Genomic DNA, 72,089 nt, shown 5'->3' with positions numbered 1-72,089 from the left:
TATATAGTAAATGAATCACATTTTGACCTTAATCTTATTTGAGAAATACAAGAACTTATTGTTAACCAGAAACACATTCTGTGTACACAGTGTACACGACCAATAATGACTTTCTCAAGAAAAACTCAATGGCATCGAGCTATTTTTAGGTTGTGATTGCACTCATATTTCTTTTTATTTTCCACTTAGGATAGCATTTGAGTTTGTGGTTTCTATTTCAAAGAACATGAAATTCTAAATAAATAACTTCCTCTAGCACTGCATTTTCCTCTGTATCAAGGAAAGAATTATTCATATACTCTAGGCAGGCTAAAATGTAAGTCCAACTGATGATTACCTTTTCTTACTTATTTTTCTTTGCTTCTATCTTTTTTTTATTAAACTTTTATTTAATGAATATAAATTTCCAAAGTACAGCTTATGGATTACAATGGCTTCCCCCCTCCCATAACTTCCCTCCCACCCGCAACCCTCCCCTTTCCCACTCCCTCTCCCCTTCCATTCACATCAAGATTCATTTTCAATTCTCTTTATATACAGAAGATCAGCTTAGTATATATTAAGTAAAGATTTCAACAGTTTGCCCCCATATAGCAACACAATGTGAAAAATACTGTTGGAGTACTAGTTATAGCATTAAATAACAATGTACAGCACATTAAAGACAGAGATCCTACATGATATTTTTTAAAAATTAATTAATTTTCTATGCCATTTCCAATTTAACACCAGGTTTTTTTTTTTCCATTTCCAATTATCTTTATATACAGAAAATCGTTTCTGTATATAATTAGTAAAGATTTCATCAGTTAGCACCCACACAGAAACACAAAGTATAAATATACTGTTTCAGTACTAGTTATAGCATCACTGCACATTAGACAACACATTAAGGACAGATCCCACATGAGATGTAAGTACACAGTGACTCCTGTTGCTGACTTAACAATTTGACACTCTTGTTTATGGCATCAGTAATCTCCCTAGGCTCTAGTCATGAGTTGCCAAGGCTATGGAAGCCTTTAGAGTTCGTTGACTTTGATCTTATTCTGATAGGGTAATAGTCAAAGTGGAAGTTTTCTCCTCCCTTCGGAGAAAGGTACCTCCTTCTTTGATGGCCCTGTTCTTTCCACTGGGATCTCACTCACAGAGATCTTTCATTTAGGTCTTCTTCTTTTTTTTCTTTTCCATGGTATCTTGGCTTTCCATGCCTACAATACTCTCATGGGCTCTTCAGCCAGATCCAAATGCCTTAAGGGCTGATTCTGAGGACAGAGTGTTGTTTAGGACGTCTGCCATTCTATGAGTCTGTTGTGTATCCCGCTTCCCATGTTGGATCGTTCTCTCCCTTTTTGATTCTATCAGTTAGTATTAGCAGACACTAGTCTTGTTTGTGTGATCCCTTTGACTCTCAGAACTATCAGAGTCATCAATTGTGAACTGAAATTGATCACTTGGACTAGTGAGATGGCATTGGTACATGCCACCTTGATGGGATTGTATTGGAATCCCCTGGCACATTTCTAACTCCACCATTTGGGGCAAGTCTGATTGAGCATGTCCCAAATTGTACATCTCCTCCCTCTCTTTTTCCCACTCTTATATTTAACAGGGATCACTTTTCAGTTACAATTTAAATGCCTAAGAATAATTGTGTGTTAATTAAAGAGTTCAACCACTAGTACTAGAACAACAACAACAACAACAAAAATACAAAAAAGGATAAAGTATTACATTGTACATCAAGAGTCAGGACAAGAGCTGATCAGGTCACTGTTTCTTATGGTGTCCATTTCACTTCAACCGGTTTCCCCTTTGGTGCTCAGTTAGTTGTCGCCGATCAGGGAAAACAAATGATATTTGTCTCTCTGGGACTGGCTTAATTCACTCAGCATGATGTTTTCCAGATTCCTCCATCTTGTTGCAAATGACCGGGTTTCGTTGTTTCTTACTGCTGTATAGTATTCTATGGAGTACATGTCCCATAATTTCTTTATCCAGTCTACTGTTGATGGGCATTTGGGTTGGTTCCAGGTCTTAGCTATTGTGAATTGAGCTGCAATAAACATTAAGGTGCAGATGGCTTTTTTATTTGCCAAATTAATTTCCTTTGGGTAAATTCCAAGGAGTGGGATGGCTGGGTTGTATGGTAGGGTTATGTTTAGGTTTCTAAGGAATCTCCAGACAGACTTCCATAGTGGCTTAACCAGTTTGCATTCCCACCAACAGTGGGTTAGTGTCCCTTTTTCCCCACATCCACTCCAGCATCTATTGTTGGTAGATTTCTGAATGTGAGCCATTCTCACCAGGGTGAGGTGAAACCTCATTGTGGTTTTGATTTGCATTTCTCTGATTGCTAATGATCTTGAACATTTTTTCATGTGTCTGTTGGCCATTTGGATTTCCTCTTTTGAAAATTGTCTATTGAGATCCTTGGACCATCTCTTAAGTGGGTTGTTTGTTTTGTTGTTGTGGAGTTTCTTGATTTTTGCTTCTATCTTTTTAAAAAATTTTATTAAAATACAACATCCATATCAAGAAATGCACTAAAGTGTACAGATTCATGAGTTTTTAGTTATCTTATCTCCCTCATAATCAACACCCAAATTAAGAACAAAGCCTTATTGGTACCCCAAGAGTCTTCACTATTCCTACCTTCTCTATTTTTTTTCACATTTGAAATAGGAGTATATTGTCATTTACATTGTATGATTCAGTGAGGCAACCTTTAAATCTATATACCAAATGATCTAACATCCACACAATTTTTATCCTCTAAATGTTAAGCACCACAGAGAAGACAGGTGCTATATTTTTCAGTTCTTGCTTATTTCACTTTGCATAATGATCTCCAGTAGCATCCTTTTTGTTGAAAATGTCAGGATTCTATTCTTTTTATGACTGAATAGTATTCTATAGTGTAAATATACCACATTTTCTTTTTCCAATCATCAGTTAATGAACATCTAAGTTGATAACATATCTTAGCTATTGTGAATTGAGCTGCCGTAAACATGGGAGTACAGATAATAGTTTCATATGCTGCTTTCCTTTCCATTGGATATATTCCCAGGAGTAGCATAGTGGGTTCATATAGATTTATAGTTTTCTGTGGGATATCTATATTGTCTTCCATAATGGTTACACCAGTTTACATTCCCACCAACTGTGTATTAGTGTACCTTTTTCTCCACATTCTCATCAGCATTTGTCATTTTTTGATTTTTAGAAGACAGCCATTCTGAGGTGAGGTGATACCTCATTGTGATTATTTGCGTTTCTCTGATGGCTAGTAATCTTGAACATTTTTTTTCATATGTCTGTAGGTCATTTCTGATTGATTCCTTTTTAAAAAATGCCTGTCCATATTGTTTGCCCATTTCTTAACTGGGTCATATATTTTGTTGTTGTTGGGTTTCTTGAGCTCCTTATATATTATGGATTCTAATCTGTTATTAGATGCATAGTTTGCAAATATTTTCTACATTCTGTTCAGTGCTTCTTAGTTTTGTTGAGTATTTCTTTTGCTGGGCAGAAGCCTCTTAGCTTGATGTAATCTCATTTGCCTATTTTTGCATTTATTGCCTGTGCTTTTGGGGTCTTAGTCCAGAAGTCTTTGTCTTAGGCAAATATCTTGCAGCATTTCCCTTGTGTTTTCCTCTATTAATTTGATGGTTTCAGGTCTTGGGTTTAGATTCTTGATCCATTATGAGTTTATTTTTGTATATAGTGCAAGGTAGGGGTCTTGTTTCAAGCATCTGCATATATAAACCCAATCTCCCCAACACAATATGTTGAAGAGAATATCCTTCCTCCAGGGAGTGATGTTAATTCATTTGTTAAGCATTAATTGGTTGTAGATATGTGTATTAATTTCTGGGGTTTCTATTCTGTCCCATTGGTCTACACATCTATTTTTGTGTCAAAATCAGGCTGTTTTGATAATAAAATCTCTGTTATTACGTCTTGAAATCTAGTGTTGTCATGCCTCCTACCTTGTTATTATTGCTCATTTTCACTTTGGCTATTCAGGGTTTTTGTATTTTTGTATGCATTTTAGGATTATTTCTTCTAGATCTTTGAAGAATATCCTTGGGATTTGATTGAGATCATATTTAATCTGTAAACTGCTTTTGGTAGTGTGGAAATTTTGATTATATTAATTATTTTCATGAACATGGAAGATGTTTGTGTGTGTGTGTGAGTGTGTGTCTTATGCTTCTTTCATTAATGTTTCTTCATTTTCATTGTGGAGATTTTTTACTTTCTCATTTTAATTTATCCCAATGTATTGGAGGATTTTTGAAGTCATTGTGAATTGGACTGTTCTTACAAGTTCTTTCTCGGAATACTGTTGGTATATAAAAAGGCTACTGGGGGCTGGCACTGTGGTGTAGTGGGAAAAGCCACTGCCTGCAGTGCCGGCATCCCATATGGGCGCTGGTTCAAAGTCTTGGCTTCTCCACTTCTGATCCAGCTCTCTGCTATGGCCTGGGACAACAGTAGAAGATGGCCCAGGTCCTTGGGCCCCTGAACCCACGTGGGAGATCTGGAAGAATCTCCTGACTCCTAGTTTCAGATCAGCATAACTCTGGCCATTGCGGCCAACTAGGGATTGAACCAGCGGATGGAAGACCTTTCTCCCTCTCTTTCTTTCTCTGTGTAACTCTGACTTTCAAATAAATAAACCAACCTTATAAAAAAAAGAAGGCTATTGATGTTTGTGTGGTGATTTTGTATTCTGTAACTTTGTCAAATTCTCTCAGTAGAATATTATGGTTCCCCTATATAAAGCATTATGTCCTCTACACACAAGAATAATTTGACTTCCTCCTTACTAATTTGTATCTCTGATTTTTTTTCTTGCCTAATGGTTCTGGCTAAACTTCCAGATATATAATGACTAAAAAAATAATGGTGAGATGGGTTATCCTTGTTTGGTTCTGGAGCTTAGTGGCAATTCTTCCTGTTTTTCCCCATTCAATATGATGTTGGTTGTGTGTTTGTCATGTGTTGTCTTGATTGCATTGATGTTACTTCGATGATCAATTTTAAAAAGCTTGTTTTTTAAGCAGCTGTATTTTGTTAAATGAGTTTTCTGTACCTATTGAGATAATCATGATTTTTAACATTCATTTTGTTGATGTGATGTATCATGTTCACTGATTTGTGTATGTTGAACCATCCCTTCATCACTGGGGTAAATCCCATGGGTGGGTAGATAATCTTCTTGATGTGCTATTGGATTCCATTTGCTAGTATTTTGTTGAGGATTTTTGCATATATCTTTATAAGATATATTGGTCTACAGTTCACATTTTTTGTTGTATCTTTCTCTGATTTTGGAGTTAAGGCATTGCTGGCTTCATACAATGGTTTGGAAGGGTTCTCATCTTTTCAATTACGTTGAATAATTTAAGAATTGGGATTAGTTCTTCCTTAAAAGCTTGGTAAATATTGTGTTAAAGCCATCCAGTCCTGAATTCTTCTTTGTTTGGAAGGCTGCTTATTATAGATTCAGTCTTGGGCTTTGTATTTCTTTCTGACTTGGTTTATCAATTTGGTCTTTTTTTTTTTTTTTCTAAAAAAACAGTTCTCTCACTGATCTTTGGTATAGTTTTTTTTTTACTTCAATTTTATTTCTTCTTAATTTTCAAAATTTCTTTCCTTCTATTAATTTTGGATTTGGTTTGTTCTTGTTTTTCTAGTTCCTTGAGATTTATTGGTAGATTAATTACTTGATATCTTGCCTTTTTTTGATGTAGGCGCTTATTGCTGTAAGCTTTCTTTTAAAAATGCTTTTGCTGTACACCATAAGTTCTGGTATGTTGTGTTTTCACTCTCATTCAAGGAGCTTTTTATTTCCTTTTTTATTTCTTTTGTTACCCACTGTTCATTCAGGAGAATGTTTTTCCATCTCCATGTGTTTATATTTTCTAGAGTTTCTTTGTTGTTAATTCCTAGCCTTATTCCACTGTGGTCTGAAAAGATGCATGACATGATTTCAATTTTTAAAAATTTGTTAATACATGTTTTATGGCCTAGTATTTGGTCTATCCTAGAGCATGTTTCATGCACTGATGAAAGGAATGTACATTCAGCAGCTTTGGGATGAAATGTTCTGTAGAGATCTATTAGGTCCTTTTATGTATGGTATAGATTAGTTCTGTTGTTTATTGATATTTGTTTTATTGATATATTGATGAAAGTGGGTGTTGATGTCCCCTGTTATTATTGTATTGGAGTTTATGTCTCCCTTGAGATCCAGTAATGCTTGTTTTATAAACTGGGTACCCTCACACTGAATTTATATATATATATATATATATATATATATATATATATATATAAAATCACACATCTTCTTGTTAAATTGATTCCTTGATCATTACATAATGACTTTCTTTGCCTCTTTTAACACTTTTGTTTTGCAGTGTATTTTGTATAATATGAAAATAGCTACCCCTGCTCATTTTTTATGTCCATTTGCATGGAATATCTTTTTCCATCATTTCACTTCTAGTCTGTGTGCATTTTTATTAGTGAGGTGTGTTTCTTATAGGCAGCATACAGATGTGTCTTTTTAAAAATCCATCTACCTAATCTGTATCTTTTATATTGGAGAAATTAGTCCACTTACATTCAAGGTTATTATTTATAAGTATTGACTTGGTCCTGTCATTTTTGTATGAATATTACACATTGTTTATTTTGAATCACCTTTGTTCTGTTGCTCGGTTTTCTGCGTTCACATCCTTCCATGATGTTGAATGCCTTTTTCTGTTTCTGTGTGTAGTACATCCTTAAGTATCATTTGTAAGGCTAGCTGGGTGGGGACAACTTCTTTCAATTACTGTTTGTCTTGGAAGGTCTTTATTTCACTTCCATTTATGAATAACAGCATCACTGGGAAAAATATTCTGGCAGTTTTTTTTTTATAAACTGGCAGTTTTTTTTCTTTTAGGACTTGCACTATGTCCCTACATTCTCTCCCAGCCTGTAGTGTTTCTGTTGAGAAATCGGTGTTAATCTGATGGGAGACTCCTTAAAGGTGATCATACATTTCTCCCTGTCATATTTTCAGATATTTTATGCTTTACTTTTGAAATTTTGATGTGGTGAGGATCTTTTCTGACCATGACTATTTTTGTTCCTATGTGCTTCATTAATTTGGATGTCCATATCCTTCTTCAAATTGAAGAAATCTTCTGCTACTATTTCATTAAATAAATTTCCTAAGCCATAAGCCATTCTGTTTTTTCCAAACCTTCAGGATGTTCCAAGACTCATATATTTGGTTGTTTGATGGTATTCCACCTATCCTGAATACTGTTTTTTGTCTTTTAATTTTTTTTTTTGCCTAAGATATTTCAAAAGACCTGTGTTCTAGATCACATATTCTTTCTTCTGCCTTGCTGTGTCTGTTGTTAAAACTTTTCACTTCATTTAATTCAACATGGTGAATATCTCATTTCTAATACTTCTATGTGATTTTTCTTCAATATTCTATCTCTTTGCAGAATTCTACGTTCATGACATGTACAGATTTCTTTATTGCATATAACTCTTTCTCTCTGTTCTTTTCTTTTCTTTTAAAGATTTATTTATTTATTTGAGAGGCAGAGTTACTGTCAGAGAAAGGAAAAGACAGAGAGAGGTCTTCCACCTGCTAGTTCATTCCCCAGATGGCCACAATGGCTGGGGCTGGGCTGATCTGAAGCCAAGAGCTAAGAGTTTCATCTGGGTCTCCCATGTGGGTACAGGAGTCCAACTACTTGGTCCATCTTTCATTGCTTTCCCAGGCCATTAGCAGGGAACTGGTTCTGCAGTGGAGCAGCCTGTTCTCAAAACTGTGCCCATATGGGATGCGGGTGTGGCAGGCAGAAGCTTAACCTACTATGCCACACTGCCAGCTCAACTCTGTGCTCTTGAGTAACCTTAAAATCATTCTTTGATTTCTCTTCAGGCATTTTGTCAGTGTCCCCTTCTTCATGGTCCAATATTAATGTATTATTGTGTACATTTTGGGGAGTCATATTGTCTTCTTTGTTCATGTTTGTTGTGTTTCTATGTTGGTTTTAATTGATCTGTGGCTATGTTGGTTTTAAAACATCTAGAGATCACTTGTTATCTCCTGTGGGGAATTTTTTTTTTTGATTGATGGATTTATTCTTGGAAATGTGCCTCTCTATACTGGTAGAGTGTCTGAAACTTGCAATGAAGTTCCAGCTGTAGGTACTGGCTAGAGGTCCAGCACCATTTGTGGGTGGAGCAAGAGTCCAGAGTGAGGTTCAGTATGGTATAGCACTTCTGGCTACCATAAATAGGGAAAGGAGATGTTGGAGCTAGCGAGTGTGTTCACAATCCCAGCACTTTCTCTGTCAAGGTGACCCAGTTGATTCATAGCCTAGAATGAGCTCACTGTGCCTGTTCATCCCACTCACCTAGGCATGTGCATCATAGAGAAAACTGACCTACGTTTTGGTGTGTACCTCAAGCCTTCTGAGAGATCTGTCCCCAACTCTGAGTTTCTGCAGTCAGACTGCTCAGGTGCACAGGAACTCAGCTGTAGCCCACGCCCTACTTAGCTCCACGGACTATGCCCAGAACTCACAGACACAGGATACAAGGGGTCCTCTCTTCACCCTGTAAGCTGCCCTTCCCCAGCACGAGCTGCCCGCCATTCCCTGAGTCAGGAACGAGATCAGCTGCAGCCTCATCTCACCAAATTGAAACTGGAACTCTGGTAGAGAACAGGACAGAAGCAGCATGGTCCCCTTCATGTAGCAGAGTGATCACTTGGTCCCCAGCCATTGTCTGAGTCTGAACTCCGAGTCAGTGAGGGCTGTGAAATTCTCGCTCAGTCAAATCCACTTGATTTGACAAGGCTGAGGCAGCCTCCTCTCACCTTGCCTGGGAAGCTGGTGCTTCCTAGCTGAGTGCCGGAGGTGTTTACATAGGAGTTGTTGGTAGTATATGGCTGGGGGCTGCGAATCTGTACTTTCACCTCACTGCTCCACAGATCTCTGTTCTAATCTGTCCAATCTCCATTGAAAATGTCTCTTGTTCATTCCCCTGAGAATGTTGTCCTCCTTCGTGTCCTGTACCTGTTTGTATTTGAAGTCATCTCAATTTCTCCCTATTCAGCCATATTGGATATCCAACAATAACATTTTCGATGAAAACTTCCTTATTCTAATTTATTATTAGCAAGGCAAGCATGTAATCTACCTTAGAATCAACTTGTGACTTTCATTGAAATCTCATGATCCATCTTGCACATGGATTGCATGCTCTCATGAATCACTTTCACATAAGGAACAGAATAACAAGAAATAATCGTATAGCTGTAGTGTATGTTCCTCTTCACTGTGTTTATTAAAAGTAGGAAATTCATAATTTTAACATCTATAACCATGTCTATTCATTGTTGACCATGGGTAAGCTTGGATGTTCTTTACAAAGTTGTGTATTTAAATATTAGTGACATGCAAAGATCAGAATCAGATCAGAGCTATTGTTTGAAGAAGAAAGTAAGAACTTTCCCTGGGGCCAGTGTTATGGCACAGCAAGTTAAGCATACGCAGCTGCTTGTGACACCAGCATCCCATATCAGAGCTCCAGTTAAAGTGCTGGGCACTCTACTTGTGATCTAGCTCCCTAGTAATGCAGCTGCAAAAGCAGCAGAAGATGGTACATGTGCCTGGGCTTGGGCCCCTGCCACCCTTGTAGGAGACCTAGACAGAGTTCTGGACTCCTTGCTTCAGCCTGGCCCAACTCATGTCACTGGGGTCATTTGGGAAGTTCATGCAAAAAAAAAATAGTGAAATGTCACAATTGCTAGTGCTTTTTTTTCCTGGTTTTGCCATTCATTCTCCCAAGCAAACTTATTCTCAATAAAGGATCAGATATGGCTGAAAAGCCTATGAGAGCATTTTAGGCATGGAAAGCCAAGACACCATGGAAAAAATATCCTACATGAAGGATCTCTGTGAGTGAGACCCCAGTGGAATGAAGGGGCCATCAAAGAAGGATGTACTTTTCTCTGAAGGGAGGAGAGAACTTCCACTTCGCTTTATGCCCTTGTCTAAATGCTGAAGGAGTTTGTGGTCACAAAAGGCTTCCATAGCCTTGACAGCTGATGGCAAGAGCCTCAGGTGATCACTGATATCATAAATAAGACTGCTAATTGTTAAATTAACAACAGAAGTCACTGTGCACTTGCTTCCCATGTAGGACTTCTGTCCTTAATGAGTTGTACTATGAGAATCAACTGCAAATCTTGTTCTCAAACAGTACTTTATATGTTGTGTGTGTGTGTGTATGGGTGCAAACTATTGAAATTTTACTTAGTATAAAGGGGATCTTTGGTATATTAAGTTAATTAAAAATGAATCTCAAAGAAGAATGGGATGGGAAAGGGAGTAGGAGGTGGAAAAGGAGTGGGGGTGGGATGGTGGGTATAGAGGGAAGAACCACTATATTCCTAAAGTTGTACCTATGAAATTTGCATTCATTAAATAAAAGCTTAAAAAAATAAAGGATCAGAAAAACTCATTAATAGTGGATATAGTCTTCAACTAAAAACCAAAAATTTTGGATCTACTCCCATTTCTCTCATCAGCTGAATGAGACGCAAATTATTTTAACTTCTCTGAGCAAGGGTCAGAAGTCTCTGTTTATAATTAGTATAATACATAATTCAGATTTAGGGAACTCTAAGATTCTTAAATGACAACATTCAGATAGTGAAAAAAATGCCTTATTGGAAGGACCTCTGGGCCTTACTGGCAGGACAGGATGCAGAAGGGTAACGTCAGCACACCCTGGTCATGAGCTATTCACCAGCCCTAGGGGATCCATCAATTCCCCCCGATGTTATCTGGTGTCTTGTTTTACACCTGAACTTAGAAAAAAATCAAAGACCCCTTCTCTGTAGCTGTTCGTCAGCATTTAAGGGAATGATTTCAATCTCCATTTGAAGCCAACCCCCACCCCCCCACACACACACCCTACACACACACACACAGTTTGTGAGGTTTTCCATCACACTCTGTTTCTGGGACTCCAGCATTTTTTTCTCTTCTTCTCCCTCTTGTCATTTTCCTCTTACCTGCATAATATCTCAGACCTAATGTGAGTTCAACCTCTATGGATTCCTGTAGTTGTAAGAGGATTATAATTAGGCTGGCGCCGCGGCTCACTAGGCTAATCATCCACCTTGCGGCGCAGGCACACCGGGTTCTAGTCCCGGTTGGGGCACCGATCCTGTCCCGGTTGCCCCTCTTCCAGGCAAGCTCTCTGCTGTGGCCAGGGAGTGCAGTGGAGGATGGCCCAAGTCCTTGGGCCCTGCACCCCATGGGAGACCAGGAGAAGCACCTGGCTCCTGCCATCAGATCAGTGCGGTGCGCCGGACTCAGCGCGCTACCGCGGCGGCCATTGGAGGGTGAACCAACGGCAAAAGGAAGACCTTTCTCTCTGTCTCTCTCTCTCTCACTGTCCACTCTGCCTGTCAAAAATTAAAAAAAAAAAGAAAGAGGATTATAATTAAACAGGCAACTGTGGTGCAAGTGCAGAGCACTGACACTGGCAGCCCCTGCGGTAGGATATGGTGCAGATTGTTCTACTGTGATAAGATGTGTTGACTTGACATAGGCATTAGTATCCTCAATCAGTGTACATAGGTTCTCTCACAGTTTACACATACAGATTTCAGCAGCTGTGTCCCATATGAGGAGCACTGGTACTCCTCACCAGAGTTGAAAAGAAGGAAAAATCAGGCTGATGAGGGGTGGCACGAGAGGATGAGTTGGAGGTGGCAGGTGTGAGACTGCTTCTTCCCTCCTCCTAGGTGATATGCCAAACTACTTGAGAGGAACAAGAGAAAGGTCAAAGTTCACAAATGGCAGAAGGGATATTGTAAGCTTATGTTCACCATCCATCTATGATGGAAAAGGAGACACATTTTACATGTACAGGTATTTTAACCACGTACTTATTGAACTACAAATGCCTGTAAAACACTTACACCTAATGCAAACCATTTATTATTAGCTTGTAAATTTGCAATGATCTACAGAATCTGATACCTATACAATACTACATGTTATCATTTTTGCAATTGGAATTACATGACAACTATGCTAAAACTCTAAAGTGTATAAAATAGACTATTATTCATTGATCCACATATAGTTAAGACACACATTTTTATTGAACATCTATCACATATTACTTAGATATAATTATAGTAATGGTGTAGTGATGATTTAGTAGAAATGTGTATCAAACTTGAGGTTAATTAAGATAAAACTTGAGAGACATATGCTGATTCCAGTCAGCATTAATTAAAAACAACACTGTATCCATAACTACTAGTTAGCAAATGCTTTCTGTACACCAAGCATTTTAATAATCTATCTAGGGGCTGGTACCGTGGCTCACTTGGTTAATCCTCCACCTGAGGCACTGGCATCTCATATGGGCGCCGGGTTCTAGTTCTGGTTGCTCCTCTTCCAGTCCAGCTTTCTGCTGTGGCCTGGGAAGGCAGTGGAAGATGGCCAAAGTGCTTGGCCCCTGTACCCACATGGGAGACCAGGAAGAAGCACCTGGCTCTTGGTTTTGGATTGGCGTAGCTCCAGCCATAGCAGCCATTTGGGGCGTGAACCAACAGAAGGAAGACCTTTCTGTCTCTCTCTCTTACTGTCTAACTCCATCTGTATAAAAATAAATAAATAAATAAATAAATAAACTATACATATTACTTCATTCAAGTGCTGAAATCAGTACAGAGCATATAATATTATACCTGTTATAGAGCTGAGGAGATGAATTTTAAGTCAATGATCACAAATTTGTGGCTATTTTTAATTTCTTGCTAAGGTAGTTGTTTTAATATAAATTAGTGAGTAGCATTTAAAAATAGGAACAATTACAGAAGAATATATATTTTAGCTTTTGTTGACATCTAGAAGATTGAACAATTTGAGGGCTCACATTCTGAGCATGTTTAGTAGGCTAAAGCTGAGTAATGGATGCTCTTCTAAACAAAGCACCCACCTAGCAACTAATATATTTTTTCATTAAAAATTTTATTGATATGTTCACAAACAATGCAAAAAAAATGTTCAATTTGGTTAATTTTACAAAGTTGCCACAAAATTAAAAGGACTCAAATCAATAAACAGAACTTATCAAGATTCCCAAAGCTCTCGCCTTGCTACTTCCAGTCAATATCTCCAACCCCAAGATTATTGCTACCCTGCTTCCTACATCAGAAATTATATTTGCTTGTTAGAGTGCACGAAGGTCCTCACTAGATGCTGAGCAGATACCTGCACCAGACTCTTGGGTTCCCCAGCTTCCAGAACTGTGAGACACACAAACTTCTCTTCTTTATAAATTACCCAGTCTCAGGCCGGCGCCGCGGCTCACTAGGCTAATCCTCCTCCTTACGGCGCCGGCACACGGGGTTCTAGTCCCGGTCGGGGCACCGATCCTGTCCCGGTTGCCCCTCTTCCAGGCAAGCTCTCTGCTGTGGTCAGGGAGTGCAGTGGAGGATGGCCCAAGTCCTCGGGCCCTGCACCCCATTGGAGACCAGGATAAGTACCTGGCTCCTGCCATTGGATCAGCGCGATGCGCCGGCCGCAGCGGCCATTGGAGGGTGAACCAACGGCAAAAGGAAGACCTTTCTCTCTGTCTCTCTCTCACTGTCCACTCTGCCTGTCAAAAAAAAAAAAAATTACCCAGTCTCAGGTATTTGTTTAGTAAGAAAAAAATGAAGTAAGACTGTAGATCTCTGATTGGAGTGTTTCACTACTACAAATAATGCTAGTGAATATTGGAGTTCATATCATTTGGTGAACATGTAAAGGTATTTATTTCAAAAAGTTCATGAAAATGTCTATTATGAAAATGATTGTGCATGGATTTCCAATTTTAAAATATCGATTTATGTGTGAGAGACTGTGTGTGAGTGTGTGTGTGCCTCCATCTGCTGGTTAAATCCCTAAATCCTGGGGCTGAAGCCAAAGCTCAATCCAGGAACTCAATTACTTGAGCCATCACCACTGCCACCCAGGATCCCATTAGCAGGAAGCTGGAGTCTGCAGCCAGAACTGTGAAAACTCGATAGAAATGCTAGATCCTTTATGACCAAAGGCTCTTTCTCAAGGACCTGGGAATCATCTCTTTGAAATATAAATACGGCATCCCTATCTTCCAGTTTCTGTGAAAGGGTAGGAGGCTGCCTTCAGTGGGCACCTTGCTCCAAGGTGAAAAATTACCTATCATCCCAGTCTGAGCAGCTTATTTCTCCTCTGGATAAAGTCAATCATCTAACACAGACGGTGACCCCAGTTCCTAAGAAAGAGTTAGGGTGCACTATATAATTCTGTCACATCCTCTTACTTGAAGACTAGTCATTGTTTATCTTGAAAATCCGTTTGGGGCCGGCACCGTGGCTCACATGCTTAATCCTCCGCCTGTGGTGCCGGCATCCCATATGGGCACCGAGTTCTAGTCCCGGCTGCTCCTCTTCCAGGCCAGCTCTCTGCTGTGGCCCGGGAAGGCAGTGGAGGATGGCCCAAGTGCTTGGGCCCCTGCACCCGCATGGGAGACCAAGAGGAAGTACCCGGCTCCTGGCTCCAGATCGGCTTAGTTCCAGCTGTGGCAGCCATTTGGGGGGTGAACCAACGGAAGGAAGACCTTTCTCTCTGTCTCTCTCTCTCACTGTCTAACTCTATCTGTCAAATAAATATATAAAAAAAGAAAATACGTTTGCAATGGGTTGTTTCTGCTTGGGTATTCCTCCCCCTCTCCTTCCTCCCCCTCCCCTTCCCCTCCCCTCTTCCCTTCCTTCTTCCCCTCCCCACCCCCTCTCCCCTCTCTGCCATCTTTGAGGAGATTGCCTGTGATGTGCTCACAGTCTGGTTTAATTCTACTCTAATCATAAAAATGTTGTTTTTCTCTATTACCTTGGTGGAGAGGGTTTCTGGATTGGGAGATGATTTTGTGGTTAATTTTGTTTCCCCAACACATATCAGGGTTGAATTCAGAACTGAACCATTGTCTGAGATGTGAAAGCATATTCCAATACAACGAAACTTCCTGTCAGCCTCTTTTGATGCCTGTTCCTAATCTGCTCATTTGATGGGACACAGACTGTGCAGGGAGGGAAAAGGAGGAGGACAGGGAACCCTGCAGCCTGGTGCCAAGAAGCCTACCATGAGGACACTTTCTATCACAGTCCTTGTCTTTGTTTATTGCCAAGAATCTCTGTGGGGCTAGGTAAGACTCTGCACGTGAGCATTCTCTCACATTGAAGGAATCAATGCAGACCCCAGATTCTGCGGCTTATGAGCCCAGAACAGGGCTGGCGCCATGGCTCACTAGGCTAATCCTTCACCTGCGATGCCGGCACAAAGGGTTCTAGTCCCGGTCGGGTGCCGGATTCTGTCCCGGTTGCCCCTCTTCCAGGACAGCTCTCTGCTGCGGCCCGGGAGGGCAGTGGAGGATGGTCCAAGTGCTTGGGCCCTGCACCCCCTGGGAGACCAGGATCAGCGAGATGCGCTGGCCGCAGCACGCTGGCCGCGGCGGCCATTGGAGGGGGGTTAACCAACAGCAAAAAGGAAGACCTTTCTCTCCATTTCTCTGTCTCACTGTCCACTCTGCCTGTCAAAAAAAAAAAAAAAAAAGAGTCCAGAACGGAGGCAGAGAAGTTCCCTGCAAGCCACTGAACCATTTCAGGGCTTTGGCTTCTACGGCCCCTTTCAAGGTCCTAGGAAAATGATTACTTGATCTTGTTTTTATAAAATTTGCAAAAGTTAGATCTTTTTGCATTCCTTTTGATGAAGAGGGCTTGCCAAATTATAAAAAGCTTTAGGCTCCTACTGTGAAAGGGAAAGAGCAAGGGAGCAAGAAAAGGTGGCATAACACTGAATTCAGATATGTTCTACAGGCAGAGCTTCATAAGAAAGTAGCTGCTTTCCAAAAATAGTTACTACAATTTCTTAGGGAAAATATGTTTTTTAAAATTCTTGCCAAGTAATGGGAAATTCAGTTTACTCAAGTGACCTGAATTCTTGACATCCAACTAAAAAAACCTGTCAGAAAATAGTTCACCAATACATCTGCCTTCTTTCCACATAAGTTATTCTATATAATTAAACAATGTTGGGTAAAAAGAAAATAACATGATCATTACAATATTGTGGAAAATCTTTTGAAAACCCAATGTTTTAAAAATGGGAAATTTTAGGAATTCACAAATTTAAATTATGAGTATAGTATTAATACTGTTTTGGTATTCTATACTAAAAATACTTCAGCAATGTGCAAATTGCTACTTCCATGAAATTTGTTTATATTCTAAATATATCAGGCTATGAGACAAGGAAAAGACTACCCTCTCCCTAACCGGTTATTTCTAAAAGACTCAGAATTTATATAAAAACATTCTCTAAGCACAGCTCTAAATGTGTCCCTGTTTGGAGACACACAGAAAGAGCAACCGACAAATGCCAACTGCAATCTTTTATGATGAGTGCTAGCTTCCCATATAAAATCGAACCTAAAGGAAATCTTCAAAAAGCTGAATTGCTAAAAGATCGTGGGTATGAACTATCTTCCTTTTAGAGGCATCCAGCTTTAGTGAGAATGTGACCTTCAGTGAAATGTAGGAGAGTGAGTGGAATGTAGACTTTGAGCCTGACAAGAGAGAGATTTGGGGGTGCACAGACGTGCAGGTGAGGGCATATGACTTGGGCTGACTTCCTATGCTCCTCACCCACTTTTCCTCTGGAGGCTTTAAACTTTTAAAAGACTTACTCCACAGGGTCTGTAGGGTTGCTGAATTTGACGAGACCTTTAGACCTCGCCTTTCCTTCCTCAGCTTTCCCTTCAAGAGTCTCCTTGCCTGCTGCAAAATAGAGGTGCCATGGAAGCTGGAAGAACAGGAGGACCAGAAGGGAGATTTCTGCTACTCTATGATTTCTCAGACTCCGGTTGAAAAGGAGCTTTAGCCTACAAATGGTCAACCACTTGCAATTCCACTTGGACACACACGGTGGTTGCATTCCCTTGAGCAAGAGCAGAGTTGAATGTGAGTTGTGCAAGAGGAACAGGAGGGCTAATTCAGGTTACCAAACCATTCTGCTCAGGCACTTGTGTGCTGAGAGAGGAACAAAGGCTATGGGACAGAGAGAAAGGACCTTGAATATGTTACACACGTATTCTCATTTTGCATGCTCTTCCGTAGATTATTAATGATCAGATAACTTTTAGTATTTGTTGCAATAGGAGTTCTTTCCAATCTGACGAGGCTCCCATTTCTTCTCCTTTTTGGTTTTTGCTTGACTTTTGGGTTTTGGTTCCCTCCGACTTACAATCCATACATGCTTATGTACATACAGTGATTCTCAAGAAATAGCTTTGTGTTTGGCAATTCCTTATTAAGTAATCAGATAAAACAGCAGACATAAGATTCTGGTTCAAAAGTAGAAAAAAGGCAAATGCTCTCTCAATATTTACACTTACTTATTTGGTTACTTTGGAAGCTCAAGTTTAATTGCCAAGGACAGATGAATTATTCACTTATATTTTATAAGTAAAGAAATCAATGTGATTTTCATTTTTTAGAAATGAGCACAAATGTCTGCATGGTACCTGTAAAATATTTTCTTGATCTCTGAAGAATATGACAGAAGTCTTAAAATTTTAAAAAGTAACTGTTCTTTAAAAAATTTAATCACCATGAGGCTTTAATGTTGAGATTCCCTACAAGACATCAACTGTGCTTTGATATATTATGAGAGCAAGTATAGAAATAGCACCGCAAAATTTAAAAACCCTCTTCCAAATAGCCAACATTTTTTTAAAAAGATTTATTTATTTACTGTTAAAGAAGAGTTTGAGAGAGAGAAAGAGAGAGAATCTTCCATTCACTGGTTCACTCTCTGAATAGCCGCAACTGGTTGGGTCAGGCCAAAGCCAGGAGTTAGGAATTCCATACAGGTTCCCACTTCAGTGTAAGGGGCCCAAGACGTTGGCCCATGTTCCCCTGCTTTCCAAGGTGCATTAACATGGAGATGGTTTGAAAGTGCAGCAGCTGGGACACAAACAGGTGCCCAAATGGGATGCGAGCACTGCAGGTGGCAGCTTTGCCACCACACTGGGCCCAAATACTCAACTTTTTGAAAAAATAATGATTTGTTTTCTGATGAATGTTCTTAATGAATTAAATTGACAGATCCATGCAACCCTTTTATTTCAGATAGGCAGTAACTGGAGCCCGATGCTTACTTCCCCAGAGGCAGGTGGCTGGTGGCTAATAATCGCTGGGTCCAGAAGTTGAAGCATATTCCTAGGGTATCGTATCTAAGTCAGACCTAAAACAATTTAGAATTATTTTTTCATTTACTCTGACTAAATTGGAGTGGCAACCTCTCTGAAGAGAATAAGATCACTTAGTGTAGAGACAGTTATCATCTTGATTCAGGGGTACACAGAGGCCTGGAGTGATCACAGCTCACAGCCTACTCTTGCATTTAATTATAAAGCAATGCAACAGAAAGGGCTTTAAAAACATTCTGTGGCCAAAAACACTATTAAAATAGCTCTTAAATTTTCAAAGCAAGTGCTGTGATATAATTTATACAACATGGCATGCATTTGATAGACTTGAGGACTCCAAATATCCTATTAAGTAACATGCTTCCACCTGTAGAAGTCAGGAAGTTGCTCACTGCATCTTTCAGTGGTACAAAGACTTTATTTATATACAGTAACAGAAGCTGTTATTTGACAGTTTGTTAAATTTGGCCAAAAAAAAAGTGACGTTTATTTTTGCACTTGCAAACATAACAGAAAATTAAAATACTTCAAGGTAAGAAAATGTCAAAACATGATGCATCACACAAAACATCTACGTTGAGCATAGTGTCCAGTGACCAATGCTGACCACGTGAAAAATAGCAAGAGCAGGGGACTTAACATAATTCTCAATGAACATAGCCATGTGCTAGGTTCTATATTTTAGAGTCAAGGCCCTCAGTTCAGCACAGGAAAATGGGGCAGAAAACTTGAATCAAAATGATTTAAAAGACAATTTCTGAAATAACTTTTAATTTAAGCCTTTGTTTTTTTTCAGCTTGGTCTTGGAATATGAAAACATAGGTAGATAATTTAAAAGGAAAACAACTAAAAAAACAACAACAACAAACTAATGTGATGTTCACATACTGTTTTTTCGGTTAGCATTTAATTTCACAGGGTTCAGAATGAGTGTCCTGAAATTATAATTGGTTAAGTATATTTAAAGCATCTGAGAAATTTAAAGTTAACATAATAACTGTGAAGTAAAGGGATTTCAAGGTGACATTACTGACATAGTCCACACTGCCATCTTTGGTTTATGCAAAATAACTCATTCTTCCATGAGCTCCTGTGTTTATTTTGCTTGTGCATTTAGCTTGACATTCTAGGGCTTTGTTTATCATTCAAACTTTATTCTAATTAAATCAATTTTCTGTTGTGGACTGAGATGTTTTCTTGAAGTGTGGTTGAATATGTATGTGTGCTTAGAAATCATTCTCAACTAACTTCCCATTCTAGATCTATAACATAATTACATCAAAAGTCAAAGAAAATTTGAGGCAAAATCTTTTGATGTTCAGGATTATTATTGCATGTCTGTAAGAAGATGGAATATTTACTTGACATATTAATAGCGCAACAAGTCCAAACACTGGGTACCACTGTACACTGCTGACATTGTATTAAGCCACGGTTTCTTAGTCTCCACACTGTCGACATTTTGGTCAGATGCATCTTTGTTGTGAGGCGTGCCCTGGGTATAACAACGAATCTAGCACATCCCCGACATCTACTCGCTGGATGACATTGCTATCACTTTCCTGGTTTCAACAGCTATTACCAGTATCCTCCAGGGGGTAAAACTGTCCCCCATGGAAACCCTTACACTGGATAACAGGAATTTTGAAAATTAGAAAATAAACAATAGAAAAGAGCAATATCTTTTGCCTAACATTGGTTTAACAGTAATTTCAACATTTGTTGCTCTTGTCATTGACAACCGTGAAACACAGCGATATGGGAGATGCATATGGACACTCAGGCTCAGGCCAGGGGAGGATTCAGGCTGCAAACCATGTCCATGGCGAGGAGCAAAGAGGCACAGGAATGGTCACTGGGTTATTCTGTGGTCCATGGAAAATCGCTCACACATGTGAATGCAGAGACTGGTAGCTTTTCAAGTGAAAAAAAAAAAAAAAAAGTGCGGGCTTTGTATAATCCAAAGTGATTTTCAATGAAGCTGTTTTCCTGGGGTGTGCCACGGCAGAATCCTCACCCAGGGTGAACCGCCCACCGATGCCTCATCGCCGGCCCGCCTGTTGTCATTTTTGATGTGGCCTTGTGGAGTGCTGCTCAGAGCTGACTTAGCTCTGGGCCGCTCCTTACAGAAAATGTTAACAAGCAGAGGCATTGAGGAAACGGCTCTCCTGCAGGGATTCTGACCCGAGGCCACAGATTCAGCAGTGAGTTTATAGCTTCATAGCATGTTTTTAATTTAGTCACCTCAAAGATTTGTATTTCTCAGACTCGCAAACTGGCCGCCCCCTCCCATCCCTTGAGGGTCCCCTACCTCCATGGGCAACCCGAGAGGAAGTGGCTCTTGTAAAGAGCAGAGAGTCCAGTTAGGGAGCTAATGAGCTGCACGCACTGTGCCTCCGAGACACATTTCCCCTCTTCAGAATGCTGCTGGTGTGCTTGTGCACCCCCGGAGGCCCCGCACATCACTCCCTACCCTGCCTCCATCACCCAGTTGTCTTCTGTTCATGAGACACGACTGCTCTGCGTAGCTTTTCATCTGGATGCTGACAATCGAGAGTGTAGAAGCTCCTGACAAGGAAAAGAACTGTTCATAGAATTAACCATTTGCAAAGACATTTCTCCTTCTGATGGCTGACAATGGTCGGTTTCATCTACTCGGATACAGTTTTTCTCCTCCTGGTCTTGCTGGATAGGTATACTTGGGTGTGAAGTCTGTCCAGGGCGTCATAGGCCATAGCATAGTGTTCGCTCGCCAGAGGCAGGAGCAGTTCCCACTTCCCCCAGGGTGGCAACCGCGGCTCCAGACAGGACCGCCGACTCAGAAGCCTCAATCTCATATAGCACAGAGGTGGTATTTGTCATTAGATTTTATGGTGGAACTTGAGGAATGCTACCCGCTTACTGCTGGAAGCAGTTACAGCTACAAAATCAGATGGCTTTGCTTTTTGCTAAAAGGAAAACTTGTAGGGAATTTGATTTTTTTTTTTAATTTGTCAAGTACCATGATAGATCTGAGATGGACAGAAATCCATTTTGTGGAAAGCTGTGGATTTTCCTTTTTCGTGAATGGTGTGAAGGAGAGAGACAGTTTTTCAGAGGCCTGAGAAATATGAGGGTCGTCTCTGGCAGTCACATACTGGCTCCACCCAGCCCTGCCTTCCCGTTTCTCTCTGGTCAGGTCCTAGGCCTGTGTGTCTTGTCAGGAGAAAGCTGGGCCATCAGGTGAGCTGAACCTGCTGTTAACCATTCCCTTGTGGCTGACTTAACACTTTTCAGTAAGGAAGTATTACCAAGGCAGACTGGCAAAAGATGCTAAACAGAATTCTTCAAAACTCAATCAGTCACTGTGGACTTTATATCATTAGTTCTTAAACGCATTAGGTTTTTAAAAATATATCTTAACTAAATGCATTTAATTTTTATAAAATTTTTATAAAATGATACAGGAATCAATGCAACTGAGTGGTTTATTTTTTTAAAAATGTTTCACTTCAGAATAGTTGCAAATTGATAAAAGAAAGATTACCAGGTAGTCACACAGAGTTCCAATATTCCCTCAACTCATTACCCTTATTAATATCTCATATTAGTGTCTTTCCCACAATTAATAAGCCATAGCCAGTTTCCCCCAGTTTTTTTTTATCCAAACTCTTTTATCCTTCCTATCACCCCTCTCCTAGCTTCTAGAATGAACATTCTGTGTTCAGATTGAGTTTGTTTTTTTTTTTTTAAGTTTAGCTCCTACATATATGGGAGAAATGTGTTATTTTTCCTTCTGTACCTGGCTTATTTTACTCAATACCATGTCTCCTAGTTCTACACATTTAGCTGCAAATGACAGGATTTCATTCTTTTTTATAGCTGAATAGCATTCCATTGTGTATGTATCAAAGCACATTTTTTATCCATACATCTGATGATAGACACCTTGCTTGATGCCAACACCACTAAGCAATCTCTGATTTAACGCAAGTAATTAAAATAGAGCTTTTCTATTGCACTTTACTAGTAGAATCATTGATAGATAAGCTTTAAAAGGGTTATTTGCTATAATCCCATAATTAAAACTCTGGTAGAGAGTAGAAAAGTGTTACACAACGAGTGGAATGATTAAAAAAGTGGAAAAATAAAGAAGCAAATACAATGACATCTTATACATCATAGCTTTGCATTTTAGAGGATGCGTTCGTCATTGTACAAGGGATAGTAAAAGTTGAATAGGAAGACACCAGTGAACAAAAATCTCACACCTTTTAGCCCTTGATGGTGTTGCTAGGAGAAGGGACAGGATGTGCAGTCCAAATCTGGTCATGCAGTGGGGAAAATAAAGTAGGATAATGGGCTTCTTGGTCATTTTGAAGAGATCCTTCTAGGTAACATCAGAAATGTATATTGATTTCTGCAGACTGTCTCCTGCTGTGCAAATTTTCAAAAGGAAAGCAAGATTGCTTGCAGGCATTCCACAACTGGCAAGTGCAATTGGAGGGGTGCCGTTGCCTGGATGTGTGAGGTGCCAAACACGGACAGAAATAGCAGAGGTCTGTCAGTGGAGCTCCAGTTTAATTAAGACCCTGTGCTTCAAATGACTGGCCTTGGAGGAAGTGTGCAGACAAGGGATTATCTCCAATTAGTGCATCAGTTCTGAGGACTATTACCATCCACATGGATTAGTTTGGCTTAACATGGAGTATAGGTTAGAGTAAGACACAAAAAGTCAGGGTCAGGGGAAGCATCACAGGAAACCAAGAACAAGAAAATACCATTAATTTATTCAGAATAAAATCCCCATTAATAATCTAGTGAGAATAAATGGAAACTACTAGAGAAAACATTGTCATGAACATTTTATTTTGCTGCGAGATGGTAGATAGGTCATTATGTTTAGGCTTTGTATGCCAGGTGTACTATTTCATACAGGCATTTCTTATTAGCTTTATGTAATCACTTGTTAAAAGAATAGCCTTCAAGTATAATCTTAAAGTGGTAAAGCTGTTAATCCTACTAATATTTTAGATAAAATTTTGATGCTTGAAGTAGGAAGATCCTGTATAAGTTGTATAAGTGAAATTAGCCAGATAGATATTTCCTGTTTCCATATATATTATCTCAGTGTTAAGATGGTTTTAGTTACTCAATTCTAGTTTGTTTCCTTGGCAAGATAATCACATTATCCAAGATGTATATCAAAGGTACAAAAGGGATATGTTTTCCATGAAAAGGAAGAACTTGTTCAATGAGTTCCTAATGCAAATATTTTTAGAAACTATCATAATAAGATCTTAACAATTCTTTCATTTTGTCATCTAAGACACTGGCTCCACCACACACACACACACACATAAGAGGCACTGTGCTGTTGGCAAAATACACACGATGCTAATAGTTATAGTCCCTCTTCTCAAAAAGTTCGGTCTAGTGAGGCGTGGTCCGCATAAGGGAATACGGAAGTTAAATAATGGGAAGTTCATTCTGAGCTTTGAGCGAGGAGTGACCAAATCTGACTTCTGTTTTCATTCCTCTCTTTCTCTGTTATCTTTCATATTTTAAACCGACTGATGTTATGCAAGTATTATGGAGAACTGAGAATGAAAGTGAGGAAATGAGCTAGGGTGCTGTTGCAGGGTTCGAAATGAGAAATAAAGTTGCCTGGGAATCAGAATGGTGAGAGCGAGGTGAAGGAGAATGGACAGACCCCAGACACAGTTTTATGGTGAAACTGAAAGTCACAAAGCTTTCAATAGCGTGGTGGTGATGGGGGTTGAGATGAAATTTGGAAGTAGAAGTCTCTTTGCAATGTAATTAAAATTAACCTCAGGGCACTTTAACGTGGGAACCAAGGGAACATATCAAAACTGGAAGGACATTTTGGAAAAGTAGATGATGAAACACTTTGACTGAAGGCCAGCTGTGGTATTGAAACTGGATGGTGAGACGAATTCCAGGACAGAACAAATCAACTGCTTTTAGCAGCACTGGATGGGAAGCGTGAGACCATCTTAGCTGGTTAAGCTATGGAGCTCCCTAGCTGCTCACCCTTTTCACAACAAATTTTGAAAAAGTAAAAAAAAAAAAAAATTCCTTTTTAAGATTCCCTTGTATTTAAGAACTGACAGGAGGACTTATTCTTACCAGTAACAGGGGAATGAAAATGTATTTCCGCTGTATCAGCTTCAAGAACAGATGCTCCCTGAGTAATGAAAGGGGAAAGTCAGACGAATACCACCCCCTTCTTTTTCTCTTCACTACCCCACACTTTCTACACCCCTCCAGTTTTCTCCCCATTCTTTCCCTTTCTCTACTGTGGATGTCTCTTTACTTTTTTTTTTTTTTTTTTTGGACAGGCAGAGTGGATAGTGAGAGAGAGAGAGACAGAGAGAAAGGTCTTCCTTTTTGCCGTTGGTTCACCCTCCAATGGCCGCTGCGGCCGGCGCATCTCGCTGATCCGAAGCCAGGAGCCAGGTGCTTCTCCTGGTCTCCCATGTGGGTGCAGGGCCCAAGCACTTGGGCCATCCTCCACTGCCTTCCCAGGCCATAGCAGAGAGCTGGCCTGGAAGAGGGGCAACCGGGACAGAATCCGGCGCCCCAACCGGGACTAGAACCCGGTGTGCCAGCGCCACAAGGTGGAGGATTAGCCTGTTAAGCCACGGCGCCGGCCTCCTCTTTACTTCTTGCCAGGCCCTTTGACATGTGAACCATGGATGCCATCTAGTTAAAAGTATGGCCTGGTTGTTTCTACTTAAGCCAGAATCCGTCTGACCATCAGACATGCTGGGACTGATCTTAGCCTGTTTGTGCTACTATTATAGAATGCCTGAGACTGGTTATTGTTTTAAAACAGAAATTGATTTCCACAAGGTCTGGAGACTGAGAAGTCCATGATCAAGGGGTTGGCATCGGATGAGGGCCTTCTTGATCCTGATGAACCCTCACATGGCAAAATGCACATGGGCAGTAAAGAAAGAACCCATTCATGCAAGTTCACCTTCTAGGGACAGTAATCCATTCATGCCTGCAGGACACTTGTGATATAAACACCTCTCTAAAGGCCCCACATCCCAACATTGTTGCAATGGGGATAATTTTACAATATGTGAATCTTAGGGGACAATTTCAGATCGTAGAAACAAATGTGAGCACAAGTCTCAAGTCATTTCTGAGTGGTGGCACTAACAAATCCTATGGAATCACAAAATACCAACCCAGGATTTTAATAAATCAAACCTGAAATCAACTACTCCAGGACTCTTGCTTAGGAAGCAATAAGTGGGGCTGGATCTATGACGTAGCAGGTGAAGCCACAGCCTGCAGTGCTGGCATCCCATATGGGTGCCGGTTCGAGTCCTAGCTGTTCCACTTCTGATCCATCTCTCTGCTATGGCCTGGGAAAGCAGTGGAGGATAACCCAAGTCCTTGGGCCCCTACACCCACGTGGGAGACCAGGAGGAGGCTCCTGGCTCCTGGCTTCAGACCAGTGCAGCTCCAGCCATTGTAGCCATCTGGGGAGTGAGCCAGCAGTTGGAAGACTGACTCTCTCTCTCTCTCTCTCTCTCTCTGCCTCTACCATTCAAATAAATGGATAAATCTTTAAAAAAAAATGAGTACCTTAAAGTTTGCAGCACAATTTGTAGTGGTTTCTATTATAAATTATCTCTTACTGATAGAGAATGGAACACACAAGTGATAATTAAGGTAGGAAAATAAATGGAAAGAGGGCAAGTCAAGTAGTTACAGGAACCCTACTTAACTATAGTCTTAACTGATACCATGTAATGGAACAAACTAGAGTATTCAAAGGTTAGAATCATTTCTCAGTACACAAAGCACATTAGTAGAACTGAGTAGGGTTTCCAAACAAAAGTTTAATCCAAAAAGCACCTCTCCATATTTTAACCTTGTGACTCTTGATAAAGTCACCTGAACATTTTTTTGCCTCTGCTTTCTTACCTGTGACTAGTCTTACACATCCTTCAGGTTGTTGTGGGAATTAAATAATACACATAAAACATGCAATGCATAGGGTCTCAGCTATGGCAAGCAGTTGGTAACCAGCCTCAGGGCCTTAAATTCCTATGAAAATCACAAGCTTGATGTGAGAATACAATATTAAAGTGCACATCAAAAAGTCTAGCAGAAAGAAATCATTAGATATTAACCACTCTACACCCAGAGACTTAACCATAGAAATTTATTTTGATAGTTAATAGATAGTTAACTATTTTTGCAAATACTTTCTTATAGTGATATACATATATACATATCAAATAAAGTATCCTTATTATAATATGCTAAAATAATTATAAAAGTGACAGGATCTACTTAGATTTAAGTTCTTTGAAGCCAGGCCAGGAGTTGAACCTAAATCTATATTATAAATCAGTAAACAGGAATCTCTCAGATGCACAATCTGGACTCCTTAGAAAGGCTCTTCTATTTTCCGTAGTCAGCTCTGTTACAGTGCAGCCAAGTTCTCTTTGGAGTCTCTCAACTTTAGAATGCTTTATTTTTTTTTTTTTTTTTTGACAGGCAGAGTGGACAGTGAGAGAGAGACAGAGAGAAAGGTCTTCCTTTTTGCCGTTGGTTCACCCTCCAATAGCCGCTGCGGCCGGCACACCGCGCTGATCCAATGGCAGGAGCTAGGTGCTTCTCCTGGTCTCCCATGAGGTGCAGGGCCCAAGCACTTGGGCCATCCTCCACTGCATTCCCAGGCCACAGCACAGAGCTGGCCTGGAAGAGGGGCAACCGCGACAGAATCCGGCGCCCCAACCGGGACTAGAACCCGGTGTGCCGGCGCCGCAAGGCGGAGGATTAGCCTAGTAAGCTGTGGCGCCGGCTTAGAATGCTTTATTAACCTGTATTCCTGGTCTGCAGCTGTGATTGCCCTTATATATTGGCGGTTGTATTTCTAACCAGACCATGTGGTCCGACCATGAGTGCTGAGAACCAGCATCTTGTCTATAGGTGTGCTTTTGCTGTTGTCTACTCAAGCTGGAATAGTTCCCATAAAACCTACGGACAACTGGTGCATGGCTTCTGGGTGGCAGCGCTGGGGCAAGGGCATGCGTGCGTCACCATTTACTGTCGCCTGCCGTAAGATCCAGCAGGCACACTGCCAGCCAGCATGGATCGTAACCCCGAAAGACACAATCTCAAATGCTGAAATCCCAAAACGTCAAAACCGTAAAAATCAAAATCTCAACAACTAACACCTTGAATGTTGAAATTCTGAAAACCACAATCCTCATTTCTAAAATGTAATGTAAGAGGTTGTAGACACCAGAATTCTGGAGAAGTGCTTGGCCCTGTGATACTGTAAAGACAAAAACTTCAGTTTGAAAAAAAGGATCCTTTGTCTGCATTGACCTGCCTCCCAGCTGATGAAATTCCAGGAACTTGCCTGCACCGTGGCTCAACAGGCTAATCCTCCGCCTTGCGGCGCCAGCACACGGGGTTCTAGTCCCGGTTGGGGCACCGGATTCTGTACCAGTTGCTCCTCTTCCAGTCCAGCTCTCTGCTATGGCCAGGGAGTGCAGTGGAGGATGGCCCAGGTCCTTGGGCCCTGCACCTGCATGGGAGACCAGGAGAGCACCTGGCTCCTGGCTTCAGATCAGCGCGGTGCGCTGGCCCCAGCGCGCCGGCTGCGGCGGCCATTGGAGGGTGAAGCAATGGCAAAAGGAAGACCTCCCTCTCTGTCTCTCTCTCACTGTCCACTCTGCCTGTCAAATAAATAAATAAATAAATAAATAAAATTTTAAAAAAATTTTTTTAAAAATTTAAAAAAATTCCAGGAACTTTTAATGACGTAAAAAGCTGCATCAGGGCCAGGTGTTGTGGCACAGAAGGTTAAGCCACCTCACCGCTCCAATTCTGATGTAGCTGTTGGCTAAAGTGCCTAGGAAACAGCAGAAAATGGCTCAAGTACTTGAATCACTGCCAATCAAGTGGAAGATCAGGGTGGAGTTTCTGGTTCCTGGCTCCAGCCTGGTGCAGCCCCAGCTGTTGTAGTGGTCTAGGGAGCGAAACAGATCTATGCAATGAATGGAAGATCTTTTTATTTCTCTCCCTCTTAAAAAAAAAAAAAAAAAGGCTGTATCAGACTGCTTTGGAGGTGGTCTGTGCAGGATTCCAACAGAAGTGACGCTAGAAGGCACGCTGGAGGACAGCTTCCAGGATCCAGAGAGCAATGAGATTCGGCTTGGGATCCCAAGGAGAGAGGCAGGGCCACTCCTCAAGAGTTACTCATCCATGAAATGGTCTAGAATGAAAAAAAAAAAAAAAAAGACCAGAAATGTGCAGCAATAAATAAGGAACAGCATCATAGAGATTAGATTCCTCTTCAATGAGTGAAAATGAAAGGGGTGATTGGGAGGAGAGAAATCACAGAATATTGTCCTTTGGCGACAGCAACTCATTATCTTGCATTATTTCTCTGCGGGAATTCTCATAATCTTGAAAGTATGGAATTCATAGTCATGGCTGCCTTGAAACGCTGTGGTGAGTTTCATTGCTGTTAGCTGTACTCACAGCCACATATTATGCTGCTGAAGCTGCTCATCAGTAATATTGCAACATTTATAGAAACAATTTGCGTAACTACTGGATAGGCTCAGACATTCTGCTGGGCAGGGGTGGGACAGGACTACAAGCCTTTCTGGATTATCTGAGTCCATGTCTAGCTTCCGTTACATTAGCTGCTTATGAATGCAGTTCAGTTCATTTCTCTGAACCACCTCGCCCTGGTTATTTTTCCAGATGAAGATAGGATTGAAGGAGCCACTTCTTTGTGGCGTATCATCTCAAAGGTTGGGATTGCAGCCTGCACGTGGGACATCAGATGGGGTATCCATGCAGGAATCAGAGCTGCCCGCATTCTTCATGGTCAGGGCAGCTCCGCTGTTTGGTGCTGAACCCACTGAGAAGAGATTTGAGGCTTAAAGAGAGAAGGTTTTGGCTCCCAGGCTAAAGTGGCAGTTCAAAAGCCAGTGCAGAAGGCTGGCTCTTTTGGAATTTCGGCCTATGCTTCAGTTCCAAATCTGCTATTCGACCTGTCTGGAAAGACACGTGGACACTTTCTTATATCTTTTTGGGTCTTCTTTGGTAGAACACTGATTGGAAAAGCAGTCACTAAAATGCATATCCAGAAAGTCTTCTATAATCATATTCCAAAGGCCCATGGAAGAGCAGATGGTGGCTTTCATTGGTGCTGTCCCCAGCAGAGCTGTGTCTCTGCAGAGGCCATTCCAGGAATGTCTTCAGGATCAGCAACAGAAACTTTTCCAGCAAAACAAAATGCACACATCCCAGGGGAAACCGGCTGTCCTAGAAGAGGGAGAAATCACCCATCATTCACGCCATGGCACAAAGTCAGGCCCAGCAAATCCTGCAGTGGTTGAACTCAGAGAGGAAACTAAATAAACAAAGGAATGTCTTAACTTCAGAAATTATAGCACAGGGTCCTGCCTTGAATCCAGAGGTCTCCAAGCCCTCTTCTAACCTGTATCAATTTTTAAAATTTTTTACCAGGAAGCAGTTTAGTCCTTATTTTACCCTAACATGCTTTTCCATTGTGTGTTCTGGTAAGACAGCCACTCCCAATTCAATTAACATAAGGTTAAATGTGATATTCAGCACAAACTTCACAGAAATCGGCATGCCATTTCTTACTTTCAAAGGCCCAAATGGTTCACTTAGAGAATTTTTGGCACACAAAAAAGTTCCTAATTATGATATATATGACAAGCTTTTTAGATTTGTCATAAATTGTTGCTTTGGTTTTTGTTCTATTTTTATTTCTTTAATTTTTGAGATAGCATATTTAATTACATTATAGTCAAAGGCTTATTGAACCACTGAAAAGGAGTTCAACAAATAAAAAGTAAAAGCATACTACAAAGCTATAGGAATTAAAACAGCATGGTGCTTTGTTTTTCTAAAACATCAAAATGTCCACAGATTATCTAGATTGGACAACAATTTTGCCTATCAATCAAAGTCCAACTTAACATAGCATCCTGCCCTCTATTTCTATCCCAACAACAGAAAGGCTATTTTATGATGTACTGCATACCCTCTGAGGAAACTTACCTTTAAATTTTAAGACAGTGTAATTCAATCTGGTTGGTGGCTCATGGATAAGATGATACTATTTTTTAATTCTGTCTATTTAGAAAGAAGTCATTGAAAAACTTTGTCACATTATCTTGATTATTCTAAAATACAAAAATAAAAAAAAGATTAAAGCTGCATTTGACTAGAAGCCAGAGAATTACTGAGTGGTTCAAAAATAATTACATGTATGGTAGTATGAAAAGACACATAATGATGGCATTGTTCTATCACCAGTATTTTAGCCAAAGCTGTGATGTACATATGAGTAAGTGTGGAATGCATTCTGTATACTGAAACAACATGGAAGCATGTTGTGGGAGATAGAAACCTTAAATGGGGAATACTCATGGTGGTGAATATCGAAATATGGGAGAATTGGGGCTGGCACTGTGGCACAGTAGGTTAATCTTCCACCTGTGGAGCCAGCTTCTCATATGGGCACCGGTTCTAGTCCTGGCTGCTCCTCTTCCCATCCAGCTCTCTGCTATGGCCTGGGAAAGCAGGAGAAGATGGCCCAAGCCCTTGGGCTCCTGCACCTTTGTGGGAGACCTGGAAGAAGCTCCCGGCTCCTGGCTTCGGATTGGCGCAGCTTTGGCCGTTGTGGCCATTTGGGGAGTGAACCAGCGGACGGAAGACCTTTCTCTCTGCTTCTCCCTCTCACTAGCTGTAACTCTACCTCTCAAATAAATTTTAAAAAAAAAATCTTAAGAAATATGGGAGAATTTTTAAAAGTACCATGCAGAAAAGGCATGCAAATATATTCTCCAAAGACACAGCCAGGCCTTAAAAGAAAAAAAGGCAGTGATTCATCAGGATTTAAGACCTCAAAATACAGTTAATGATCATATAAGCTGGCCAATGAAAATAGACTAGCTTTGTTTAATTTCCTGGAATATACTTCTTTTTATATTGAATTTTCTTTCCCATTTGTTAGCTTTTCCCTGTGATTTTTCATTATTAGATTACTTTTTTTTTGTGGGAGGTAAAATAGCAAGGTTTATTAGGGAAGGGAAGCCGTAAGGACGAATTTTTTATAGTTCACCATGCTCTGTATTTCATCTTCATATCATATCTAGTACTGGAATCATGAATTGTGCAAAAACTTCTAGAGACTTCTAATTTGTTTTATGCATTTGACCATGAAGGTTCATTACCACACATTGACTTTGTGTGTAAGCATTGTGCAGGTTCATAAAATCATTGCACCTTCCTCGATCAGTGAACAGACAGTTTTCATACAGCTGCATGTGGAAAACGGAACTTCTCAAGATTTCAGTTCTTTAGGTAAATGCATTTGGAGTAAGGGCTCACTAAAAAGCTTCATTGTAGGTTGTCCATCACAGTGTTTCAGATTACTGCGATTTTAAAGCTGGGAACACAGAACTATCACGGTGATGTGTGTTTATGCTTTTTGGTTTTTTGGTCTAGTTCTAAATGAATACAGCTTATTTGCTTAAAACTATTATACTCCAGTGAACATACTGCAGTGTTTCTTGGTTGCAAAAATATGCACGTTTTCATTGAGCAATGTGACCTATGACATACTCTGTCATGTTTTTATGTTTCTCAAATAGACCCTGTTTAAAAAATATAAATAAATGGCTTTTAAGGATTTTAAATTACCTTTTCAAGAGTTATATTTTTGAGATTTTTATTCTGGAATTTTAGACTTTATGGATTTTGATATTTGAGGATTTCAACATTGAGGATGATAGCACTGGGGATTGTGTCTTCAGGCCATGAATAGCTGATCTCTGAGGGACAACTGGCTAAATGAGAAAGATTTCCTGCCCGGCCATGTTAGACACATGGTAGAAGTGTTATATAGTCTCAGAAGTGTTGAGCTTGTTGCTTTCCACTGCATTACCTGCCTCACCCTAAGAACCCTCATTCAAGGAGGACCTGAGCTCCTTCTCCCTCTTTAAATAACTTAGACAACCAGATCAGGTCTACTCACCCTAGCAGTGCCAATGCCATTCTCTGCTTGACTTCAACATGCCCAGTGACAAAGTATATGCTTGAAGGTACAACCACAGGTTCACATTTTAGCATCATTTTTAAAATTTATTAAGCTCAAGGATAAAATGCAGGGGGACATTTTAAAAAATGCTAAGAATCAGAGAGTTAAAGCAGGGGAGTGGCTATTTGACTTAGTTCTTTCACTCTTGTCTGGGAGAAGCCATGGAGCTAGTCTTTAAAACACTGGCTGTTATCACACTGCAGTACTATTGACTTCAAAAGCATAAAGATGTATAGTGAAAAATGCAACAGATTTTATCCCATTTTCTTCTTTTACCCATTTTTCAATCAGATAATTGGGATGCTCCTTTTGTGAATTTGGGAAGGAGGACAATTAAGTGGCTCTGCTAGACCCTTGTACATCTACTAAAGAGCTGCTCTTGAGGGTGAAGGACTCCACTCTCAGGGCCCTTGGCACCGGGAACAGCGTGGCACATTGACACCATGCACCCACTTCCACCCTCTTCCCCATCTTTGAAAAATCTCACGGTACTTTTTCTCCAAGGCTATTACCCAGTGTGACAAGTAAGAAGTTTGCTTCAATTAGAAATCATATGTCTCAAGGATTACATAAGCCCCTCTAAATGATCTTTACATAATTAAATAATGAGTATGTATTGAAAAGAGTAGAGTCAAATCATATGAAGAATTTAGTGGCTTAAGTGAGGCAACTGTATTTGTAAAATTAAAATTACAGCAACATTTTGCATCATACACATAAAATATTGGCTATTGGTAAAATTTAATGATTTCCTAACAAATATAACTTAGTGCTTAAAAAGATATTATCATCCCTGAGATGATAGGGTTCTGGCTCCCCAAACTGACCTTTAATAGTCTCGTGTATGAAAAATGAAAAAGCAGAGGATATCTCTGGATTTAAACACAGACAAGGGAAAAACATAAAACTTTCATTCAATCTCAAGAGTAAATGATGCAGACATAGTATGAATCTTAATGCTTCTCAAAATTCCATTTAATGATGGAATACCCCCAATATTTGAGGCTTTGTAAGATAATAAAAAATGAATAATCACTAAATATCTGTATGTTAAATAATCCATATCAATTCTCACTTTTTATCTTACAGAATTTCTCAGTAATATTCAATATGACTGACTGCTTCGTATTTCTTGAAGTATTTTCTGTGCTGGGCTTCCAGGATGCTATACTGCCCTGATGTTTGCCCTGTCCTATTGGCTGCTCCTTCTTGGTCTCTGGATGATTCAGTGTCAGTTCTCCAACCTCTGAAGTTCAAAATGTACCAGAACTAGTCCTTAGACTTCCTTAGTCTCACACTTCCCAAGGATCTCCATATAGCAGCAAATATATGTTGATGATTCCAGAATATCTCCAATCTCTCCTCTGAAGTTTGGACTTGAATATGTAACTGCCTACATGGCATTTCCACTTGCATCTCAAACTTAATTTATTTGCAAGACTCTCCTTTCCATTGTCACTCATGTTAGTAAACAAGACTACGATGCAGGCCCACAACTTGAGAATAAATCTTTATGACTTTTTCTCTCCCATACTCATCCGATCTATTAGATTTTACTAGTACTTCCTGAAAACATTCTATAAATAAATATTTTATCACTATATCTAATGTTACTACCTTTGTCCAAATATGCCTCCCCTCTTGACACTTATAGTCAAATTTCTACACAGCACCTTCATGTCCTCCATTAAGATGTTCTATCTTTTCTTTCTACATGTTCACCCGTGCAAAAATTCCTACTCTGCACTAGCTTCTCATCACACTTAGAGGAGAATCAGAAGTTCTCTGAGCACCTGGGTCTCTCCCCTATCCCATCATCCCAGGCCCATCAACTGTTTCAGCCTCCACTGACTCTCAGAGACTCAGTCATGCTATCATTGCTGTTCTGAAACTTGCTAATCTCCCCCCCTCCAATGTTCTTCCCCAAGATAGTCTCACGGGTCACTCCCATACTTTCTTCAGTGTATATTCAAATCGACCATTTATAGGCACTACCAAGTAATCTGTCTAAACATATTCCTCTCTATCCCACATCCTGCTCTATTTTTCTTCATAGTGACCAAAAACAGGCCAAAATAATAAGGTAGTGATCTTCAAGACACTGGACATCAGGCAATGAAAAAGAGCAATTTATAAGATATTGAACAAGGAGAGCTCTAAAATGCCTCAGGTTGCCAACTTAAAAGAAACCCAGGACATGGAGCAGGCCAGATGGACCCAAGTTGAGCCTAGAGGGCCTCCTAGGTTGGGGAGATGGAGCCAAGATGGAGCCTGGGTTGTGGGGTGACCAACATGACTAGAGTCTGGAGGACAGGGTATAGGAAACTAGAAAGCTACCAAAAAGCATCCTATCCCCAGAGACAGGCAGAAGTCACTTTAAGTATTCAGCAGAATACGGATCAGCATATGCAAGGGAATCATCCAAGGAGAGGGACAGAACCACACAAAAGGGTGCAGCATTTGGCATTCATACAGAGCCAGCTATAGTGCCTGCTCCAACCAGCCAAAATGGACAGTGCTTTAATACATGGGGCATTAATAGAGTACTCAGAAGGCTCTTGAGTTAGTAGTGGAAAATAATTAGCCCTCAGGTAAACACTGATACACTCTTACCTAACAAATCTTTAAAACAAGACCCAATAATATGACAGTTTCTAATCTTTCTAGGCTCAAGAAGGTTGTAGAAATACAAAAAATAAAAAAAATATAGAGGTCAGTGCTGTGGCATAGCAAGTTAAGCTGCTACCTGCAGTGCCGGTTCTAGTCCTGGATGCTCCACTTCTGATCCAGCTCCCTGCTAATGTGCCTGGGAAAGCAGCAGAAGATGGCCCAAGTTCGTGGGCCCCATAATCCATGTGGGAGACCTGGAAGAAGCTCCTGGCTTCAGCCTGACTCAGCCCCAGTTGTTTTAGCCATTTGGAGAATGAACCAGCAGATGGAAAAATTCTCTCTCCTCCCCACCCCCGTTACTCCACCTTTCAAATAAATAAAATAAATCTTTTAAAAAATATCTAGCATCCAACAAGGCAAGATCAAATGTCTGGCATCAAATAAAAAGCTTTTGAGATATGCAAAGAAGCAGGAAAATATGACTCATAAAATAATTATTAGACCATTACATAACAACATAAGCAAAAATTAATTCAAAACGCATCCACTGCCTTAATGTAAGACATAAAATTTTAAAACTCTTAGAAGAAAACATAGAACAAAAACCTCATGACATTGGATTTGGCAACTGTTTCCTGGATATGACTCTAGTGGACAGCCAACAACTGTAAAAATATACAAATTGGACTTCAGAAAATCTTAAAGATTTTGTTCATCAAAAGACAGTCATAAGAGTAAAAGGTAACCTACAGAATGGGAGAAAAAATTACAAATTATCTATCTGATAAGGAATTAATATCCAGAATATATCCAGAAATGCTAAAACTTAACAAAACAAACAAATAACCTAATTCAAAAATGGGCAAAGTACTTGAACAGATATTTCTCTAGGAAGATGTGCCAATGACCAATAAGCACAAGAAAATACACTTCATGAAGATATCACATCACATTCAGTAGGATGGTTTTTATTAAAAAACAAAATAGAAAATAACAAGTTTTGTGGTAGAATATGCAGCAATTGGAATCATGTGCATTGTTCCTGGGAATGTATGATAGTGTACTCTACGGGAAACAATACGGTAGCTCCCCAAAAACTAAAGATAGGATTATCATATGACCCACTAATTACACTTCTGGATGCATAGCCGAAGAACGGAAAGGTTCTGTATTTGTATTTGTACATCCACATTTGTAACAGCATAATTTACATACATTTACATAATTTACTGACCCAGCTTCCTTCTAATGCACCTGGGAAGGCAGCAGATGATGGCCTGCGTTCTTGAGTCCCACACTGGAGACCCAGAGGGACTTCTTGACTCCTGGCTTTGGCCTAGCCCAGTCCCAGATGTTGCAGGCATTTGGGAAGTGACCAGAATATGGAAGATCTCTCCCCAGCCCTTCCCCTCCCCTGTACATCTCAAATAAGTAAATCTTTATAAAAATAAAGCCTACAAAATAGTTTTTTAAAATTTTTTAAATTGGGGCCGGTGTTGTGGTGCAACCAGTTAAGCCGCTGCCTGCAATGCCAGCATCTCATATGGGTTTGAATCCATGCTGCTTCACTTCTGATCCAGTTCCTTTGAATACACTTGGGAAAGCAGAAGATGGCCCAAGTACTTGGGCCCCTATCATCCCCATGGGAAACCCGGATGAAACTCCTGCTTCCTGGCTTTGGTCTGCCCCAGCCTTAGCTGTCCCAGCCATCTAGGGAGTGAATCAGCAGGTGAAAAACCTCTCTCTCTGTCTCTCCCTCTCTCTGTAACTCTGAGTTTCAAATAAATCAATATAGCTTTCTTAAAAATCATCAAATGATGGATATGTTTATTAGCTTGAAGGTAGTAACAGCTTCACAGATACGTAAATACCTCAGAAGTCTCTAAATTCTAAAGTTTAAATACATGCAGTGTATTGCACTGCAATTTAACTCAACGAAATGTGTTCCAAAAATACAGGGCATTCAAGTTGTAACTGGAGAGTGAAGTTGTAGCCATCCCTTCGGTGGTGACAGTTTAGGTTCCCTAATAGAGTCTCAAGGAGACAGTGCCCCGACAATGTGTGCAGAAGCTGAGTGCTACTTTGTATTTACAGTTAACTGCCGGGGTTTGAATTCCAGCTACAGTAACTTAGGAGGTCTGGATCTTTGATCAGTTTCCTCGTCCAGCTCCATGGGATTGTTGTGAGGATTTAATAGATCATGTAGTAAATGCTTAATAAATATTAGCCGGCCTATATCATGTCAATATTTGGGGGTAAGAGGTAGTTCCAAAGCTTTGTCACCTGAAAGAGGTGTATGACTTAAAAACACAAAGAAGATGAGATGGTTCAAAAGACAAAATGCGGAAGCAGAAAAGGAAAATGAGTAGAGAACCTGGGGGAATATATCTGATCTTAAGAGGTAAGAAATGGAAGAGGAACCAGGTAAGAAAACTGAGAAGTAATACAGGGTGGGGGGAAGCCAGGAAATGGTGGGGTCACAGAAGATAAAGGAGGAAATATCTTCAAGAAAAAAAATATGATCAAATGCCATAGCCATATGAGAGAGCTCAGTATAAGAAAGAGTCATTGGACTTAACAATGATGAGTTCGTGCTATCCTTGGAGACAGCAATCTCACTAGAAAGGTAGGGAAGGTATGAGGCTATGAATCAGGGATTAGTAGGGGCAGGCAATCAATTCAGACAACTTTCCAAGAAATTTAGAGCTATGAAGAAAAAGAACAGAAGAGCTAATAGCTGTAGGCGGGACAAAGAGGGTATTTCCAGAGGTAGGCGATGCCCACACATGTTCTCAGCACAAGGGAAGGGGACAGTGAAGATCAGGTGATTAGAGATGCACAAAGACAAGCTGAACTGTTTCAAAGCCAGGTTTTGAAAGAATTTTAAAAGTACAGGAAACAACACAGAGTTGGATATCCTAAAAAATAGTGAAGACTTTTCACATTTTATGGAACTAGAAGGAAGAAAGGAAGGGTAAGGACTAGAGACAATTTGGGTTGAGGAGTAGGAGAATTGAGGGCTTTGGCACCAGAAGGCTGCACTTTCTTCATTTAAAGTAATCACCAAGATTGCGATCAGAAAGAGGACTGCACTGACATTGCTGACAGCAGAGGGGAAGAACCAACCTAGATTACCAAGAGTTTGGTATTAGCACAGAGGCCATGTATGATGTGCAATTTCTTGAAGAATTTAAAGAAATAAAGAATACTGCAATTTCATGTATATGTAACAGATTATCACAGACTCAAATTTTATTTCACTCCTGATATGTAATTCTCTTTCTGTCAAGAGCAGCAAGCAGGATGTACACACAGGAAATGAGATTCCTGGTCATTAAATACACTGGTACAGAGCTCTAGGCTCCATGACAAAGCTCTCTGTCACATGACCTTGTAGGGAGTTTTGCCTCTCTCAGCCCCAGTTTCCATCATGAATTTTTAGTCAGTTTTAACATGGTTAAATCAAATACATTTATAATGTTCCTGATTTGCGTGAAGGTTCAATGATTGGCTTGTAATACTATCATCCTTGCTTGAATGAGGTTGGTCAAATTGTCATTATTGTTTTTGTGTTTTTTAGAATCCAGGACAAAAAATGCCATCATCATCAGTAGATGAGAATAAATAACGAAGACCACCAAAATCCAACTGTTAAGCCTTTTTACTGCATGTGTTCAAATGTATACAGTCCTTCAGTCACCTGTAATTTCCAACACATGAAGCTGAATGGGTCACTTGACGGGTCCTTAGGTCCCCCCAGGCACCGTGGCAGCCTGCTGCCCTGACCTGATACAGGTCATTCTACATAGCCCGCCCAGTTTTATTCTAGGAGTAACACACTATATGATTTTGCTTCGTGCTATTTTCCAGAGAACTTGATTCAACATTGTTCCTTATCTCAGGACTGGCGTATAGGGGTTAAGTGGTGTATAGTGGTTCTGAGATGGGAACACTTGAGTTTGAATTCTATCCCTACTGCCTACAAATTACAGCTTAGCCTTTCTAAGCGCCCTTTCCCTCCATCAGTAAGATATCACTGCTGAAGATTCTAATGAGAAAATGCATAGAATATATTTAGGATAACATTTGGCACATGGGGAACAATAAATTCTAATTTTTCTTAATAGAAATATACTGTATCTGGGGTAAAAATCTTTTCCATCAATTAATATTTCTTCTGTTTGATTCTATTTACAGCCTAAATTACCTTTAACAATCTTGAGGAATGCATGCTCTTCAAACTGAGAGTAGAAGGGAATGCAAGCTTTTCCCGTTTTGTCCTGCCAAATCCATGAGGCTCTGGGAAGCAAAGGAGTACCTGATGGCCTGCAGCTGGCAACCCGGCCTTTGTGGCATTCGGCGGCCACAATCATTACAACTATCGTGCCCAATTCCAGAGAGAAGACTGGGGCATTTCCACCACCTGAATATTTAAGTCAAATAATCACAGTAGGGTGGGTATAGATAATAAAGTACTGTATGGTTTCCTTTAAAAATAAAAGCTCCAAGAATGATTTTTAATGATTTCTCTGAAAAGAAATGATGAATGTTCGAAGGGATAGGAGTACATGTAGTTGAACATGACACAATGTAATGTACAGCTTTACACAATGTAAATGAAACATCACATGGTGCTCCAGAAATTTGTAAAATCCTATGTGTCGGGTAAAAAGAAAAAGGACATGAATAAATGTAACAGAAACTAAAAAGAAATCATAAAAAAAGAAAAATGGTTAAAAGATGCATTCAACTTTGTTCCTAAAATTAACAAGAAAGGTTATTTCTAAATACAAATTTCATTTTGGCACTTCCATTGTTGATGCCGAAGAAAAATCTCCATAGAGAAATAAAATCCTAATAGGATTGTCAGTATCTTGGTGTCTTAGTCTCTTTTATCCACCTAAACCAATAGGACAATAGGGCACGCATGCATCAGCAACAGGAAATCAGAGCTCCCACATTAAGAACTAACCCACACCTGTGATACCAGCATTAATCCATCCACGAGGATGGAGCCTTCATGACCTAACCACCTCTTCATACTGTCCCAGTGGCATCCATAGCACTTGGGTGGTTTCTCTGAGTATGCAGCCCCATTGACTGGCCTGGTGGCAAAGACTTCCACATCAGTCCACTCACCAAGCATTTGTTAAGTGCGTGCTATATGCTAATCACTTTTCTAAATATGATGACTCATGAAGAGAAAGATAATGGACACAAAGTTAAAATGCTGTTATTAGGTACTGAAAGAAATACAAAGGAAACACAGAGAAGAAATCTCTTAACAGTCTACAAGTTTGGGTCTAAGTCAAGAGGTTCTTTTAAAGTGACTTTTTTAAGGATTTATTGATTTCTTTGAAAGTCAGAGTTACTGAGAGAGAGAGGAGAGAGAGAGAGAGGCAGAAAGAGAGAGAGGGGGAGAGAGAAAGAGAGTGCTTCCATCCGCTGGTTCACTCCCCACATGGCTGCAATGGCCAGGGCTGGGCCAAACCAAAGCAAGGAGCCAGGAGTTTCGTCTGAGTCTTCCATGGGGGTGGCAGGGGCCCAAGGACTTGGGCCATCTTCCACTGCTTTCCCAAGTGCATTAGTAGGGAGCTGGATTGGAAGTGGAACAGCTGGAACATGAATGGGCACCCATATGAGATGCTGGCATTGCAGATAGCAGCTTTATCCATTACACCAGAACACCAAACCCCCCCCCCCTTTTTAAGTGACTTAAAAATTTATGTTACAGAGAGAAGGGGAGACAAAGAGAGAGAATGGGGGTTCTTAAAAGGCCACTAGGAGTTAGCATGAGAGAGAAGGTGGAGAAAGGGTGCTCCAGGGAGAGAACAGCATGGACAAAGTCACAGAAATAAGAGAAACAAAAGCCATTTGGTGTGTCCACAGAAGTGGTTCTTAATTGAGAGGGACTAGGAAAAGTGAAAACAGATCATGAGAATCTTTTAAAACTATATGGGCCCTTTCTCCCATTCTTCCATTTACATGCAATCCTCAAAAGGGCCATTTTTATGGAATAATTGTCTGTGTCTTCCCTAACCTCAACCTTCATATGTTGAAGCCCTGAATTTCTTTTCTTTCTTCATTTGAGAGACAGAGAGCCACCAAGAGTGGGAGACAGGCAGGCCAAGAAAGACAGTGCCCATCCACTGGTTCACTCCTAAAATGTTTACAGCCAGGTTTTTAAGCTGGGGACTGGGAACACAATCCAGGTCTTACAAGAACTCAACTAATTGAGTTATCACTGTTGCCTCCCAGCTTCTGCATTTTCCTGACCTGGAATCTGGAGTCCGAGCTGGGGATCAGACCCAGGAACCCCCATATGGTCTGTGGGCACCTTAACCAGTTGTGCTAACCATTAGGCCAGACATTGGCTCCAAGGCTTAACTTTCAATGTGATGGTATTTGGAGTGGGGTTTTTGGGAAATAATTGGATTTACATGAAGTCATGGGGGGATTCCCCCCTGCCATGAGAGGATTATCACCTCTATAAAAACAAGAGAAAGAGAGACCAAGGCTTTGTGTCACACTGCCATTTGAAAATATGGCAAAAATAAAAAAATAAAGCGACTTTCCACAGCCAAAAGAGAGCCTTTAGCAGACACCAAATCTGCTGGAAACTTGACCTTGGGCTCCCTCGCCTCCAGAACTGCCAGAAATAAATGTCTGCCATGTTTAGCAGTCCTAGCTGACCAGAACAACCATGGAATTGGGGCTGGCATTTGGAAGAGCTGCAGAAATGAACATGAGCAATCTGACACTCAGCTTTCTTTCTCCCCCCTGCCCACCCCACTCCTGTGTGCGCCTCTCCAATCCCACGACAACCAGTGTTCAGGCACTGGTTCATGTGGAAACGTATTAGTATACTGAGAGACTGTAGAGGCAGAGAGGAAGCCTGCCAAGAGCTCCGTACGTCAGGACGAACAACTTAGAACTTCAGTTACAAACCATGCAGTGCCATCGAAGAGTTCAGTAAGGGAACAGAAAACTGACACTGCACATTATAAAAATGATAGTGCACATTATAAAATGATTTTTCATAATTATAAAGAGAAGGCATATAAACTCTTTCGGTAGGTGGCCATGCAGTAGGTATTTCAGCTCTTGAAGGCCAGACAGTGTCTACTGCAACTACTCCACACTTTCTCTGTTGGTGAAGGTGGCCATGAGTAACAGGAAAATTAGTGGCTGCAGCTGTGTTCTAATAAAACTTTATTTTTAAAAAGCTGACAATTGTGATAGGTAGAGTTCAACTTTGTTATAACAGATGAATTGGAGAAGTTAAGACAAGCCAAAGTATGATATTCCAACAAGGTAGGTTGCACAATGAGCCACACAAAAAATGATGAGGCTGGGAGAAAGCCATTAGCAGAGGAGAGAGGACAAAGAAACTGGATTTTAAATATGCATAGGAGGCAGAAGATATAGGCTTGAAACAAAGTAATATTGGAAGAAGTGATAATGAAGATCCAAGGCTTGGATCTGACTTGGATGACACTGTGTGTGTGACTGTCCCCACAAAATGATGAGACACCTTGCAGGCACCATTGTATCACTGAAGAGAACACATAATATATATGTATGATATACATATATGTCCAAAATGCACATGTCCCCATATATTATGTGTAATATTTACAATTGATATTGTATATTGGTTGGTATAGGTTTGCATGATAAAATGTATATTTATAAAGTATGCATATCCTATATGCTTTACATTATATTGACTTCAAGTATATTTCTTTCATGCTCAGGTGTCAAGTAAAAATACAAAAAAAAAAAAAGAAAAAAAAGAGAGAATATAATACATGGCTTTGCTCTCTGACCACAAATCACAGCCCTGACTGAAGTCTTCCATTCAACCCAGGAACAGCTACGTAATTCCCAGGATCTATTGCAAAATGAACATACAGGATCACTTGCTCAAAATTACTAAGAATTTCAAGTCAATGGCACCAGAGTATCAAACCAAGCACAGGGCATTTCTAAATGTTGGGTGTTATGTGACTGCACAGGTCATGTGACTGTGAATCTGCTCCTGACCTTGTCCCCAGTGTGTCTTGCAGGGATAGATTAATTACTGTAACTCCAGAAGCATGCTACATCTGCAAAATCTAACCTGTAGTCACATTTCTTTCGAATAGTGCATTTCAAGAACATTTTCACACACTTACAAATTTCACTATGATTTTAACTAAGGAACTTTTTGGAGAGCCCAGTTGTTGTTGTTGTTGTTGTTGTTGTTTTTAAGATTTATTTATTTATTTGAAAGGCAGAGTTACAGAGAGACAGAGGCAGAGAGAGGTCCTCCGTCTGCTGGTCCACTCCCCAGATGCCCGCAACTAACAAATAAATAAGTCTCTAAAAAAATTAAATAAAGTCTTTTGTACCACATACACTTACATTTGATCACATTTTATCAGTGAAGCTAGAGTAACACTTTGGACCTCACTGTAGCCTTGACGGGGTTTACATACTATCTTAACATGCCTCCACAGCCCACTTCTATTAGTCTGCAAATCTGTCATACACCATCAACAGCTGTATGTCAGAGATGATTTCAGTGGAAAGGAGTTTTTGGTTTCTCTTCCCGCAGCTCACATATACGATTACGGCAAGCACTGTCTGTGACTGAGAATGCCAGCTGAGAGTGGGCCTTTCTCTGTGCATCATCTACTAAGTGCACTTGGGGAGCTTCTTTGAAAATGAATAAAGCTTCGAAGCTCTAGACAACAGGTTGTGTTCCAAAGCTTTTGTTTCCTTAGGGGCCTCTGGACATCCTGGACGGATAATTTACCAGGATTCATTTGGAATATTCTGCAATCAGAGGAAGAGCTTCTCTGGCCAGAAGTGTGTAAGTATTTTGTACTCTTAATCTACTCACCTTGTATAGTACAACTTATTCATTGGTGATGCATGAGGTCTAGATCTAAAATTCACTTTTCATTCTACCTTCTCTGGTATTACAGGATGCCTCCTATTAGGACATTAGCTAATGTATATCCATGACAAATAGCAAGTAGAAAGAAAAATGTTGGAGAGAGTGTTTAGTCTTAGCAGTTAAGGCATGGGTTAGGATGTCCACATGAATGACGGTATTCAGGTTCAAATCCTAGCTCAAGACCCTGGGAGGCAGTAGTGATGGCTCAAGGTATGTAAGTCCTTGGAACCTTGCATTGAATTCTAAGATTTCCACTTTGGCCTGGCACAGCCTCAGCCATTGCAGGTATTTTGGGTTTGAACTAGAGGATGGAAATTTGCTCTATTATCTAGCTAGCTAGCCAGCTATATCTGTCTTTCAAAAAATAAAGAAAAATTTTTAAAATTAACTTTAAAAATATCAACTTGGTCAATTTCAGTGTTCACGTTTATATATCCTCCACTTATAACCAATTACTCCCCTGTGTTTCAAGAAATATCCCTTCCATACAGAAAAGGAAGTGACTGGATACTCACATGCTAGACATCCTGCAGATAAGTCACCTTTATAAGACTGCCAGGAGAATATAGGATGCCAAAGACTTACAAATATTTGGGACATATTTACATTTAAAAATGTGTTTTTATTTGAAATCCAGTGGAATTGGGTACACTCTTTTATTTGCTCATTCTGGCAACCTTACACTGACAATAAACAAAAAAAAAATTTTTTTTTTAAGTGTATGACTTCTAAAGTCCCTTCTAGCCCTGAAATAATCTAAACATGACTTAACCACTTCTGTTAAACCAAACCAAGACCAAAGAGTTGAATTTGAGGAATGTAGGATAGTGATCTAAGAGAATAAAGAATTTGCTAATCAAGCAGAACTGTCAGTTGTACCTCAAAATATTATCCCATTATTAGCACCCTATGAACACACCAGAGGAGCCCTGTCTACATTATAGATACATGATTTACAAAATGGAACATGCCTACCACAGGAAATACTCACAATGTAATATATAACGGGAATATGTAATTCTTTTTTTTTATTATTTATTTATTTGACAGAGTTAGACAGTGAGAGAGAGAGACAGAGAGAAAGGTCTTCCTTCCGCTGATTCACCCCCCAAATGGCTGCTACGGCCGCCGTGCTGGGCCGATCCAAAACCAGGAGCCAGGTGCTTCCTCCTGGTCTCCCATGCGGGTGCAGGGCCCAAACACTTGGGCCATCCTCCACTGCACTCCCGGGCCACAGCAGAGAGCTGGACTGGAAGAGGAGCAACTGGGACAGAACTGACACCCCTACCAGGACTAGAACCCAGAGTACCAGCGCTGCAGGCAGAGGATTAGCTTAGTGAGCCGTGGCGCCGGCCGGGAACATGCAATTCTTTAAAATAAAAGAAGTACTGTATGATTACCAGAGGATTTGAGGCTGGTCCTCAGTCAGAAGAAGGACCTCTCCCAGATTCATAACACAAGGGTCTACAGTGAAACTCACGTATTTGTTTCCTCACTATTAAAAAGTATCAACGAAAATGCTTCCCATTTCTTAGCTTTGTTTTGCTGCTAGGAGCACAGCATCTTGAAAAATTTAACAGCATCATTTTCTAAACTTAAAATTTCTCATGCAATTTATCCAGGGATTAAATTCACTTTCAAAACATGTGAAACTGCAAAATCTTCCAATTTTTGTACAATAATAGCTGGTAGCCATCAGGAATGGCAAGAAATTAATGGATAAATTTCAGCCAAAACATTTGCTTCACTGGTGGATGAAGTTGGTACCTTGATTTACCAGGCACAGCTAATAATGCAGTTCTTCCTGTTGACCTCCATGTCAACACAGCATGTATTTTTTCAGTGATGCTAATTGTTGTAACTATTATAATCATTGTTACATTTGTGACAATAATTAAGCACTTCATGAATTATTCACACAAGAACACATTGCTGTGTAGCTTTTATCAAAAGTATTGATATTCTGGCCGGCGCCGCGGCTCACCGGGTTCTAGTCCCGGTCGGGGCACCGATCCTGTCCCGGTTGCCCCTCTTCCAGGCCAGCTCTCTGCTGTGGCCAGGGAGTGCAGTGGAGGATGGCCCAAGTGCTTGGGCCCTGCACCCGCATGGGAGACCAGGAGAAGCACCTGGCTCCTGGCTTTGGATCAGTGCAGTGCACCGGCCACAGTGCGCTACCGCGGCGGCCATTGGAGGGTGAACCAACGGCAAAAGGAAGACCTTTCTCTCTGTCTCTCTCTCACTGTCCACTCTGCCTGTCAAAAAAAAAAAAAAAGTATTGATATTTTACTTGATATATTAGAATTTCAGGAAAATTAAATTCACCTGAATCATTCATAAATAAAAGGTATTATAAGCTATAGTTGCTTTATGTTTACATCTGTTAAAATTTTGTGAATATTGTTATTGTTTTTAATTAACAAATATTTATATAATCTATAAATCAATACTATTCAGAAATCAGAACTGAATGTTTAAAAATATCTACTGAGAGCTACGCATGAAAATGTATATTCAGGGCCCAGCATTGTGGCACAGCAGCGTTAGACTACAACTTGCAATGCTAGCATCCCCTCTCCATGGGCTGCTTCAAGTCCCGGATGCTCTGCTTCTGATCCAGCTCCCTACGGGTGTGCCTGGGAAGGCAACAGATGATGGTGCAACTCCTTGGGCCCCTGTACTCATCTGGGAGACCTCGATGGAGTTCCTGGCTCCTGGCTTCATCCTGGCCCAGCCCCAGTCATTGTGGCTCGATGACGATGACGAGTGAAATAAGGATGGAAGATTTTTTTTTCTGTCTTTCCCTCTATGTGTCACCCTGCTTTTCAAATAAGTAAGATAAATCTTTAAAAAAATAAATAAAATTTATATTCAGTGGCCTGCAAAATTATTAGTGGTAGCAGGACACTCCTAAATTGGATTGTGGACTTACCCCAGTGGACTCTCAGTTTTGTTGTTGTGGGTGGGTGGGGGTGGTGTTTACTTCCCTAAGTTTATTATTGTCAATACTTTTATGTTATTCCAGTTAAAACTACCCTGCTTTTGGAAAGCTGGATAGACTCCTGTTTTTTAAAATGAAGTTTAATGTGAAAACCCATGCCAGAGCATACCTTCTTAATAAAGAAGTGTGGTAAATATATATCTACCAATATATCAATTTACCAAATATCAATTTATATTATAAATTCAATCTATCTCCTCTTGTTAAACACTGATAAAAATTAGTTGCAACTCTGAACTTGAGGTAATTGCCAGATACTTATCTTTAAAAAATATTTTTGTCTATTGTATATTGGTAAAGGAGAGTGTTATCCATTCTTTCTTTCTCTTTTTAATTAATTTGCCTGATTTTTTCATATTAATGTTTCTGTAAAGCAACCAACTTTAAAAAATTTTATTTGGTGTTTTGGAGTAGTTAACCAACAAATTCAGAAAATAGTAGATGGAGCAAAGAATAAAAAATGCATAACTTGAAGTTTCTTAAAATTGATGTATGTTCTTGGAGCCTGAAAAGAGATAAATTGGACTACAATCACTGAAGTTAAATAGAGGTTGGAAATATGAATAAACATGAACTCTTTAGTAATGGCACCCCAGTATCAATAAGAGAAAGCTAAAAGTCTTGAGGCCAGCACTGTGGTGTAGTAAGTTAAGCCTCCACCTGCAGTGCCAGCATCCCATATGGATGCTGGTTCAAGTCCTGGCTGCTCTACTTGTGATCCAGCTCTCTGATAATGGCCTGAGAAAGCAGAAGATGAGGGCCCATGTGCCTGGGCCCCTGCACCCATGTGGGAGACCAGGAAGAAGCTCCTGGCTCCTGATTGGCCCAGCTCCAGGCCAATTTGTTGTGCCCATCTGAAGAGTAAATCAGCAGATAGAAGACCTCTTTCTTTCTCTGTGTCTCCCTCTCTCTCTGTAACTCTAACTCTCAAATAAATGAGTAAATCTTTAAAAAAAAAAATCTATAGCTTTCAGCGTTCTGGCCCAGCAAGTTAAGCCATCACTTGTAACACCGCGTCTCATTTTGAAGTACTGCCTTGAGTCCTGGCTCTTCTGCTTCCAATCCATCTCACTGCTAATGCATCTGGGAAAGCAGAAGAAGATGTCCCAAGTGCTTGGAACCCTCACCCACATAGGGGAACTAGGATGGAGTTCCAGGCTCCTGGCTTCAGCCTGGACCACCTCTGGCCATTGTGGCCATTTGGGGAGTTAGCCAGCAGACTGACAATCTTTCCCTCTGTCTCTATGTCACTCTGCCTTTGAAATAAATAAATCTTGGGAAGAATATAGACTAAGAACTTTAAACATATGGAAATTTGTCTGAATATTTTAACTGTGCCATTTCACAAGCACACAAAATATGATTAAGTAAGGTGCTTTATGAATCTAAATATATTGTTGAATTCATTTTTCTATGGAAGAGTGATATAATAGAAGGCATGTACATATAAAAATAACAAATAAAGTAATTTTTTCAACTTGGCTAAGTAATTAAGTTTTCTGAAATAATTAACTTTATTAACCCTTTGATAACTTATCAAGAAAAGTTCCTATAGAGAGAAGAAAGGGAAAATACTCTTGTACATGGGCAGCAGATTATGCATATATACTGGGCCCTGGGCTTGAATGCTCTCAGAATTGGTAGTGGATGTTGTGGATTTTTAGGATTTCAGACTTGACTACAGATCTCTATAGGATAGTGTACTTAATAAACAAGGTACTGATAAATTTTCGCTTGTCTGTGGTAGGCAAAAACCATCCTGAGAAATATGAAAAAGAAAATAAGGGAGAGAGAGAGTAAATAAATAGGGACCAAAATGAAATCATACACACACTATTTTCTATGTTCTTTTTGAAACCTTAAAAGCCTCTTTCAGAACCATCAATGCTATTTCCCATGGGCTAACTTTATTTCATTTTGAAGGAAAATACAGACATGGGCACTTATAAGCCTCAGAAACTAGTTCATCCCCCATCTATTGCAAAAACTTAGTTTTGAAGTCTCAGCTCCTCTGTGTCTCTCTCAGGACAACTTCCATGATGAACCTTGAGTTCTTTCTGCAGTGTTATCATGCTCGTCATCACTAATCCAGCTAAAATCCATTCTTTTTGGTTGGAATATGAGGGTTTTTTTTTTTTTTAAGACAGAGTTAGACAGTGAGAGAGAGAGAGAGAGAGAGAGAGAGAGAGAATGGTCTTCCTTTTTCCGTTGGTTCACCCGCCAAATGTCAGCTACTGCTGGCGCGCTGCACCGATACAAAGCCAGGAGCCAGGTGCTTCCTCCTGGTCTCCCATGCGAGTGCAGGGCCCAAGGACCTGGGCCATCCTCCACTGCCTTCCTGGGCCACAGAAAAGAGCTAGACTGGAAGAGGAGCAACCAGGACAGAACTGGAGCCCCAACCAGGACTAGAACCCAGGGTGCCGGAGCCACAGGCGGAGGGTTAGCCTAGTGAGCTGTGGCGCCAACCAAAAATATGAGTTTTTCAAGGCAAGGCAAGTGCCCCATTTATCCCCATGTGCCCAGTGCTTAAACCAGACCAACTCAACAAATATAAGAGGAGGAATATATAATAAGAGAAGGAAAAAATGAAAAATGGAATATCAAATGAACGTAAGTGTGGTTAAGAGGATTTGGATATATTGTGAGATTTTGCTAGAGTTCCAGGAAGAATACATCATATTTCTCCTTTAATCCCCTAGTAGGCAAGCCACAAAGTCAGCATTGAGCCTTGTATGGAGTCAAAGCCCAAAAAACAGTCAGGTATTGGAACCAAACATAGTAGGTAGTACTGAAAGGTACTGAAAAGGTAGTATTAAGCCAAAGCTGGGTATATATAATTTTTATTATAGAAATTATTACATATTATTATAATAAAACTGTTGATCCAAGGATCTTAAGCAAAAAGTCAGCATCTAAGTCAGAAGCAAAGGAATGAAAATGAAGGAAACTGGATGAAAGATAAAGAGAAGCAGAACTAAGAGCAATCTTTAAGGCAGAGAAGGTGGTTACTAGTTATGTGTGCGTCACCAATGACCTCAGCATTCTACAGGGACCAAGAGCAAGCTCCTGGAATAAGGCTGCTGAATCCAAATATTGGTTCTATTGCTTATCAAATCCCTTAATTTTGGCTTGACTTTCCTCACCTGTAAACCTACCTCACAGGGCTGTTATGTGAGTTCAATAAAATGTGGCTGTAAAGCATTTAGCATAGTTTCTAACACACAGTCATGTTACTTATTGCTACTAGGAGGTCCTCCATCAACTTGAACAAATGAGGTAAGGTAAAAGGCTAAAAAAAAAAAATGGGCTATCAGTAGGGTAACAGTATATATCAATTTTCTTACAACAGTCTTGGTATATATAAGTATATATCTTGTCCTGGTATGTTATTTGGTTGGTACAGTTATTCACTATCTAAAAACATTAAAAATACAATGTGCAAGAATATCTTTAACATATCAAGAGAGGAATTAATTTTTCTTTTTTTTTTTTTGACAGGCAGAGTGGACAGTGAAAGAGAGAGACAGAGAGAAAGGTCTTCCTTTACCGTTGGTTCACCCCGCAACGGCCGCTGCGGCCGGTGCACCGCGCTGATCCGAAGCCAGGAGCCAGGTGCTTCTCCTCGTCTCCCATGCAGGTGCAGGGCCCAAGGACTTGGGCCATCCTCCACTGAAAAAAAAGATAACTAGCAAATACCTAAATGTTCATTTACTATACAATATATTTCTAATAATCCATAGGTTAAATAATCATGGTTGTGATAATGTCAATGAGAATTAAAAGACGGCTTTCAAAATATTGAGAAATAGGTAAAGCCAGGCTTAAAGGAAAATTTATAGCATTAATGAGTATATCAGAAATGTTGAAAAATTAACAAATAATTTTCATCAACAAATTATCCATTTTAAGACATTTGAAAAAGAAGAGCAAATTAAACCAAAGAAAAAAGGAAGGAAACAATAAATGCAAAAGCAGAAAAAAAGTGTACAAGTAGAAGAAATTTACAAAATCAAATAATCATCTTTTTAAAAAAATCTAAAAATGATAAATTCATGGCTGGCGCCACGGCTCACTTGGCTAATCCTCCACCTGTGCCGCCGGCACCCTGGGTTCTAGTCCCGGTTGGGGCACTGGATTCTGTCGCAGTTGCTCCTCTTCCAGGCCAGCTCTCTGCTGTGGCCCGGGAGTGCAGTGGAGGATGGCCCAAGTGCTTGGGCCCTGCACCCCATGGGAGACCAGGAAGAAGCACCTGGCTCCTGGCTTCGGATAGTAGCCACCATTTGGGGGGTGAATCAGCGGAAGGAAGACCTTTCTCTCTGTCTCTCTCTCTCACTGTCTAACTCTGCCTGTCAAAAAAAAAAAAAAGATAAATTCGTGTTAACTCGCAAATTTTAAAATTAAAAATAACTAATATCAGAAATTTAAGAAAGGAAAAAGTCATCACTACAGACCCTTTTCCAGAAGAGAATTTACATACAAAAACCTATCAAAGTAACTCATTTCACTGCCATAATAAGGGAAAAAGCTATGTGATCACTTCAATAGATACAGAAAACACACTTGGTGAAATTTAACATCTATGTCGTATTAGTCTCACCAAAATGAACTAAAGGGGAATTTCATTCATCTGATTTTTTAAAAACTTACAAAAGGCAGTATGCCTTATGGTGAGATATTAAAAGCTTTCTTCCTTGGGTCCCCAATGAGTCAAGAACGTTATATTACTTTTCCGAATCAGAGAAAAAATATCGGAATCACATTTAGGCTAAAAATGCATGTGGATCTTCCACATCTGTACGTGGTTTCTCCTGGTAATGGAGGCAACAGAAAAAAAAGAGAGAGAAAAGCAGGAGATAATTCTACCTCTAGCAAGCTTTTTTCTTTCGCCCTTTCCATTTAAAAGACAGAAAATTAGAAGCGGCAGCAGAGGCTGGTGTAAAACTGTAGATGCTGCTGGTGTGAAAGAACGAAGGACAGCATGGCAGAAAGCCAAGCTACGGAAGGTGATTTAAAGAGGCGCAGGGCACAGGAAGAAAGGCAGACCGGAGCCTGGGAAATGAAACACTCGGTGACCGAGGGAGCAGGCTTTTGAATGTCCCTATGTTTTATGTCTTACTTATATTTCATTTTTTATTGTGATGTAATAAATGTTCCCAAATCCGGGTACACATCATCTGCGTACAGAGTCCTAGTTTTTCACTGACTCAAAAATAGCCATGATCTCTTTGGACTAGGATTAAAAAACTTAGCAAAATAAAGAAATGAAATGGCTTAAAAGAATCCAAATTTCCAAAACTGAATAGAAACTAGCCTCTTCCTGCTATTACCCGAATAGAGTCACATCCTCAATTTAATCGAAACACGTAAATGTAACAATAATAAGCAAAAGCTGTAGAAAAAGCCTAGTACCCAATGGCAATTCATAAAATGATATTTTCTAAGATCATAACCCATATTATATTAATCTATACTAAGACTACCTCTTCCAACTAAATTCAATACTTAAGTATTGTAAGATGCTACAAACTAACACAAGCAAGTTAATGTTTTCCCATGGAACTTGTACGAAAAGAATCACACAAGTACACTGTGCACCTGGAGGGTTTTTCTATGTTCACTTCCTAGTCACGTAAAATTGATAGGTTGGTTTTTAAAAATTAATAGACAAAAAAGCCAGTCATACAACATTTTCATCTGGACATGCTGATGTCTTATAAACATAGCCAGACATTCTCAGCAAAATCGAGAGTGCCTAGCTACACCAGGGGTCAGTAGTATCGACCATGAAATTCTGGATTCAATCACAAATGGGCCATTAAAAGCTGACTTTATAAAAAAAAAATAAAATAAAACCACCAAAACTGTTGGCTGAGTTTTGCCAGTGCATGGAGAGCTGAACTTCAGCAGCCCACTATAATCAAGACTGTAAACTGCTTGTTATTAAATTGTTTTTCCTGTGGTAAGCAAACAAGGACACATTGAAGTCCGGTAGGTCACAGTGTTAGCTCCTGATTCACTCTGCAGACTTTATGGAGCCAAATTGCCTGTTGCCAATCAATATGGAGCCACACAGTTGTTTTAATGTCTTGCCATAGGAATTGGCTTGCGGCCACCAAAGCAGGATAGCATAAGGAAGCTGATAGTTGAGGAAGAGAGCAAATGCGTTTTCCTCTCTGGAATCTGTGCATTTGAATGTTTTGATGTATAATCAGTAATCTAAATGAAGGCTATCAGTTTAGGGCCACTAAGATCAGAACCCTTAGAGTACAGCTTTATTCTAGATGACAATTCTGATAAGAAATATTTACTTAGAGTCTTGAATCTCCTTGTTGTGTGCATCGTAAGTTTAAAGGAGAGAGAAGCTTGTGGTTTATTAGATTTTGAAAATTTCAATCACAGAATTAAATATTTGCTATGTTCTACAATTTTTGAATTCTCTATACCTTGGTAACTTCGCGGAGTGTGCAATATCTCCAGCTGACAGGGCTCTGGCTTCGATTATATTTTACTTATTTATTTTTATTAGAGAGAGATACAAAAACAGAGGGGAGGTGGAGAGGGAGAAAAAGCATTCCTAGCCACTGGCTCACCCTCTCCCTCAAATGCCTGCAATGGCCCCTGGCTGGGGCCAGAGCTGGGAGCCAGGAATGCAACTCAGATCTCCCATGTGGGTGCCAGGGATCCACTCACTTAAGCCATTGTTACTTGGTCTCAGGATCTGCATGGGTGGGAGGCTGGAGTCAGGAGTGGAGCCAGGTACTCTGCAATAGGATGCAGGCATCCCAACTGGTGTTTTAACTGCTACGCCAAATGCCCATTCTGAGACCCAGATTTTAGATATCAAATACATGAAAACAAAAGATAATTAAACAAAGTTTCCTATTAAAAGAAATATCTGAACTGTACTTTTAGAACTCATTTTTGGCCAACTATCTTTATTTTATGCCCTCACAAAAATACAGTGTTTCGCTATCTTACAATAATTTCTTTCAACAAATAAATACAAATAGGTAATTTAGATATTTTTAGTGATAGAAGAAAACATTTATCAAAAAGCCATTAAGAGTAACAACAGGAAATAGAGCATTTATGTATGATTATTGCATTTGGAGATAATTTGATAAAGCAGAAAGCCAGATTTTTGAAAATTCTGTTCACCATAAACAAGCTATAATAAATAATAAGAGATTTCCAGGCTCATTCTGCTATGTAAAATGGAAACCCCTCAGTAGTGCAATCAAGCTGTGCATTGATATTTCTCATATTGCATTTTTTATCCTTTTATTATAACTCAGGTCTCTTCAAGCTTGAGCAGGTGTATTGAGGAGTCGCGTAACATGAAACTTGGGCTTCTCCAGTTACGTTTTCCATTCCAGGCGAATAAGTATTTATTATTTATTTTCCTCTCTGGGGAACATTATATCTTACAATATTTGCAACAAAATTTCAGTCATCCACCAGAGGTCCATTAGTTGCTCAGATGAAAGGAGGATGGCATGTAGTTATATATCTCCAGGAATTGGAAAGATTTCCTTTCCATCTAAGCTGTAAAATGTCTCAGAAGCATGTGCAGATATGATACATTTCTGTTAACCCCTGGAGCTCAGCACATTTGCATTGGAACTAAATGTTGCTTCATGGAGTTGGGATTTCTCATTTCACTCACTGATATGCAAATAGCAACACTGTCAAGTCCTGCCTTGTATTCAGTGTTGGGTGTCTCAGATTGGGTTTATGCAGACCACTGGGGTCACTCACAGTCAATGAGAAGGTCTGGGCAGCTGTAGGGTGGACATGGGCACCTTCCAGAATGCCAGTTTCATTTGAGGGAAGGGGATAGTCAAGTAGTTTAAAGCACATTAACTGGAAAGTTTTATATGTATATATATATATATATATTTATAATATATATACACAAACATATAATATATATATATATAAAGCTGATACTGCAATAAACATGTAGTGGAATAAAACACTTAATTTGTACTAATTCAAAGATAATGTAAAGATAAAATAATTTTGGATGCTTAATAGAAACCTCAAGCTTTAGGGCTGGGCCAGCACCGTGGTGTAGGAGGTAAAGCCGCTGCTTGTGACACCAGCATCCCGTGTGGGTGCCAGTTTGAGTCCTGGCTGCTTCACTTCTGATCCAGCTTCCTGCTAACATGCCTGGGAAACAGCAGAAGATGGTCCAAGTGCTTGGGTCCCTGTACCCACATAGGGGACCCGGGGGAAGCTCCTGGCTCCTGGCTTCAGTCTGGCCCTAGGCCTGAACATTGTGACCATTTGGGGAGTGAACCAGTGAATGGAAGAAAAAAAAAGAAAAGAAATGTCAAGCTTCATCAGGATATATTCAACTGCCACAAGCCACAGCATTCAAGGTAGACAGTCTCTTCTGCTCTTCTGGCTACTTTGGTGAAGACGTGTTGTAGAGCAAAAGTAACAACAACCTTTTGGCTTTCCTTGCTAGCAGTGTGAACCTGCTCAATGTTGCTCAACATCTCTAGATATCAAATGGCAAAAAAAAGAAAGTACACCCTGATTTAAAAAAATAATCAAACGCTTTTCCACCGGAAAAGAAGCGAAAATGTAGCTTACATATTTATTTAGTTATTATTTTATTTAGTTGACATTTATTGAGCACTTACTATGTTGACAAGATCCCAGCAGGTATATTTTTTTTTGAGATGCAGACACACAGAGAGAGAGATAGAGAGGAGAGAGAGAGAAGTCCCATTCACTGGTTCACTTCCCAAATGCAGACAACAGCTGGGGCTAGGCCAGGGTCAAAGCTGGGAGCCGGTAACACAATGCAAGAGTCTCAAGTGCGTGGCAGGAGCCCATTTACCTGAGCCTACCAGGGTTTTCACTGGCAGGAAGCTGGCGTTTGGAGCGGGGGTGAGTATAAACCGAATAGTCCCATGTGGCATGCAGGCGTCTCAACCAGCATTCTAACTGCTGGGCTCACCTCCTGTGATTCTTCTCTTCCAGGAGTCTGCAGGCTAAAAGAAAAGAAACAGCAAGGACTCAGTCCAAGGAGGCACACTGAGGCTGGTGACAGATGATTGCAATGAGGTTAGTGATGCACTTAGAATACAGAATAAGCAACAGAAAATGGCTCCAGAAAAAGATTTCTGGGATGAAGGAACACAAAGAGGTCCAGAGGCAGGAGCGCCTTTTTCTTTGTTAGGGGAATATCATGTGTGAGGAATTGCACTTTGAGGAGTTAGCACAGTGGTACGTTTTTCTCCATCAATGTTTAACACAGACTAGAAAGGCAGTTAAATTCTGTGAGGGTGGAAGTTTGTCCTGGGTGACTGCAAACACGAATATGTATGTATAAGCAAAGAAGTAATTTTACAGAAGTATCACAGATTCTAAAAAGAAGACTTGGGGAAGCCATTCAAAGGAAACATGTGAAAGTTGGCACACGGGAGTCAGCATAAGGATCAAGAATTGCCCAAGTGGGACACTAAAGCATGAGTATCCCCTGAGAGTTTGGCACACACACAGCCAAGAAAGCAACATACAGAGCAACATCTGAGTCTTGTAATAGTAAGTATGTGGGAGGATATACAACGATACACTAATAGTGGTTACTGCTGGGTGACAGGAATTATGCACCAGTTTTATGTTCCCTGTCTTCTATTCCAAATTTTCTTCATTGAACATATATTGCTTTTGTAACTGGGAGAAAATTAAAAGCAGATGTGGTAGTACAGACATACAGGAGTAAAACCATTCAGGTATTAAAGACAATCATTCCCAGACCTGAAGAAATGGAGAATGATGTTCTGACCATGGAAGCGTCACACACTGACTCCAAGGCAGATGGACTGGACACACTGACTGTGCTTCCCTCATGTGGTCAACCTCCTCCCGTCCTCCTCTCCCTCACCCGGAAACACACATCGAAACTCACACAAACAGAAACTCACACACCAGCGCAGGCAACACACACACATACACATGCATGCACACACACACACTCACTCACTCAGTTCTGTACTTCCTTTTTCTTAAGATGACAGGAAGCCCTAAATACCATTAACCTAGGTGACCACACCCAGCGCATCTCCAAACATCTCTGCCTGGCTGTGGGTAATTTTCACTGTGTCCTTTGTTGTCACGTGGTACGCTTTGGCACAGGTTCATGTATTGGGAAGGCCTACTTAAGCCAGGAAAATTCCCTGTTTAATAATTCTGGTTTCCTGCTCTTGCCTCCATGTTATACTCCCACCTTCATTTCCAATAAAAACACATTAATAGGGACAAGTTTATGACCAGTCCTAGAGATGTGGTTTGGCAGAAGGACAACAGATGGTCTCTCAAGCAAATTTCAGTAATATTTCTCTGAATAATTTATTGACAGCCTTCCCTAGACAATTGGAGGTTTCTCTCCCAAAGACCATCCTCCTGAAACTCATAGTTTTCCCTTTCTACTCCCCTACCCATTCTTGTTTTCTGTAGATCTAATTCCATGTGTGCTATGGTATAGCCCATGAGCTTGACTGACATGAAAACATTTATTTTAAACTTAGTTCTAAGAAGTGGGAACAGGTACAATGTATGTAGGTCTCTTGATCCTTTTAATGGACTTGTTAACATTTACTTCCTCCTCCACTACTAGAACTTTGAGCCCTGCTCCTTTCTGGATGGCTTATTCTTCCTCATTCAACATCAGGTTTCTTTTTTTAAGTCCAATGTTGGTCCTTGGAAAGGCAAAGTTGTTTTGTTTAAGTTACAGATCCTCAATATCAGTTTTAGCTTGTGAAGAGATGTACATGACACTCAACTGGATGGGATCCCCTAGATTTGGTGCACAATGTTCTCTGACCCAGCTTTGAATTTGTTTTCTTAAACTATACAGTTTCAACTCTTTGGTTCCTTATATCAGTAGAACCGGCAAATGCAGTCCACATTAGTTCAAGGTCCTAGGAAACGAAGACCCATAAGGAGTCCTGTGAGCTGTGGAAGTGGTGGCATACACAGGAATGTGCCTGACTCTGGGTCAGAGGCCTGCAATCAAATTCCTCCAGGGCCATTTTTAAAAGGCTGAATGATCTGGTGGCTCACTAAGCTAATCCTCCTCCTGCGGTGCCAGCACCCCAGGTTCTAGTCCCGGTTGGGGCGCCGGATTCTGTCCCGGTTGCCCCTCTTCCAGGCCAGCTCTCTGCTGTGGCCCAGGAAGGCAGTGGAGGATGGCCCAAGTGCTTGGGCCCTGCACCCGCATGGGAGACCAGGGAGAGGCACCTGGCTCCTGACTTCAGATCAGCACAGCTCGGGCTGTAGCGGTCATTTCAGGGGTGAACCATCGGAAGGAAGACCTTTCTCTCTGTCTCTCTCTCTGTCTAACTCTGCCTGTCCAAAAAAAAAAAAAAAAAAAAAAGGCTGAATGATCTTTAGAAAATTACTTTATTTGAATGCAAGTATTGTTAAATAAAGATGGCATTGCCATCACTTAATGAAGTTGTTTTGAAGTGCTAAGATGATAGGCACACAGTTCCCAGACAATGGTGCATGGGATGCACTTCCTTCTTCCTGTGACTCATGATTGGGAATGACTATCATCTCATCTGTCAGATGTCAGTCAACATTGAGCACTTTTGCAACCTAAGTTCAAAGGAACCAACCCCAAACATTTTTGAGAGAGAAACGCCTTTTGTTCTGAAAAAAACTCAGGCAAGCATTGTCTAGGGTGGTTCAGCATTTCAGCCACACTTGAATTCCTGGGAATGATCGAAGACCAACAGGAAGGAAAATCCAAACATCCCCCTGGTCCTATCACCAATGTGATTTTCTCAAAAAAGAAAGGACCTCTTCAGGTCTCATTTACTCCTGGTCTGGCCCAGAGTCCTAGGATCCCTCTCAGCCCAGACCTCAGAATAACAGAAAAACAGGACTAGTTGAATTCCCTGGAGATGGAAAAATCATTCTACTAATATTTACCACTGGCATCCTCTAGCCCTGCATTATACATCCAATGAAATCATTAACCCATAGACACAAATAGCTCCAACAAAATCATATTATTTCTACCATTTAATTTAACTTCAATAGTCCTTCCGAGTTACCAAAATTAAAGTTTTCTAACTGGGTTAAAACATCAGAATCTGCTTTTGATCATATTTTTAAAGTAACTTCTCTCCTCTTTCTTTCTACAGCTCTTCTTTTATCCTAAATTAAGAAAGCAAAACCTCTGCTGTAAGAAAATACTTTCAGAAACAGCCTGCCAGATAGACTCCTATGAATAAGAAATCAAGGAAGGATATGAAAAAGAAATAAAGAATATGATCACCCTGCCTTTGGGCCTGCTGCACTTTCTGACTTGCTAGTTTAAGAGGCCTCCTTGGTTTCTTTCCGTTTTTGAACTTGGGCATACTGGATTTCCCCAGCTGAGTGATAAGGGCATCATGTGCTTCAGTTCATGTTCTTGTCCCTGCTGGGATCACAGTGAAAACAGCTAAAAAGAAATTAAGTTCATTGTGGCAACAGATTCAGAGAAAACAGCTAAAAAGAAATTAAAGTTCATTGGGGCAACAGAGTCAGAATTGCAAAGGAACTAGGGTTGCGAAAGTGAAACCACAGATGCGTATACTACAGCCAAGTTGTCTATTTTCCTTTATTAAATATGTAGCTTCCCTTAATAAATCTGAATTCTAAAAAAAAAAAAAAAAAAAATGGCAGATTGCAGAAATGGATAACTTAGACTTTCCAGATTTGCCTGCCGGTTCTTTTGCCAGGAATTTCAGTCAGAACAGGGGGGAACTCTTTGGAGTCAGGTAGGCTTTCCAGTAAGGCAAGTTCAAGGCCGGAGAGAGTGACCTAAGGCGTGGGCTCACATCCTGAAATCAGCCTTGAGACTACCCTGCTCTCACAAATCCTTCAGATTGCCGGCGCATTGGACAAAGCCGCCCATGTTCCCAACACGCTCTGTTACACAGGTGTCTACCTGTCCACAGCAGCCCCAGAAATGGCCTCCTGCTATTGGGGGGTGGAGCACCGCGGGCTGGTAGTTAGACCTGCAGACTTTCTATGTGGTGACAATAACTCTGTTCATTGTTAAATTCTTAGCACTGAACAGAGCCTGTTGTCTTGTAACAAATGCTTGTTGAATGAAGGACTGAATGTACTGTTACATTGTGATAGAATCTTAGCTAACTGCTTTTTGTATGTTATATATAATTTAAAGGCTTATAATGACCCTATAATTTAGGCATCACACTCCCCATTTCATAGGTGCAATGATGAGTCTTGTTGGGGAGGTATATCTGCCCAAGCAAGCAACACAGCTGTCAAATTCCTGCAGCTGTGCCATCATCCCGTCTCATCCACAGTAGAGAAATCAAGGATTGTTAAGCAACTACTGGAGAATGGCCTGGATGCCAACAAAATTAAGCTATTTTTGTGTCCATTCATTCAGGCATTAAATATTTATTAAGTGCCTCCCACAATGTGACAACAACATTACTGGATTCTAGGATGATACTGGCACAGAAGACACGGGTTCTCCTCCTTAAAGAGCTGACAAGATCCACAAATACATTGATTAGGATAATACAGAGGGCTGAGCACCGTTCTAGAGAGACCTGGCAGGGGAGAAGATTTCCCCCCCTCCAAGAATGTCAAGATGAATGCTATGAATGAAGACAGCGCAGGGCTGTTCTCTGGTGGATTCCCAGGCAGAGATTCAACTGGGATAGCTCATGGAAATGTCTTTATTCATGTGTTATGCTCATTGCCCCAGTCTCATTTGTCATTTCCCATTTTGGTAAACTGTCACTCACTCATCTGTTTTCCAGATATAAGACCCTGTTGTTTTGTTTCAGGTTTAAAAATTCTGTGTTAAAATCCCTTTTTCTCTAAAATGTCATTTTCCGATCTTTTGATCATTTTTGTTGTTCTCTATATCCAGCCATCCACTTTAAAATGTGGAGACAAAAATTAAAGCCAGTTCTCTAAAAATCACAGAGATAATGATACATGTCTCATAAATGAGAAACTCTTCTGTTCTCCCCCTGTGTATATCTCTCAGCGCTGTGTGGAAGGATTTCTATTTGTATAAGCAATTCTTGAATCACATGTAATATTCTAGAAAATCCCTTAAGTAATTCCAAGAGCAATTTAAAAATTTTCCTTTATCTTTCTAATCACAGTTCTCCAAATCCACCACAGCTTTCGGATTATCCTTCCTTTAGAAGTGTTCACATGTTATGGGTTTTAGGTTCACTTCCAAGAAAATCACAAGTAGTTTTGCAGAAGAAATTAGCAAAAGCAGCCATATACAAATCAGCTGCAGATTCTAATCAAACAAATCTCTAATTCTGTTGTATTTTCTTTTAATTTACAGTACAGAGCTAACAACATGTGTCTGTCTGTACCATACCTGCCCTACCTGCAGGATCCTGCATTGTGCTCTGCCTTCTGTGGCCAGCATAAAATAAAGATGCTTTATGACAGCTCACATTTCTAAAAGATTATAAAACTATTGTGAAAAATAATTGAAATTTTATTATTCCAAGTGTCAGGAAAATAGTTCAGCAGCTTTCCGTAGGTGCGAGTGTTGGCTAAAATACAGAAAGACTTTGCTAGGACTCATCTCTATAACTGTGAGTCACTGAAATGATTTTTAGGAAGGAAGGAAGGGAGGGAGGGAAGAAGGAAGGAAGGAAGGAGTAGAGGTGGAAGGAAGAGGAAGGGAAGGGAAGAGAAGGGAGTAGAGGGAAGGGGAGGGGAGAAGAGGGCGAGAAAGAACCAACAAATTATCCTAAAATATTTTTATATCGTGTGTGACTGGCATTGTGGTTTAGCAGGTTAAGCCTCCGTTTGCAATCACATATGGGTTCCGATTTCAGTCCCAGCTGCTCCACTTCTGATCCAGCTCCCTGCTAATGCACCTGGGAAAGCAGTGGAAGATGGGTTTCTGAACCCACAGTAGAGACCCAGAAGAAGCTCCTTGCTCCTGGCTTTGGCTTGGCGCAGAGCCTGCCATTGTGGCCATTTGGGGAGTGAATCAGCAGATGGAAGCTCGCTCGTTCTCTCTCTCCCATTCTCTCTCTCTGTAACTCTGCCTTTCAAATAAATAAAATAAATTTTTCAAAATTTTGTAATAGTAAATGCTTTTGTGTGTCACTTTGGTTCTACCATAATGCACATATATTTGGTATAGCCATTAGATATAGATAAATAGATAGATAATAGCTAAATTTACTATATCGCATATATCTTTCTAAATGCCTTTCATGTATCAAAACATTTCATCTTTGCAACTCAATTAGATCACAGTTGAGGAATTATAAAGAGAATATAGGTAACATTTCCAGGGACGCATAGCAAATAAGTAGTAGAATAAAGCTCAAGAGTAGCACTGCCCAATACAAATATAATATGAGCTATACATGTGCATTAAATTTTCTAAGTCATATTTTAAAAAAATAAGAGAAAGGTTAAATTAATTCAAGCTAATGTAACCCAATATGTCCAAACTATTACCTCACCATTTCCAACATTATAACATTTATTATATAATAATAAATTATTAAATAATTATATTAAACAACAAATCGGTTATAAATGATATCACTTATTATCTCACATAATACAAAGATAAGATATTTTACATACTTTCATGCATTTTGCATTTCAAAAATTTCATGTACATTTGCACTTGCAAGACATCTCATTTTCTATTGGGCAGGTGCATTTCAAGAAGTTGATATACAGGGGTCGCTAACAGATACCATTTTGTATGATGCAGATGTAGAACCTGGGCACTGTTTTTTAATGCCTGACCTTGGTCAATCTTAGGCTTTATAATGATGAACCTTGCTGATCAGGTTAGCAGATTTAGATCACATGAATATCACCATGCAAGTATTTTACGTCTATTTTGGCTTCAGAAGGCGGGCTGCAGGTACAAGCTGAGAACTAACATGTCATCACCCTCATGAGCCCACCATGCCCTTCACTGGCTGCTCACCATAAGCACTAACAGGTCCCTTGGTCCTCAGCCCTCTACCCATTTCTGACAAGGTGTGCACCTGTCCCCGCTGCACACTGCTTTCCCATTTTCCCTGCTTTCTTGTGTGAGCTCCTAGCGCAGACTCTACACCACCTCGGAATGAGTCCCTGCTGTGCTGTCTCCCATCCACTGGGGCATGGGCTTTTTGCCCAAGGGGAGGTGACATCTGCTGTTCCAAACTCCCACAACAGGGAGTGGCCCACAACAGAGTGCAAGGACTGTCATAGACAAAAGGCTACACTAGGCAGTTGTTCCTCTAGACCTGATTCTGCCCTTCCTTTTCATATGCTATCTCCATTTTATTGAGGTTCCCCAAGCATTCTTCAGGGCTACCAGGTAGCTCCACTGAGTGCTCCCTCTTTCTCTCTTCCATGTGCCCATAAGAGGGAAACTAGGTTAAAGGGAGATGTCTTAAAAGATAAGAGGGCTCCTAAAAGGGTAGTACGGGAGGAGGGGGTGTGTGTGTGAAGGGAAAGAGGAACACCGCCCCCTCCTTGCCTCCCTGACTAGTTTCTAGCAAGGGGGTTCTGGGCAGATGGCATGTAAAGCAGTCTCAGTTCTCTATACAGGCAAGCTGGGAAACACCCTCTCTTACCCAATCTTGTGATGTCCTAAGTCACCCAACAGCAACTTTTACCCCAACTAAGAGCATGCTGCCCTCAGGGACCGTCTCATCCATGCTTCATTCCTCAGGGGTGGCAATCTTATTTTTACTTCAAGGAACCATCTCTGAGGTTGTGTAGGGCCTGATTCCGTATCAAGCTTACCTGATGCTCGCTTGACTCCAGTGGAAGTCAAAAAAGGCAAGGAGAAAATCCAGGGGCTGATGACAATGGAAGTCTACCAAAATGTTTGCACATCACTGCCCACCTCCCACTGACCCTACCATATTTAAGACAAATCCACTGTAACTGAGTATCAGTCTTTTCCATGCAAATCTATGAATGTGTTATTCCTAAACCACCTAAGCACACAGCAGCCTAGCACAAAGAATAGAACCAAAGCAACTGTCAAGTCCTGAGACTTGATCTGTTAATGGACAAACGGCTCTGGCAAATTACCTGGGTTTTCTGAGTTTCAGTTCCTTCATCTATAAAATGGGTAAAGTCATAGTCGTCCTGCATACCTCAGAGTATTTTGTGAGATTCAAATAAGATAATACATATGAAAGTGCTTTGCAAAACGACAATAATATTGCAATATATTGTCATTGTGGTAAGCACTCTATTTGAGTAGTATTATTAACATCATGTAAGTTTCTGCCATCCATTGCTACATTCATCATTGCAGTAGCCAGTAGCAATGTAAAACTTGCGAGTGTTCACTTCAGCTCCCATGCATCATAAAAAGTACTACAGGGAATATATTATTAATATCCCAGAACCTATAACCTCTGGGCTGATCTAAAATATATTGCATATTTTCTTTTCTAAAATTTATTTTTCCCTGTTAATACAGAGTTACATCTAAAAGATTGAAAGTAAATTCTTGCTGCCAGCATTGCGGATTGGTGGGTTAAGCCTCATATGGAAGTGCTGGTTTGAGTTCCCACTTCTCTACTTCCAATCCAGGTTCATACTAATATGCCTGGAAAGGAAGCAGAAGACAGCTCAAATACTTTGGCCCTTGCTACCCAGATGGGAGACTTGGATAGAGTTTATGACTCCTGGTTTCAGTCTGGCCCAGCCCTGTTGTGGTCATTTAGGGTGCAAACAAGTGAATGGAAGATTCTCTCTCTCTCTCTCTCTCTCTCTCTCTCTCTCTCTCTCTCTCTCTCTCCCTCTCTCTCTCTCTCTTTTCCTCACTCTCTCATTCTTTCCCTCCCTCCCTCTCTCTCTCCCAGTGTGTGTGTGTGACTGTTTTTCAAATAAATAAGTAAATAAATCTTTTTTTTAAAAAAATGAAGCTTCAACATAATTCTCCAACACAGACATTAAAATCTATCTGTGGATGAGTTACTAGTCCATTATCTTATTTAATGTTTCCACAACAATCAAATCTAATGATGAAAAGTAATAGTTGACTTGAGAAACAGAATGAGGTAATCCTTCCAGGTCGGCTGCAGTATGTCCCAATTGTCCAACCCCTCCCCCCATCCTTGCCACACACACATCATTAACCACAGACACTGACAGGTGTCTAAATACCAGAGAACCTGGAATATCCAGAATATTTTGCCTTTTGTCGCTTCCTTCAGTCTCTGGAAGCAGATCTCAGACTTTAGGATTCACAGAATTGCCATCTATAATTTTTGTAAACAAATCCAAGAAGACAAAACCTTGCAGGACTTCCAAAGATGTTTGTTCATATCTTGATCTAGGAATGCTATGGACTTCAGAACCGCGATGCCAGTGGGTCATTCTCAGGCCCAGCAGTAAGACTACTGATTGCTGCCATGACCACTGCCTTCACTCCTGCCACTCCACCTACTGGCACTACAAACTGCCCTTTATGGAGACCTTCCTGTGCATCTGTCACTACAGCAGGCATCTTTCATTCACTTGCTCTGATGCTTTCAAATTTGTAAAAGATAGTGATGACGCGTGGGAGACCCAGAAGAAGCTCCTGGCTTCAGATCAGCGCAGTTCTGGCCGTTTTGGCCAATTGGGGAGTGAACCAGAGGATGGAAGATCTCTCTCCCTCTCTCTGTCTCTCCTCTCTCTGTGCAACTCTGACTTTCAAGTAAAATGAATAAATCTTAAAAAAAAAAAAAAGATAGTGATAAACATTGCAGATGAAGGAACAGGCAAGGGTGATGGCTCAAGTGATTAGGTTTCTGCCACCAAGAAAGGAGACCTTGATTGAGTTCTCAACCCCACCTTGGTTTGGTTGCAGTCCAGTCTCAGCCATTATGGGCATTTGGAGAGTGAACCAGAAAAAAAGTTGAGAGGTCTGTTTGTCTATCCTTGGCTGCCTGTTTCTTTGTCTCTCTACCTCTGCGGCTTTCAGGTAAATTATTTAATTTTAAAAATTATCTGATGCTTGCTCTGAGCAAGGCACCATTCCAGAGATAAGCACACGTATAGCATGATCTCTACCCTCAAAGAACTCACAGACTGTGAGTGAAAAAGTGCAAGTGAAGCTTGAAAAAAGCCCATTGACAAGCGTGGGTAAGATGTTGTAAGAAGAAAAAGGAATTAAGAAGATTAGAGGGGCTGGCGCAGTGTGGCGTAGTGGGTAAAGCTGCCGCCTGCAATGCCGGCAGTCCATATGGGTGCTGGTTCAAGTCTCAGCTACTCCACTTCTGATCCAGCTCTCTGCTATGGCCTGGGAAAGCAGTAGGAGATGGCCCAAGTCCTTGGGCCCTGCACCCACATGGGAGACCCGAAGAAGCTCCTGGCTCCTGGCTTTGGATTGGCGCAGCTCCAACCGTTTTGGCCATTTGGGAAATAAACCAGCGATGGAGCACTTTTCTGTCTCTGCCTCTGCCTCTCTGTAGCTCTGCCTTCCAAATAAATAAGTCTTTAAAAAATTTAAAAAGAAGATTAGAGAAGACCTAGAAAGTTCTATGATTTAAAGTAGGCACTGGAAATGGACTTTGGATGATTTACTTTCTAGGCAAATAAGAGTCTGAAAGGTATTCTAAAGAGGAGGAAGATAGAGTGTGGATATAGAAGAAAATGTTTCTGGTGTTAAAAAGACAGGGAGTAGGATGGTGAATGAACTGGAGAGAGAGAAGGGAGAAGAAAATCAGAGGACCAGAGACAGGAATAGAAGCATCATTTTTCTACCTAGTCACACAGATCAGAGAATAGAAATGATGACTGTGTAACTTTCCTGTGTGTTACATACTGCTGTTCAGCTGTAGTGAACAAGCCAAGCGAAGATGGATAAGTGTGCTATAGAATCACCTTGTCCAAGTCTTAGTGTTTTGCTGGAAATTTGAAGTTGCTCTTTTGAGATACCTAGAAGCTCCAAGCCTTCAAGGAATCAGGAATTAGTTGACTTTTCACTATTATTCAGATTGGACTGTTCAACGAATGTGAACAAAAGTAGGAAGGATCATATGGTGAGCTGAAACATATAGGAGTGATGGAATAGAAAATAAGAGGAAGTCTGAGTAGAAATGAAACTACAAAAAAAGAGAAACCAAAAAAATACATACTGAACGCTTACTGAATTTAAAATTACAGCTCTTCAAAACATCCAAGGTTAAGGATTAGTGAAAAATAAGAGGCATTTCACTGAAACTTGCAAGAGACATAAATGGCTTCCAAGATTTCATCATTTGTAGTAAGTTTTTTGAAATTTGCAATAATAAAATGAAATATGAATTTACAAAAAGAAATTAAATGACAAGGATCCTAAATATACATTACACTGATTCTGAAACTTGCTTCTTGTTAGACTTATTTATTTATTTGTTCATTTGAGAGGCAGAGTGGCAGGGAAAGTGGGTACAGAGATAGTCCATCTGCTCGTTTACTCCCCAGTGGCCACAATGGGCAGGGCTGGCCCAGGCCTAAGCCAGGATGAATGCCATTTGGGTCTCTCACACAGGTAGTAGGGGTCCCAAGTACTCTGGGCCATTATCTGCTTCCTTCCTAGGATGGGGGATGGTTCAGAAGTGGAGCAGCCAGGACTCAGACCAGCACTCTGATAAGTGGCTTTGCCTGCTGTGCCACAAGACTGGCCCCCTTAGACTTCCTTTTAACAAGGTTACTGTGACTAACACATCCATTTTTCTATCTCATTTGAAAAACAAATCCTTATACTTCATGATATTTTTCTTTAAGATTTATTCATTTATTTATTTGAAAATCAGAATTACAGAGAGGAGAGACAGAGAGATATTCCATCTGCTGGTTCACTCCTCAAATGGCCACAATGGCTGGGACTGGGTCAGGCTGAAGCTAGGGGTCAGGGGCTTCTTGCAGGTCTCGTGTATGGGAGCAGGAGCCCAAGGATTTCGGCCATCTTGTGCTGCTTTCTCAGGCGCATTAACAGGGAACTGAATCAGAAGTAGAGCAGCCATGACTCAAACCAATGCCCATATGAGATGCTGAACTGCAGACAGCGACTTAATCCACTATTCCACAGTACCAGCCCTAAGTGTTTTTTTTTTTTAATATGTATGACTTAGATACTCAATTTATCATTGGAGATAATTATAAAATGCATCATATAATAAGCAGAATACATAACATCAATAAAATTGTAAAAGATAATATCAATAAACTGTGTTTCTTTTATATTAACACATAGAAATCATCAACATTAACAGTCAACATGAAAACCAAAATTACACACCTCAAATTTAAAAATCTCTTATTCAGTTTGATTTCTAGGTGTAACAAAAAACTGAAAATAGGATAAAGAGTAAAGTCAGAACAAGTACTATAAAATAAAAGATATAGCAATAATTCAAGGCATTTAACATAATAATTTTTGAGGGAAAATCTCCAATAACCAGGGAGATTAAGATTAAAAGCCAAACCTCATTTGTTTTGACAGTTTTATCCTGATTCAAGCATATAAAATTTTATTTACCCATATTTTTAATAGTTTATACACAGTAAAATGCCAATTGACCTTTTTTGATTTTCTTTTCATATTTTTCATCATCAATAATGAAAAATGGAAGAAAATTGTTCCTAGGACAAAAGAGAGCATACAATAGTGGCAAGACCATTGGCTGTGAGGTCAGTGTAACTCCTATACGTGGGAGCCAATGGTCCTTCAGCTATTTCTCAGATTTTCTGAGTCCTGGTATTGTCTATTTCAGTGCTGTTACCGACAAATTTCATGTGATATGTAATCATTATGCTCAGGTCTATAGCTACTGTGGGAATCAAATGTGTTAAAATATGAAACATAAATGATTATAAAGTATAATACCAAGTTTTTGGCACATAGTTGGTATTTTATCAGTGAACAGAAAAAGAAATGCTTACCGTTGATGTCTCAGTGATACAAGATATATAATGAACAAGCTAAAAATGTAGGCTATAAGTAAACATTTTATAAAGCTAGTATTATGCTCACAGTCTCTTGTTTTGTAAATGAAAAGTCACATCAATGCCTCAATAAGGAAGGGAACCAGTCAGTTACAGAATGAAAGCTATTGTTGTGAAAATCAGATCATCTATTGCATAAATAGTGAGTTCACATTCCCCAGCCTGGCCTTTGCTTCTCTCTGCTACTGCACTGCTCACCTCTCCTCATTTATTTTCTCATTTGTCATGCAATTTATATAATGAGCTCATGTTCAGTGTGGTTCTTTTTATCTGTATAGAGACCCTGATAGCATAATTTCAAATCCACAAAAGAAGAGGCCCATGTTTGCTCTTATTTTTCCATCTATAGTCCAGATGAAGACGAGAAGCTCCTGTGCCATCTTTCTCTCCTCCTGTGTGGATTTTGTATCCTTCTTTCTCACTGAAAGAACAATCCTTTGAAGATTCAGAGGCTGAAACCCATCTGCCCAATGCTGCTTCCTCCATAATCACTTCTAGATAGTCCACCTTGCATTTTTTTTGCCCAGAGATACCACGCAATGCACTGTTTAAACCTGTGTGTAGACAGAAAACTTGTGATTATATAATTAAAAATTATGTGTGTGAGACCTTAAAGGAGACATTATTAAAATTTTCTGCCATGGGCATGGTTACTGCAAATCCTAGATATTTTTGAAAGAGCCTGACACAATTACTTTTTAGTTAGCAACTAAAATGAGTAATTTTCTCTTTTCCAATCAAACATGTAAGATCTTCAAAAGTGGCCATTCCTACCATCAGAGTTAGGCACAGGAAATTTATACAAAGTTCAACAGCTTTGTCAGGCCCAGAGTCAATTGGAGCGTTGCTGAGTTCTGAATGTTTGACATTGTTTTTGACACAACTGGTCCCAAAGCCAATCAGTGGTGCACATTTACATTATCTTTTTTATTATTATTATTTTTTTTTGACAGGCAGAGTGGACAGTGAGAGAGAGAGAGACAAAGAGAAAGGTCTTCCTTTGCCGTTGGTTCACCCTCCAATGGCCGCCATGGCCAGCGCGCTGCGGCTGGTGCACCGTGCTGATCCGAAGCCAGGAGCCAGGACTTCTCCTGGTCTCCCATGCGGGTACAGGGCCCAAGCACTTGGGCCATCCTCCACTGCACTCCTGGGCCACAGCAGAGAGCTGGACTGGAAGAGGAGCAACTGGGACAGAATCTGGCGCCCCGACCGGGACTAGAACCCGGGGTGCCGGCGCCGCAGGCAGAGGATTAGCCTAGTGAGCCGCGGCCATTTACATTATCTTTGGATGACACCAGGAAGTGGTGTCAAGCATCTTATTCACAGAATACATATTTTCCATTCTAAGTACATATCTGAAAGTATAAACCCCTTGAGATGTTTAAAAGATACACACATTTATATAACTTATAAAAATTGTTGTCAGTGAATAAAATGAAGTCCACAGAGAAGCATTAGGGTTGGGCCAGTACTGTTGTGGACCTAGGAATCCTTTGCTGGGTGACAATTTAGGTAAATCATGGCACTATCATATCCACCTCCTTAAGCTTTGGGGACACATTGCATTTTCTTCAGCAATAGAAAACTGATTCTTATGATGTCCTTTTCCCAAGCTCCATATGAACCATCCCTCATCTGTGATTCAACACTGTGTCTTATTCAAGGAGAATATATAATAACTACTGTTGGTATAAGACTAAAGTGAATTTTTTATAATGACCCCCAATTAACAAACCACAGAAATAAGTGATGGTCTCCATTCAGTTAGTAAAAGTGAGTCAGTCCCCAAGCCATGTTGAACTTGAGTTGAAATATCTGTTAACCAAGTTCCATGTCTATTGATAAGTCTGGTATCCCAGTTGCACTAGCTATTGTAATTATGCAATAAAAATCAGATGCTTCATAACATGATTAAATATGAGTGCAAAAAGAAAAAGAAAAGTGATCTGGCGTGAGAAGGGGAGTGTTTTGTTTGGAACATTATGTGATGTACACATAATATAGATACATGCACAGATGATGCAACTCCAATAAATTAGGAGAAAAATAGCAAACCCTTAATAGATTCAGCGCTAAGACTGCTTTACAATTGTCTTGAAGTCTATACACTTATTTAGAGAAACTGAACCCAGCATTTATAGATGAGGCAATACAGGTGCAGTTGATGAAAGCAGTAATACAACAATCTCCAGTCTGCAGATCATTTCAGCAGGATAAAAGCTTTTCACTCCAAGTCAAAATATTAGTTTCTCATTCCAAGTAAAGATTGTATTTACATAGAAACACTACTTTAGGATTCTTCACTGTGACCACTTTCAATTGGATAGAATCAAATCCAGTGTGATGGATTTTACTGTCCTCTCTTAGGACAATACCCAACACACACACTAAATAACGTAAGAATCATGTTTAAATTATTTTAATTTAACCTCAAGAACTACAGTTGCAATTTCCTCTATTATTCATGTAGTTATCATAGTAGGATCCCTCTAGAAATTAAAAATTACTAGAGAGTGACACAATGGCCAAAAGAAACCTTTTCATTCCTGTCACCTGAGGCCTAGGAAAAGCAAATAATAGAGCCCAGGTCCATCATCAATGCAGAAAGCCAGTAAATCTCCTTCACGGCAAAAGGTTAATAGATTTGCCCCAAGCAGATCACTGACTCGCTGGAGACACAGAAAGAAAAAGACCTGAGACCAGTACTGCATGGGCAGAGAACAAAGAGCCTGCAACTCGGAGGAGAACGACAGTAAACAAGTCAGGATTTCTTACAAGATGCAGGGAGCTGATAGTCCCCAAAGGCATCCCACTTGCTGTTTATAATCAGACTCAATACCCTGTGAAATTCTGCTTATTTCAAGTAGACACGCTGATGCTGGCAGACATGGAAAGTTTGCAACTTCCTCACACTGACTTGACTGGTTTTTCTGGATTCCACCTTGGCCTCTCTTGGGGCCCAGCTATCTGGTCAGATCAGGCCAGTTTGGAACTCACAGCTGTGCTTAGGACTCATTATTGACACAACAGACTGAGCAGTGCGCTGATTTCGGACAGGATAAATGGGCCCACCACCTCCC

The 72,089-nt window shown here is 40.3% G+C and overlaps 1 pseudogene; it reads left to right on the top strand.

Annotated features, from left to right (window-relative positions):
• The first annotated feature begins 27,407 nt into the window (after nt 1-27,407).
• LOC133773369 (vacuole membrane protein 1-like) lies at nt 27,408-37,236 on the top strand (annotated as a pseudogene).
• Nucleotides 37,237-72,089: the final 34,853 nt, after the last annotated feature.

Source organism: Lepus europaeus, chromosome 14 (genome assembly GCF_033115175.1).
Source record: "Lepus europaeus isolate LE1 chromosome 14, mLepTim1.pri, whole genome shotgun sequence".
Taxonomy (NCBI): domain Eukaryota; kingdom Metazoa; phylum Chordata; class Mammalia; order Lagomorpha; family Leporidae; genus Lepus; species Lepus europaeus.
Note: the sequence above shows the minus strand (reverse complement) of the source record. Positions and strands in the feature narration are given on the sequence as shown.